The sequence below is a fragment of the Bos javanicus genome, chromosome X (assembly GCF_032452875.1).
Source record: "Bos javanicus breed banteng chromosome X, ARS-OSU_banteng_1.0, whole genome shotgun sequence".
NCBI lineage: Eukaryota > Metazoa > Chordata > Mammalia > Artiodactyla > Bovidae > Bos > Bos javanicus.
In genome coordinates this window covers 20,197,214-20,258,161 of record NC_083897.1, presented here as the reverse complement: position 1 = coordinate 20,258,161, position 60,948 = coordinate 20,197,214, and the positions used below count along the sequence as shown (strand labels likewise).

Here is a 60,948-nt window from a genome sequence, read left to right as displayed (position 1 = left end):
ATGGCATCACCGACTCGATGGACTTGAGTCTGAGTGAACTCCGGGAGTTGGTGATGGACAGGGAGGCCTGGCGTGCTGCGATTCATGGGGTCGCGAAGAGTCTGACACGACTGAGTGACTGAACTGAACTGAACCCTCAAGAGAGACAAGAGAGACTAGTTAACCAGAGCCTAACCTACTAAGGTTTTTAGTGGAGCCTAACTGACCTGAGAGAAGGGAAATACTCAACTCTAGCCCTCTCTAGCCTTCCTCTCCCACCTAAGGAGGGAGAAAAAGCTGAGAAACACTTGTGAGTTCATATTCCAGAGGCAAAGGTTCACTAAAAGACTGAGACCTAATCCTAGGACTGTAGAAGGCCTCCCCTTTCCCAACACCTTATCTGCATATCACTAAAGTTCTGTGTATCAGAGTTCCTTTCATCTCATACATCGTGTCTAAATTTCATGAAAAAATTCCAAGGCATACTAAAAGATCAAACACATATTTTGTTGTTTTTAAATGATCCTTTCAGCACAGAAAAAAGTTTAATAAATTTCAACACATATTCATACACATTCATTCTGAAGCTTTTATAACTTCAGGAAACTCAGAATGGAAAAGAACTCCCTTAATTTGATAAAGGGCATCTGTAAAACACTGACATAATAATAAATAATACATCAAAACACAAATCTGAAGAAACAGAGTAACCATCAGAACCAGATGTTGGAATTATCAGACCAGGAATTTAAAGTGACTACGACTAAGTTGATAAGAGTGCTAATGGATAAAGTAGACATTGTGTCAGAACAGATGGGCTCAGTAAGTAGATAGATGGAAATTCTAAGAAAGAATCATAAAGAAATGCTAGAGACCAAAAGTTCTGTAACAGAAATGAAGGATGCCTTTGGTGGGCTTATTCATAGACTGAATACAACTAAGGAAAGAGCCTCTGAGCTTGAGGATATCTTAGTAGAAACCTCTAAAGAAAACAGGAAAAAAAGAGTGGGAAAAAACCCCAGCAGAATATCCAAGGACTGTGGGACACCTACAAAAAGGGTAATAATACACACATGATGGGAATATCAGGAGAAACAAAGGAACTGAAGGATCATTTGAAACAATGATGATGTCCCCAAATTAATGTCAGACACCAACCTACGCATCCAGAAAGCTGAGACAACGCCAGGCAGAATACATGCTGACAAAACTACATCCAGGTGTATTAGTTTCAAAGGACAGAAAATCTAAGATAAAGAAAAATTCCTGAAAGAAGCCAGAGGGAAAAAACACCTTACCTGCAAGAGGTACAAAGATAAGAATGATATCTGATTTCTCAGAAACCATGCAAACAAGAAGAAAGTGGAGTGAAATATTTAGTGCTGAGGATAAAATTCTACCAACCTAGAATTCCATAGCCTGTGAAATTATCTTCCAAAAGTTGAAAGCATAGTTCCTTCACTTTTTGTTTGTCTAAGAAGGTCTTCACTTCTTTTTCACTTTTGGATAAGTCATTTTTGATTCTTCTCTTGCCCTCAATCCCCACTCTATCAGCAAATGCTATCATCTCTCCCAGAGAATTATATCCAGAATGAATGCAATCATTTCTCACCATCTTTACTGCTATTCTCCTAATCGGAACCACCATCACCTCTCACCTGGACCAGTGCAATAGCCTCTCGGGGTGTTGTTTGTCCTCTCAGCAGTCAGCAGGATCTTTCTGAAGCAGAAATCAGATCACATCACTCCTTTGCTTAAAAGCTCCAAAAGCTTTCTTTTGTATAGCGTCTTTCTGACAGTGTGTCTTTGTGTGTCGGAAATTACTTAATAAGTAATAAGGGACTGATATTGGGATAACACAGAAATTCTGCTGGTTAACACAATGTTTTTCTAGTGCATTAACATTGTAAAGTGATGTGTGGCAAACATCCTCACTATGACAAAGGCCTGGGCAATGTACAAAGATCCTAAGCAAAAAGCCGGAAATCTACAGAGAGACAGTACTAGTGTGCCTGGTTTAGTGCTCTGCATAGAGGCTGCGGTCTCTTCTGTGGTAAGCTATCTGTCCAAGCAATGAGTACAGATGAAGATGCTGCAAAGGCATTTCTCTCATGGTAAAATGACAAATAAAAAGGCTATGCCCTGGATTTCACTGGTGGTACAGTGGATAGGAATCTGCCTGCCAATGCAGGAGACATGGGTTCGAACCCTGGTCTGGGGAGACCCTACATGCAGTGGAGCAACTAAGCCTGTGTGCCACAACTATTGAGCCCACGAGCTGCAACGACTGAAGCTCGTGCACCTAGAGCCCATGTTCTGCAACAAGAGAAGCCATTGCAAGGAGAAGCCTGCACACTGCAACAGAGAGTAGCCCCCGCTCGTTGCAACTAGAGAAAGTCCACGCACAGCAAAGAAGACTATGTTCTGATTCATTTTGTTTCATTTCATTGTGTGTATGTGTGCTTAATTATGTCTGACTCTTTCTGGCCCCATGGACTGTAGCCTGCCAGGCTCTTCTGTCCATGGGATTCTCCAGGCAAGAATACTGGAATGGATTGCCATTTCCTTCTCTAAGGGATCTTCCCGACCCAGGGATTTAAGCTGTGTCTCCTTTGTCTCCTGTATTGCAGGCGGATTCTTTATCATTAGAGCTACCTGGAAACCTGAGGATGGTCTTTATTAGAAGTGAATGCCCTCAAGAACTCACGTCTTGGAGAAAGAAGCTGACTCAGGGATTCAGACTGTGAAGGATTAACTGGCTGGGCTACAGAGCATAAATGCCATCAAGGCCAACTCTACTATTACTATAACTGGAATTTTGTGTGTTAGTCGTTCAGTCATGTCTGACTCTTTGCAATCCCATGGACTGTAGCCCACCAGGCTCCTCTGTCCATGGAATTCTCTAGGCAAGAATATTGGAATGGATTGCCATTCCCTTCTCCAGAGTGTCTTCCTGACCCTGGGATGGAATCCTGGTCTCCCGCATTGTAGGCAGATTCTTTACCATCTTAGCCACCAGGGAAGCCCATTAGAATTGGTATTGCTTTTTAAATGTTCTGGTTACCATGTTCCTTGGGTTTTGAGTGGTTTGCCCTAACGTTACATTTCCCATTGTTGATTATTCAGTTGCTCAGTCATATCCTATTCTGTGACCCTATGGACTGCAGCATGCTGGACCTCCCTGTCCTTCACCATCTCCTGAAGTTTGCTCAAACTCAAATTCATTGAGTTAGTGATACCAACCAACCATCTCATCCTCTATTGTCCCCTTCTCCTCCTCCCTTCAATCTTTCCCAGCATCAGGGTCTTTTCTAATGAGTCAGCTCTTCCCATCTGGTGGCCAAAACATCGGCCCTATTATTTTTAGCACACATTTTCTGCAGAATGTGAAGTTTTTCAGAGGCATTGTTATAACATTAATAGAAACATCTGTATTTATATAATCAAAACTTCTTACCACCTTCATCCCGTGTTAGATCTACCTCAAAACATGTCCTGAATCCAATCACTTCTCACCTCTTCCACAGCTACGACCCAGTCCAAACCACCATCTTTGCTTGCCTGGACTACTGAAATAGGCTCCTTTCTTCTCTCCTCCTTCTAGTTCATTCTCTACGTAGAATAGAGGTCTCTAAAGATATCCCTTTAAAACACAAATCAGGTGGCACTAACACTCTGTTTAAAAATCAACTCTCTGGGTAGGGGGGTGGGGGGATAAATTAGGAGTATGGGATTAACAGATGTACAACATTGTATATAAAATAGATAACCAACAAGGACCTACTGCATAGTACAGGGAACTATATTCAATATCTTGTAATAAACTATAATAGAAAAGGAGAAAAGAATATACATATATATGTAGAACCAATCACTTTGCTCTATACCTGAAACTAACACAGTATTGTAAATTCACTATACCTAAATCAAAACCAAGTCCAAAAAAAGTAAAAGAAAACATCAACTCCCTAATGGCCTCCCATTATATTCCAAATAAAACCCATTCCCTTTCCTTGGCTCTCAAACCATGCTTTAGAGTCTTTCTGTTTATTACTCCCTCTTCCTGGAGCTGTCTTCTCCAACTCTTCATCTGGCAGGTTTTCTTATCATTCAGGTACTGGCTTAGATGTCATCTTTCCAGTGACCTTCCCTCTTTACCACACTAAAGAATTTTCTCCCCACCAAATCAACTCTAGCACATCATCTTGGTTTTACTTGCTCCCAGTATCTACCATCTGAATTTCTCTTTTAAAAATATATGCATTGTCTATCTACCCTCCAGATTCCCCTTGTTCACTTCTGTATTCTCAGACCTAAAACAATGTTTGGGCCATAGTCTCCATCCACTGAATGAACAGATTAACTAGTACTTCTGAAAGTTGTATAAGCAAACTCCTGATTACATGGGACTTAGACATAAAAAGTTCTAAGACTTATAGACCTGTTCTTGTATTCCATGGATATACTTGAATTCTCCTACTCATTCATTTGAAGAGGTTCCTTGACTTCACCATTGTCTCTGTCATCATTCTGGGCGATTTCAACATCGAAGTGGAACAGGAAATGAAGCTTAGTATCTTGGTATTAAGGCAGTGAGCAGAGATATTGGTATATATGGAAATGAAATAGAGTCTTCCCACCAACTTGCCCAAACCCCTACTCTCTTGCAGTGATACTGGCCTTTGCATTTGAATCTGGCTCTTGTTTCTTCATTTTCATTAAAGATGGAGCTACTTCTACTGGTTGGTGATGATGTGCGTAGTCAGATTGGAAGAGACCTAGTTTGTAAAGAACTAGGTCTTTGTAAATGTTGTAAAGAACAACATTTTGGTAAAGTTTCCAGCTGTCTGCAGAGCTGGTAGAGAGAATAAAATGACAGGGAAGAAGAGTGTCAGGAAGTCAGAGAATGAGATGAAAGTGATTTTACAATGGAAATATTCCACTCTTCATTTGCAAAAGACACTTTCTACCCAGTAAGATTTCCAGAAATGAGGAATCCATAAGCTCCCTAGTGAGAGTTCCTAGTGATTAACTGTCAGAATGCTTAACCTATCTTAGCAAGGCCTTTTGCTATAATTCAAATCCAGTTTTGTATGAAGATGAAGAAAAACAATGTGATAAAACTGTAATAATGAAATTTTTCATGTTCCCCAATAGAGATTAACTCTAACCATGAACCTTGTGTTTTCAAAATCTTATCTCATTGGTGTTACATTACAGATAACTGTTGCCCTACTTGAAGTTCTTCACATTTTTCTAAAAATGTGGAGATTCTCACAGAACACATTCTTGATTATGATTCCCAGCCCTGAAAAAATATTTGATTGTCTATTATGTGGGAGAAAGCTGTGGCTGTTACTGAGTGTGCAGGCAGCTGGGTCTGGCGGCGGCGGCAGATGGGAGGAGGGGGATAGGGAAGGCCGGTAAACAAATAATCTGTGGCTATGAAAGGGGTTCAGCAACAATAGTATCAAGGGACAGAGGAGGGTGGGTTACAGAGGGTCAGGATTTCTAAGCAAGTGATACCTGATGGGAAGGGCAAACTCACTGAGAAAGACCCTGATGCTGGGGAAGATCAATGGCAAAAGGAGAAGGAGGCAACAGAGGATGCGATGGTTGGATGGCATCATTGACTCAATGGACGTGAGTTTGAGCAAACTCCAGGAGACAGTGAAGGGCAGGGAAGCCTCGTGAGCTGCAGTGCACAGGGTCACAAAGAGTCAGACATGACTGAGGGACTGAGCAACAATACTTAGGCAGCCTGAAGGACGAGATCCAAATTGGCTGGGGAGACAGCATCCCAGGCTGAGGCATGTGCAGAGGTCCTGGGATAGGAATAAGAACTCAAGGTGATGGCAGTGTGAACATGAGTCTGGAGAGGGCAAGATCACTCAGAGCTTTGTGCGCAGGCCACAGTAAGCAGTTTGAACTTAAGTGTGACTGGAGCATTTTAATAGAGACCCATCAGGGCACTGTGGGCAGTAAATGTGGTGGAAGTAGACATGGGATGAAGTGTTCAAATGTTGGGTATATTTGGAGTTAGAGCCAACATGGCTTGGACGTGGGAGGTGGAGAGAGAAATCAAAGATGATTCCTAGATGTGAAATTTGGAGAGTTGGGCTGCTGAGGTGGAAGGACCAGGGGGAGAACAGGATAATTTATTTTGATGTTGAAAATCACCAAGAATGATGATGAGGTAGTGGAAAAGCCAACAAACCTCTTCAAATGAATGAATGAGAGTGTGCAAGTGTATCCGTAGAATAAATTCATTCATTCAACAAATATTGATTTGAGCCCTTATTAAGGGCAAGGCTAGTGTCTCAGCAGTAAAAGAATCCGCCTGCCAATGCAGGAGATGTGGGTTTGATCCCTGGGTCAGAAGATCCCCTGGAGAAGGAAATGACAACCCACTCCAGTATTCTTGCCTGGAAAATCCCATGGACAGAGGAGCGAGTCAGACATGACTTTAGTGACTAAACAACTGTGCAAGGCTCTAGAAATGGTACTGATGGATCACTACCACATTCGCTTTTCTCCTCCACACCACAGGGCATGTGGGATCTTAGTCCCCTCAACTAGGGATCAAACCCGTGTCTCCTGCATTTGGAGCTGAGTCTTAACCACTGGGCCACCAGGGAAGTCCTGACTGTCACATTGGTTTTTTACTGTCTTATCTCAACATAGATTACAGCTGCCTATTGAGGGTTCATGCCTAATGCTGCCTTTATTCACACTGCCCCTTCTGTCCCACTTCATCTAGTATATTAATAGATACACATTGGCCCAATCTATACTTATTAATGGACTGAATCAAATGAAATAGATGCTACAGTGAGTGTAAATACCCCAAAACAATAGTCTAAATTACTTGTATCTTAATATGGTAAACAATATATCCCTAGTAAAAAGCATTAAAATGATATACAAATTTTTATTACCCTAATCTGTAATTTTTTAAGAATCTCCTGAAAACCAAAGCTTATTTTATTGGAGTATAATTGTTTTACAATATTGTGTTAGTTTCAGCTGTACAACAAAGTGAATGTTATACATATATATATTTTCTCTCTTAAACCTCCCTCACACCCCACCCCCAGCCCACCTCTCTAGGTCATCACAGAACACCGAGCTCAGTTCCCTGCAGCTTTCCACTAGCTATCTACTTTACACGTGGCAGTGTATGTATGTCAGTGGTATCCTCCCAATTCATCCCATCCTCCCCCATCTTGTTTATTTAAAAGATAGTTTTGTGAGATCAGTAATATTCTAACCTTCTAACATGAATTTTCAAGTTTGTTCCTATATAAAGTAGTTCAGAGGCCATGGTGTTCAAGCCTTTCAAAGGCATTCCTGAAGCAACTTTTGGTTCGTGCACTCAGAGTCGAATACATTATACTTATATATAGTTTTAAGAAGCACTACTCCTTAGAAATTGTCAGGGAATTGTTGAGCATTGATGTGCTTACCACTCACCCTTACATTTTAATTTTCTTTTGATAACAGGATATACTGCTGCTTAACAATAAATTCTGTTTTCAGGACCAATAAAGCCCGATTACTTGGAAAACAGGTAGGTGCTTCATGACTCTTAATGTCTGCTCACCAGTAATACCTCATAAATTATTTACCATTTTACAGCTGTTGGTGACTTTTGCTTCCAGGATGTTTATGTGAAAAGGGTATGAGTATTTGATATATACCAAATTAATGAGCAGGGGAAAGAAGTTAGAATGAAAATGGCCTCCTTCTAACAGTCTTAGAGCTAATGTATATTGTAGTTATGTGTTCCATTATGTACAGAAAATAAGGCATTCTTTCCTTTTTGTTTAGAAAAACAATTCTCCAACAAATTACTATAAACTGTGAACTGAAAGTGAAATCACTCAGTCTTGTCAGACTCTTTGTGACCCCTGGATTGTACAATCCATGGAATTCTCCAGGCCAGAATACTGGAGTGGGTAGCCTTTCCCTTCTCCAGGGCATCTTCCCAACCCAGGGATCGAACCCAGGTCTCCCGCATTGCAGGTGGATTTTTTACCAGCTGAGCCACAAGGGAAACCCATAAACTGTAGTAAAACACAATAAATAAAGTATTTAAATACTTCTGGCTTATCTTTAAAAGGAACACTATTTTGGTTTGCAATTTTTCTGTTTAACTTTCTTCACCTCTTTCACTGATTTGTCCCTGGTGAAGAGCCTGAAGATTTTTAACAGAACCCAGACATGAACTAAAAAATTCTCAGAAAGTTGGCTTGAAGTACAAGTCTTTTCTGTCTGAAGAGGGTAATGATTACACTGACAGACGGTATAATGAAAATGCACCAATGCAGTTTATTTTAATTCTAATTTATGAGAATAACTTCTTAAGTGCAACATCAGAAGTCAATTCATCAATACTGAATTTGGAAAGCGCAATCAAGAAAAGAGCCACATTTTTTTTATTGGAACTACACATTTCCATAGTACTGGGTACCACAATTCTAGAACAAAATCAAAAACAAAAATCTGAAATAAGCATGACAAAAGTTCTTAACTCCAGGAGATCCACATGAACTGCCCCAAACTGGATACAGAAGGTTGTGTAGTGTACGCACAGATTTTTCTGGGGAAAGGTCCTGTAACTTGAATCAACTTCTAGAGGTGTCCAAACAGTAAATGGTAGAATTCTAATCTCCTCCATATTTTCAATAATGGAAGCTGTGGACTTTGGGAAGTTCACCTTTGCACATTTAAGAGTGAATTTTCATGGGAAGAGGGTAGAAAAAAGTAACTTGTGAGGACTGGGGAGCAAAAAACTCTGAAGAGTTCTTTACCTCATAAGTTTTAGTAACATGTTCTGGTTTAGAGAGGGGAAATGGGGATATCAGTGGTAACATCATAAAGTGGAAGCAAAGAGACACCTACAGGGATTTTTCAAGTCCTTAAAAAAAAAAAAACAAACGTTAGTATGAATAAAGCAACAGCAAGAATTAAAAATGCAATTTAACTCAAGTACAATTTTCCGTTCCTGCATATCAACAACTTTCTTTATTTCTGAATGTCACAAACTTCAATCAGAATACTTTAAAAAATATTATTTTGCATGCACTTAAGAAATCTGACAAAGGACAAGGAGCAAGTTAACTTGCATTATGCTATGGAGTTTGAACTGAACAGCCAAAGAACACATATTTAAAATAATTAGGTACAGGTAACCATGAACACTTCACTGCATTAATCAGATGGCATCCTACCTCTATGCACACGTTCATGTAGCACTACGAGTAATTACCTTGCAGCAGAGCAAAATGGAGATGGAATCTCCCTAAAAAGCAAGTTTAAGGGATTAAATAGTGTCGTCATCATCATCATCACTGCTGAGAACAAAGCTGCTGCCTGTGGACAAGGGCCCTTCTTCCTTAACATTCCCTAAACCACCCACAGTCCCTCTCTCATCAGAATCTTCAAACAATTTGTCGCTGGAATCATCATCAAACAACTTCTCGTTGGAATCATCATCTTCAAACACCTTTTCATCTATGTCTTCATCTTCCTTTACATCTCCATCTTCCTCATCTTCTTTTCCATCTGAATCTTCAAATACCTTTTCATCTGCATCATCTTCTTCATCCTTTTCATCAGCATCTTCAAGTTCCTTTTCTTCTGCATCTTCTTCGTCCTCTTTCTCATCTGATTCATCATCAAATACCTTTTCATATGCATCTTCCTCTTCTTCCTTTTCATCTGACTCTTCGTCAAACTCTTTCTCAGAGCCTTCTTCATCAAACACTTTTTCAGAGCTGTCATCTTCGAATTCTGATTTTTCAGATTCATTTTCGTCTAACTCTTTTTCCGGAATGTTTTCATTAAATTCCTTGTCAGAGGCATCTTCTTCAAAACCTTTCTCAAGGCCATTTTCTTCTAACTCTTTTTCAGAGCCATCGTCAAACTGCTTTTCTGAGCAGTCTTCAGACTCTTGTTCTGAGTCGTCATCTTCAGAAGCCACCTTTTGGGGGCTGGCCTCCCCCTCAGACTCCTTGCCGGGGCCTTCTTCTTCAGACTCCTTCTCACGGCCGTTCTTGTCAGGATCCGTTTTGAGTTTCTTCTTTTTGGATTCTCTTTCAGGGACAGTCTCTTTTGACTCTTTGTTAGGATTACCCTCTTCACGCTCTTTCTCAGGGCCGCCTTCTCCAGACTCTCTCTCCGGGAAGTCTTCTTCACGCTCTCTTTTGGGACAGCCTTCCTTAGACTCTCTTTCAAGGCAGCTCTCTTCAGATTCTTCTTGGGGACCTTCAGCTTCTTTTTCAGGGCCACTTTCTTTAGCATCTTTTTCAGAAGCAGCTTCTTCAACTTCTCCCCCATCTTCCATTTTTTCAAACTTCTTTTCATCTATAGGTTCTTCAAATGCCATTTCAGTTGCGGCTGCTTGAACATTTGCTTGAGATGTGCCAGGGTGCTCAGAAAAATGCCTAACTCTAGAAGGCCCTGCCCTTTCTGGAGCACGGATGGAATTTGAACGCTGCAGGCCTCTGTTGGCCTCAGGAGCGTTGAGGAAAGCCTCCCATCCTCTCAGCCTTTCCTCCCTTTCTCTTGTGGTCTCCTCCACCTGTGTACACATGGAAACTGCTGTTAAAAGATGTTTTAGGCCAAAAGAAGTAACAACGTCTTGGAACATTTCTAACATTGCTCACAGTACTCTGATTTTATAAGGTATCACTTCTGGGAAATGAAAGCAATTCCCTATCTTCACTTTCCAAACTTTACACCTTAGTTTACTAGTGCTGACCATAAGATCGTTTAAATAAATGTCCAGTGCCATGGCACTGTAGAAATGTCTCCTCAATTAAAAAGTTAATCACTGAACTGTCTGTACTTTATAAGACAGAAAAGAAGAGAAACACTTTAGCTTAATGCCTTCTTTCCCATTGCTGTTCTGAGCAAGTGCAACACTTCAGACTTATAAACTGAAAGAATGAAAAATTTTTCTTTCTATACTCTCAATGTAAAGGATTATTTAAAAGTACAGTTACATTAAACAGATTACACATAACTGAAAACTTACATGAAAAACTGCTAGATCAGTATCTGTTGGAATGAAATAATTCACGTGCCCTTGACAGTTGCAGAACTCACCTGATAATCCGTAGTTCCATCCCACGCTTGGGCAGTGATTTGACGCCCACCAAACCACCTTCCATTGAGGGTTTGAATACAATAATCAGCTTCCTCTGGATCCCTAAAGGACACAGAGGCCACACCATCGGGGTGTCTCTAAAAAATACAAGGAAGATAAAAGAAGGAATGAATGAGAAAACTGAAAGAGAAATATACACATGTGGCAAGGTAGGGCAGTAGTATTCTTTCTGATGATTTAAGCTAAAGATTTTATGTATGAAGTCTTTCTTTCCATTTACTCCAGCCAGTGACACGCAGCTAGCTACTTCTTCAGCCTAATTTTATCAAGCAAACACCAAGCATGATATACTTGGAAATGTTCCTGCTCATTACAGTGTCAAAGGAGACGCAGAATAGCATGGTTGTTAAGAATGTGGACTCTGAAGCTGAACGGCCTTGGGATTAAATCCTGGCTCTGCCATTTACCAGCGAAATGACCTTGGGCAAGGTGCTCAATCTCTAAACTCCCTCATCTGTAAAATGGGTAAATAAATAAAAATAGGTAAAATAGCATGTACCTATCTCAGAGGATTGGGAGGATTAAAGGAGAGAATGTATAAACTAACTGTAGTTTGCAATCAATAAATGTTGACTCTTTTACACTTTCACCTGGCCATACACTCACTCAAGAGTGATGATAAAGGAAAATAACCAAGGCATAAGCAAGTCTATCGAAGGCTTGGCTTGTAATCCATGTTCATCTAATTACACTAATGCTGCGAACAGACCACCACCACTAGAGAGCAGAGCTACTACGTAAAAACATTAATGTAAAAAACTTGGAGGCATACTGACATTTGGTAATAACTTACTAAAATGGAAAAAAATTGCTTTAGGAATCATTTGTTCAAGCCACTTACATCAAAGAGAAGGAGCTTCCTAATTTGTCCAAACTTTGAACACTCTACTCGAAGGTCTTCTCTGATTTCATTCAACACCAGTGGATCATCCTACAAAAACACACTCAATTAAAAGGGGTTTTCCCCTTTATAAATCCTGAGAATGAAATTTATTGCTTTGACAAACCAACAAACAAAAGTTTTGCTTAAGGTTATTAGCTATGTTTGCCTGCAGTCTACAAAATTAAAAAGAGTCAAAGTCTAAAGAAGTTAAGACGATCACATCTGCTGCTACTACTACTGGTCTGCCTGGCTTTGAGATGGGGGAATGGACAAGTATGGTAGGCAGCAATGGGAACGTGCAGTGGCAAAGGAGAGGGAAGGAACATGTCAGTGAAAATCCCAAATAATAGCAGCTGTAGCAGGTGAAGTCCTGTGGCACATATTAAGTCAGAGACTAATAATTCTTATGTTCTGCATCAGCATCACAATGACTGTGAAGATGAAAAACCTTTGCTTTGTGCTTTGCATAGATTCCTATTTACCAAAATGTTGCAAGGAGGAGACATATATCCTTTTCATTGACTGAAGTGAAGTGAAAGTTGCTCAGTCGTGTCCGACTCTTTGCGACCCCATGGACTATATGGGAATCTCCAGGCCAGAATACTGGAGAGGGTAGCCTTTCCCTTCTCCAGGGGATCTTCCCAACCCAGGGATTGAACTGGGATCTTCTGCATTGCAGGCAGATTCCTTACCAACTGAGCGATGAGGGAAGCCCTTCATTGACTGTGTCCTACAATGATTCTTTGTGCTTCTGAGATTCTATTTTAACTCATAGGGTAAACCTCCCTTATAAGGATTCCTGTTCATCTTGCCTCCTACTACACTGCAATTGAAACACACAACTAAGGAGCTGCTGTTAACCACACAATAAAAACACACACTTAACTAATGCTTTCTTGCAACTATGAGTCTATTAAGAATACTCAAACACTGCTGCTTCTAGTGGTCTTGAGTCCCCCTCCCCCAACAACAAAAGGATTTAAGATTTCTTGTGGGAATTAAATTTTCTTCAAGTTCCAAAGCATGAAAAAGGTTCATAAAAAGTTATATTATCAACTTGAATTTCAACTACATAAAAACATATACAAGGGTATCCTATCTACTAATTTCTATTGAAGCAGACCTAAACACTTTTTAGGAAACATCTGAATCCTCACCAACTAAAGAGAACAGCAAAAAATGACAAGTAGCTTCTCCTTCCTAAAGTTTGTCAAAAGGCAAAAATATACAACTGGTAGGCAGTTACTGAAGTCAAATTTAAAATTAAAACTGTAAAAATCCTATAAATCTGAGGCTTCTAAAACTATAGCTTGCGGGACTCTGGATTTCTCCCACTTATAAAATCTAACTTTGGAGAATATACCAATTTGTTTTATATAAAATTCTTAAACCTGAGAGGAATGGGGGAATGGAGCATAAACTCTATACTCATTTGGTAAAGCCATGGGGTGGCTTCTAGGGATGTGTGTGTGGCGGGTAGCTCTTACCAGATTGGGTGCTTTCTACAAGCAGGAATCTCCCTTGACTGAATTTGAAATACCTCACAGAACACAGCAGCGTCTTTTCACACAATGAACAGTCGATTAAAACTTTTTCAGTTTGATAAACTGTTCCTAGTAACTCTATTTTCTTTACCAAAGGAAATCAGGATTATATTAAAAACAAAAACTGTTTCAAAATATTTGACGAATTTAAGCATGATTCCACAGTTTTACTGTGGAAGGGAGGGGTGCATTACTGTCTTTATTTCTTTTTTACAAACTTTTTTATTTTTATTTTTGGCTGTGTCAGGTCTTCGTTGCAGCATGCAGGCTTAGTTGCCTGGCGGCATGTGGGATTTCAGTTCCCCAACCAGGGACTGAACCCGTGTCCCTTGCATTGGAAGGCGACTGTCAACCACTGAAACGCCAGGCAAGTCCCTGTCTTTCTTTCTTTATCAAAGCCTCAGTGTCCTTCCCAAAAGAACATCAAATTTCAGCCAAATACTTCCCAGACTTCTGTTTTCATTTTTACCAGCTTGAAAAACAAATGTGTCTCTACTGCTATAGTATCATGAGACTTAAAGATAATAACCCCTTCCCCTGGTTAAGTGTCTTTTTAACTTAGCTAAGCATGAAAATTTTCCAAAGACAGCTCTTTGCAAGCAACAGACCTGAGACTAAACTCAGACTGTTAAGCTGAAACCTTCCGCATTTGACACTCATCATTTTTTTCCAGGGTGGTGCTTTGTTTTCCCAGGAATAAAACGTATTTCTCATTCCTTTCCAATCTAAACCCATTCAAGACAGTAGCCAATAACCCCATGTGGCTACTGAGCCCTTGAAACGTGGCTTGTCCAAATTGATGTGGGCTGCAGGTGTGAGGTAAATACCAGATTTTGAAAATTTAGTACCAAAGCTGGGGGGGGGGGGAAGAAACAGCTTATTAACGTTTTTATGGTATATGCTACAATTATAATACTTGGATATATTGGGTTAAATAAAATTCATTATTAAAATTTACTTCCCCTGTTTCATGTTGTGTTTATACTGTGGCTGCTAGAAAAATTTAAGTTACACATGTGGCTCAGATTAGACCTCTATTGAACAGCCCTGGTATACACAATGAGAAAACCACCTCTGCATCTGAGTTTTGGTTTTCCATCTCTTAGTATTCAAATTTGCCAGGCATGATTTTTTTAAATAAGGCTTTGAATTAAACACTGAAAACCCCCTAAAGTTACATTTAAAATACTAGCCTTCACTGTTCTCCCTGATACCAAAAAGTATTTCTAGGTATTTTGCTTCTAACTCTAATCAACTGTTTGGAATAAAGACATACAGGCATACCTTGGAGATACTGCAGGTTCAGTTCCAGACCAGCACAATAAAGCAAATATTGCAATAAGGCAAGTCACATGAACTTTTTTGGTTTTCCAGTTACGTTACACTATACTGTAGTCTATTAAGTGTACAAAAGCATCATATCTAAAAAAGATATGCCTTCATTAAAAAAACACTGCTAGAAAATGCTAACCATCACCTGAACCTCCAGCAAGTCATCATAGTAACAAAGATTACTGATCACAAATCACCGTAACAAATATAGTAATAATGAAAAAGTATGAACTACTGTGACAATTACCAAAATGTGACAGAGAGAAAGAGAATGAGCAAATGCTACTGGCAAGATGGTGCTAACAGGCTTGCTCCACAAAGGGTTGCCACAAAAACTTTGTTTGTTTTTTAAAAAAAGGTTCAACCCCTGGTCAGAGATCTAAGATCCCACAAGCTACATGGTATGGCCAAAAAGGAAAAATAATAATAATAAAATAAATAAACTGAAATACTTACATGTGGCTATAGTCTACCATTCTGGACAATCTACTCCAGTGGACAGACCTATACTGATACACTTTTACATTCAGGCCTACAAAACACTGAGCAAAAAAACAAAAACTGCTGACAGGCTCTCATCAAGCTCGGCAGACCACACAAGCCCAGGTAGATGGGCAGACAAAGACAGCACCAAGGGTTTCTCTGCCCAAGAACTCTGAACCCCATCACTGCCCTCCCCAGCCTCTGTGGCACAGCTGTCTGAAAACTTTCCTTCATTTGCAAAGATGCTAAAGAGAAAATATTGTATTCATTGAGTGAATGAAAACACTCTGCCTTGTGAATAAAAGGGGCTTCATTCATTTTTTCACTTTTTCAGATAAATATTGAGGGCCTTCTGTGTGCTAAGCACTGGGAATATAACAGCACAGCAGGTAGACAGAGCCCTGACTCTCATGGAGCTCATATTCTAACAGATAAGATCCAATAATTTCAGATAATAAATGCTATGAATAAAATAAAACCGGCTAATATAAAGGCTCTATAATTCCAAAGTTTATACTAAACCAATAAAGATTTTCTTTTTTAAACAATCAAGAACTTACAAGCATAAAATTTCTATCCTTTAAAACGTCCACTGGAGGGAATTTGTAGGAGTCAAGGAAGAATAAATGTGGCTTTTGGGAGGAAAGACTATTTGTTAAGCTAGGAAAAATTAAGTCTGCCCAGGGTGATAGCTAGACTTAAGTGTTAGACTTAAGTGTCTCAATGAGCAAGGCAGGAAGCAGAAACAGGTTAAAGGTAATTACTCAACAGACTTCAACTTGCAAAGAGCCCAGATACTTAATAAATTAAATATACATTTATGTTCATGTTCAAGTGTTAGGAGTATAGAATGTTGTGAATCTAAGGTCTCCAGTCACAGAAATTAAAAGGTCACCTAACTAAAAAAAAAAAACAATTATCTGCCAAGGAAATAAAATGTAGATGAATCACAGGGAATTCTGGAATTGTACCAAGTAGACTAGATACCATGATCCATCTATACATGCCTTTCAAAGCCCCAGCTGGGAGGGACAGCATTTCAAAAAGCATTTAGTGTGCATGTGAACATGTGTGGGGTTCTTTTGGCCATCCTTGCAGCTTGAGGGATCTTAGCTCCCTGACCAGGGACTGAACTTGGGGCCCCCAGCAGTGGAAGCGCAGAGTCCTAACCACTGGACCGCAAGGAAAGTCCCTATGTGCATTAAAAAAAAAAAAAAAAACATAGTTCATTATCACTGCAAGTCTAAACTGGCTCTGTCATATTTCAAGATTCTTCAGGATTCGAGCCAGAAGAGACACCACACAGTACTAATAGACCACATGTATCTTCTCGATTACCTCAAAAGATGCAGGCTCCATAGATGCACAGTAAACCCTATCACCTCACTATCTGCAGAGATGGAGTTTCACAGACCATCCTGGAGCTCTCTTAAAGGGGGCTAAAATGATATTGCCACTCTGACTCTGTTTCGGTGCACAAAAGGATCAAGAGTCAGCTTTGGTAGGAACGAGAACATATGCAAACTGTCTGGAATTTTACATTACGAACATTGTTTTCTTATGTGTAACTTGTTACCACTAATTTCAGAATCCAGGCAGAGAATAAAGAATTGTTCTTCCATGAATGATCCCATGAGTCTAGGCCAAAACACACAGATAAGAACAAGATGCAGAATGTAACACAAGGTATCCTGATGGCAACTAATACTCCTTAAACCTCTCTAGTAGCTCTTCTTCCTTTATTCACTTTTATTTGCTGTTCCTAGAATCGTCCATGGACATCAAGTATTACAAAGTCCTCGTAATAGCCATTAAAGGGTTTTGTAAAAATTAGATTCTGAAAAACAACCTCCACTACTCAAATGTCAGGGACTGTATTTCACTTGGAGAAGGAAATGGCAACCCACTCCAGTACTCTTGCCTGGAGAATTCCGTGGACAGAGGAGCCTGGTGGGCTGCTGTCCATGGGGTCGCACAGAGTCGAACACGACTGAAGCAACTTAGCATGCATGCATGCATTAGGGAAGGAAATGGCAACCCACTCCAGTATTCTTGCCTGGAGAATCCCAGACAAAGGAGCCTGTGGGCTGCCGTCTATGGGGTCACACAGAGTCAGCAGCTGCCATTAGCAGCAGCAGCAGTTCACTAACCTAAGGTTTTTTAAGTATCAAACTTTTAGCACCAAAGTGAGGTTTTCATTTCCAATTGTGAAACTGGTCCTCCCCACCAAAGTAAGCCTGTATTGCTGAACTGTACTTAACATCCACAAGTGACTCACAGAAATCTTTTCAAGACTGCACTTTTAATATAGCAGCTGCCATTTGGGGCCACAGTATGGGTATTAGCCTGGTTTACTTGGGATATGACTAAAAGAACACTGGGCTAAACCTGGGAAAATCTGAAACCTTCAACTGATTCTTGGTTCCATTTTCCAACCATGACAACTCATGAACATGCAGGATATGACATGAGAAAGATGCACTGAGGCAAGCTTTGGGTTCTCTTGAAAGAAAGAATATCTGTTTCTAACCCTAAGAATACTTCTTCCTACCTCAAAATCCATTGGATGAAACATGTTTTTGATGATGACAACTCGCTCATGGCGCATTCGGGATGGGCCAGCCCGTCTCTCAGGTCTCCAATCCAACTGCCTAATGCGAGAAAGTAGGAACAGCAAGTTGTGAATTTCATTTTAGACTTGTTGGAGACAGAAAAAAACAAGCTATAAATATAATCCTTTACTGAATGCTTAATAAAGATAATTATTTGATTTCAAAACGTGTATTTTAGTCACAGTTACTGCACAGCTTTCTGAAATAAAAACAATCGGCAGTGAAAGATGGACCCAGTGTCTGAAATGCCCAGAGTAAGTATATTTTTCAGAACTGCTGTCTGGTTACAAACATTCCAATGAGACTCCTGGAAAATTGGTAATTATTTAGTATCTATGACTATCTAGGAAGAGACACTTCAAGGCCAAGGAAATGTTCAAATTGTATTAGTTTCTAGGTATTTTATAATTATAAAGAACAAACAACTGCACTGAAATATGTAAAACTACTCTGTTACAATCTTAAGTCTTACTGGTTTGTCTATAAAATGCTTAGGTATCTACTTTATTCCTATAAAAACTATTGGCATCACAACTAAATGCTTTTATAACCATTTTACCATTAGTTTAAGCATAGTGTTAGAAGCTTTATTAGAATTCAACCTGATCTAAGTGCTCATCATTTTGGCCCATTTCTTAAAAACAGCATATTTCAAAAAAACATTAAATTAATAGAAACTTGATGACATGTATATATTATATACAACCACATAATACATGAAAAATGATAAAGCTTATAATTTCTAACTCCTACTAACTAGTATGAATGTAAAAGTTTAGCTCCTGGTACGCTGATTCCATCCACATTAAAAATGAACTAATGGCTCTCATATATAAACCTAAACCATCTTATCTAATTTGATATTCAACATTTTATGTAGAGATAGCTTTAGTTTATTTAAGTTCCTATTGTATTAAAAATGAACACCCCAGAAAATGAAAAACACCATCACTGCCAAACATCCTATTACACAGATTATTGAAGGTTTCTGAGGATCTAATAAAAGTTTAAAAAATTTTTGTTTCATATTGGCATCTAGTTGATTTATAATGTGTTATTTTCAGGCGTATAGTAAATGAAATTCTTTAAAAATAATCTGTAGGCATATTTGATGGAGCAAAACTATGCAATTATTACCAAAAACATACTCTAGAATATTTATACAAAATCTTTCAAAACAGAAAAAAAAAACCACCAACTTTTGTTGCATAGACAGCTTTTTCTTGTAGTCTTTGCACTTCTTCTTCTTCTTTGAGGCGTCATATTCTCCCTTCAACTGAAATTTTGCCACCTCCACATGTAATTTGTAGCCTCTAATTTAATCTTCATCCAAAAGTTTTAATGCCAGATCCACAGATTCTCTCTTTGTAAAGCGAAAACAAGTTACAATCAGTAAGTTACACACTGAAATGAAACTTTGGGAGTGTTTTAGATGAATGATGACTATACATAAAATAAAAATTTAAATGTAACTACCTACATGGGAATAAAGAACTCCAGAATGCCTATCAGGAAACTTGTATTTAAGTCACAACTGTCCCCAACCGGTTATATGAAGCCAGGCAAGTTATTCAAGCTCCCTGAGCCCCAATTTCTTCATCTATAAAATGGGAATGGAAATGCCTTCTTTGCAGAGTTCTTGACAAAATTAAAGTTATACCATTACTGGAATAGCAGTTTTGCCTTTTGGAGTCTCGATTTCTCATCTGTACAATGAGGCAAATGGACTTGGGTGATTTCTAAAGTGCGTTCCAGTTTTAAAATTCGAAGTTTCCTACTTAAAAGACTAGATGACTCAAGAAACTGGGAATAGTTTGGTCAGCCTTTTAATTTGTTTTGTTCATCAATTAAAATGTAGGTCTGTGATATACTAGGAAGATGATTATCTGACAGCTTGAACATTACACACGTGTGTGGATTCTGGGTCCGATACAAAGGGGGCAGTTGTCAGCTCTGCACTGATTCAAAGATCTAAGGAAAACTCAAAAGGACACTGAATTCAGCCACACAATCGAATATGGATCCTGGAACAATTAACTATGTTATTCTGGAACTCAATTCACTGGTTTGGTAATCTTTTAATTTAATGGCTCATAAATTTTATATATAAAGTTTATCAAAACCCTACGTTTCCCTTTAAAAATTTTAAAACCCAATGAAACCCCCTAAGAGACTCTTCACAGATTTTTAGTAAACCCTGAAGAACTTATTAAGTGTTCAAGCTCCTTACATTTGAAAATTACATAAATATCTTCCTATAATGGTCATAGTCTTGTATGATCCCCATTATGTTCAAGAACGAGGTCAAAAACCTATCTTTCCCAAAGCTGTCGGCTTACTCTTAGTCCCCTCTGATTTCACTGAAATGCTGTATACTCGCAACACACTCGTGACATTGGTACTGTTGTTTTAACACTTTGATTTCCCTTTGTATTTATTTTCAGGTTCCATGACATATGTAATATGCCATCATTGTGCCCATTTCTTTTGTACCCTGCAATAATGCATAGTAACACATGCTCCGAACGGGATAGGTGTTCCAAAAAGAATGGCTTCCTTGACACTGAGCTTTCCCCTGTGCAATTTACGGCACCATGAATACATAAAGTTCTGCAAATGTCTGTTAATACCACTCTCTCTTCTCTCTCACTCAAAATATATTTCAAAGCACTAAGCCTAAGTTATCACTTCCTTTATGGTTTAATTCAGGGGTCAGAAAACTTCTTTTGTAAAGGGCTGGTGAGTAAATATTTTAGGCTATATGGGCCATGTGGTCTGTGTTGCAACTACTCAACTTTGCTGTTGCACTGTGAAAAGAGGTACAGACAAATGCATTAACGAAACAATGTGGGAATATTACAGTAAAACTTCATTCACAAAGACAGGCAGTGGGCAGAAGTTTGCCAAACCCTGGTCTAACTCATTCCAATGGGGGAATAAAATGTTACAGACTTTCTTTTCTTTGTGGCTTTTTGAATGTGTTCTGCGTTGATTACATTCATACACTCCTATGGTTTTTCCTGTGGTCATGTATGGATGTGAGAGTTGGACTGTGAAGAAGAATTGATGCTTTTGAACTGTGGTGTTGGAGAAGACTCTTGAGAGTCCCGTGGACTGCAAGGAGATCCAGCCACTCCATTCTAAAGGAGATCAGCCCTGGGATTTCTTTGGAAGGAATGATGCTAACGCTGAAACTCCAGTACTTTGGCCATCTCATGTGAGGAGTTGACTCATTGGAAAAGACCCTGATGCTGGGAGGGATTGGGGGCCAGAGGAGAAGGGGACAACAGAGGATGAGATGGCTGGATGGCATCACTGACTCAATGGACATGAGTCTGAGTGAACTCCGGGAGTTGGTGATGGACAGGGAGGCCTGGCGTGCTGCGATTCATGGGGTCGCAAAGAGTCGGACACGACTGAGCGACTGATCTGATCTGAAAGAGATCTTTGCAGTAAAATTAAGACAAAAGAAGCACGTCTGTCCTATGACTAACATAATACCTTGACTTGGTAACATAGTTTCTTACAAGAGGAAGTGAATAACTTTACAACATAGTTTTTTACAAGAGCAAGTAAATAACTTTATCAGTGTGATACACAAAGGCACAATCAGAAACAAAGTTTTCTTCCCATCCTGTTTTGAATAGCCCTCACTCTTGGTTACCAACTATACAAAATTATAGCCCTGGTTCCTGAGCTGAAAAATGGAGATAGAAGAAACTTACATGACCACATAACTAACCTTCAAATAACAGCAAAGTCCATCTCCTTTAAGATTTCCTTGATTATCTTTGTAAAGCTTGACCTTAAATTCTTCTGTTTGAGGATCTCTCATAATAATGCCAAACTTCGACATAAGCTGTATAAATTCATCCACTGTAATGTCTGGAGGCAAACCTGTGATGTTAAGGGAAAAAAATTATAATGGCATCTATAACAAACGTGAGGGTTACTTAAGTTTCTACTAATTCAAAATCTGTAACTTGGATGAGTGATGAGTGCACCAAAATTTTGGTTTTCTAAAAGTGTGTAAAAATCTCACATCTATAGACTTTAAGAAATTTCATGTTTTAATGTATTCAAATATACATTAAAATCATGCTTTGATTAGGTCTTGTAATACATTAAAATCATGCTTTGATTAGGTCTTGTATCAATGACTCTGAAGGGGCAAACTGCTGAGTTATTACCTAAAACTGTCAGAAAGGATGGCATGCAAAGTTATATACACGTACTTTTTCTTAAGTTTTATATAAAAACATATTCCTCACTAAATGTACATGGCTCAACAAATAAATGACACAATGGTAAAAAATAGAATTCAGAGAAATGGAAATCTAAAAATAACTTTGTGGAAAAACCTCAAAATCAAATATTTTCTATTCTAAATGTGGTTAAAAGGTATACATACCAGACACATAAACATTTGTATTTCTGCCTTCTTCAACATGAAACCATCCTAAAAATAAAAATCGAGTAAAAAATCAAGTAAAACACATGCAAGAAAAGGTAAGAGTCCCATTATGAAATCCTGACAGTGCGGCAGTTTCTCGAAACTTCCAGAAACTTTTTCTTACCCTTAGAATAAGACAGACTAAATCAAATCACTGGCTAGTTTTCAAAGTATTTGGATCTTTGGACAAGTAATTCACTTCAGAGCCCTGTCTGAAAAAAGATGGCTAGCTTATCTTGGTTCTTTATGAATCTGATACTACCTTAAAAAAAAAACCTTACCCTTGCTCTGACTTTAAGCCTTGGCATAGGTTGCTTCTGACTCCAATCTACTGTGCCACCAGAAGCAAAATTGACTTCTTTAATTTAATTGGAAGTACCAAAAAAAAAAACAAACCCCAAACCAACCATTTAAACATAACTTTAAATAATCTCCTAATAAGAATTCTGTTTTGCAAAGGAAGAAACTGAGAACTGAACTGAATTGAAACAATCTGCTTGATGCCTACACGTTAGTGGGAGAGCCAACACATGAACCCAAATAATAATAATAATTAAAAATACGCATCTTATGATTCTGTCAAAGTTCTAATTCTTCAAAAAGTAAATACATATACACATACTCATACTTTTAACTTTTATACTCATGTTTTGCAAGCTAAATCTACTTGCCTGATTCAGCCTTTCTCTTTTCTCCCTTCTTTTTCAGATCACTGGGTTCGGGGGGTTGTCTTTGCGGAGGTTCTTCTGCAGTCCTAGCACTGACATCTTGGACACTTGCAGTAGAACTAGACGCACCATCATCAGAAAAGCCGTAATTGGCCTGATATGTAGCAATGAAATCTTCAGTGATCTAAATAAGAAGTTCAGTGCACACACACACAGAAATTAAAAAATGATTTCCTACTGTGAAAAGTTTACACTGTGTCAAATAACAGTATATTCAATTATACAATGTCACATTTGAGTGTTTCTGTGGATAACAGTAACTGAAGCATATATGACAAATAGTCACCTACATAGAAAACTGTGCAAAAGAGAATAAAAAAAATTAAGACATGGGTACTTGGATTATCAACACAAAAGTCTGAGATACTATTAAAGGCATTTTAAGTGCCGTTGGCACCTTTCCTAGTTGTTTCATTTGTAAATTACTATCTCTGTAGTCTACTTGACTAAGACTACAGATACACATAGCAAAGGAAGTACCAGATAACAATAAACAGAATAAAAACCAACAGTCAACTAATAATCTAACAACAGAATCAAATTTTCTTTTACTATACAGATGAACATAAGTATACATACTCAAATCACATTATCATTTAATGTCAAAACAAATCAAGAACAAATCCAACTCACATCCATCCTCCTGGCTCTTAGAGAAAAAAGCACAATTGCACAATGAAACAAACGTAGTTGTATCTTCATACCAGTCAATGTGAGGCACACATAGGAATGAGGAACATTTAAAACTTGGAAGTTTGAAGTGGTATGGGTTCCATAACATAAAAAGATAGAGCCAAAAATTACTATACTATCTGATGACTGGTGAAGTACTCAGAAGGCTGAAGAAACCAAATCTGCACTCTAGCTGGCACCACCAGTACCCAAGTGAAATGTTAAGTTTAACAATTCAGAGGGATTGGAACATACACACAAATAAAAAATGGGAAAGAAAATAGTTTAAATAAATAATTTAAAAATAACACTCAAATTACACAATGCAGACATGGTTTGCATCACTGGCTTGCAAATCTATCAGTGTGGGATAAGTATCCTTGTTTTCCACCTGTACCACGAGACTTTGATTAACAGGGTACTCTGACCAAAAAGTTTACAGAACCAAGTTTAACATCAGTCATTTTACTTCCAAGCTGAAACAGAATGCTTAAAAATTTACAAGTACTCTAAATAAATACGCACAGATCTTTTCCATCCAAGTTCTGTGCTCCTCCTGTCATATTCCTGTAGTGATATGGTTCAAATGTACCTGTCTAGGACCAACTTTAGTAGGGAAGAAAAAAAAGACGCAACGTTCAATCAGTAAAATTTTACCAATTTATCAATTTTTTTCAACTCAAGAAGTTGCATTTTGCACCTAGCACATCAGTTAACCACCTGAATTCCTAGAATAAGATTGAGACTACCTGAGATTAACATCGACTGAATTTGCTCTTGATGTTTTTCCTCTTTGCAATAAAAAAGTCACTGACATAAACCAACTGCAACCTCCACAGATAAAATTAATAAGGCATAAAAAGGACTTAAGAATTAAATTACATTGAAGACATCTCTCTAAAGATTTCCGTTCCTTTACACGTCGGTTCTGCCACAGACACAACAAAAAGAAACGTCACTAGCCAGAGGGGCTCTAACCCAGGACCTCAGCAAAGAAAACGTGAAAGGAGCGCCCCGCGAGGCTGGCCAGGTGGGCCCGCTGTGCAGCGGCGCCCGAGTGACTTACCTTGGGGAACCAAGCCTTCTTGTCTAGGTCCCACTCGTACGGGGTGTCAGTCGGCTGCTGCCCGAAAGAATCGGTTTCTCCACCGGGATCTTTCTCGGTGTCGTCGTCCTTGGTGTCTCCGTACAATTCTTGCATTCGCAACTGCTCATCAAACTCGTCGTTCGCATCCAAGTTGTTGCCGCTCATGTTGCCCACTTAGGCTAGAGGCAAGGTCCGGTCGAGCGAAGAGGCCGAGCTGATGCTGGAGGGGAACAGAGAAAAGGAGGTTGGCCACACTCAGCTCGCTTCCCACCGCCCCCCGGCCCGCCTCCCCGCGGCGCCCCAGCAGCCCCCGGGAAGTCAGGGCCACTCGCCGGCCGCACCGCCCCCCGCTCCGCCCGCTGCCCGCCCGCCGCGCGCGCGCGCGCGTCGCAGGACCTGGCCTCGCCGCGCCACCGCCCACCTGATTCGCCCCTCCGGGGCTCGCCGCCGCGGCCCGATCCGGGTCGAGGCGGGAGCGCGCACGCGCGCCGCCGCCGCCGACCGAGTTTGAGGCAACTACGGCTCCCGCGTCAACGTCTGGAAACCACTTGGAAACCGAGGCCCACTCAGGATGACGAAGTCGCCATTGTTGGCGCGTCGCGTCGTCGCGGGTCGCACCGGCACGCCCCCAGTGGCGTCAATAGGAGCCGACACGGGCCAGCGGCGTGGGGCCCCGGGGGCGGGGCTCTGGGAGCTGCGCTGCTGCCGAGCGGTGATGCTCAGCAGGGCTGTCCTGGCGCGGGGGCCGGGGGGAGCGCAGGGCCTGCGGCCTCTTGGAAACGTTGGGCTCCGCGGAGTCCGCAGCGGGGCGGTATCCCAAAGGCGTGGGAAGATTCCCACTCGGCCGGCGCCGGAGCAGGCGTCGAGGCGGCCGCCATCTTGGGGGAGTGGACGGGACAGGCGGGACAGGTCGCGCTGCGACAGAAAGATGCGCCTCCTTCTCCCGGAGGCCCCTCCTCCGCGTGGGAAACAAGTCTTTCACTTGTTTCGTGAAGATTTCCCTAGGAAAGCCGGGTTAGCCCGAACTGGTAGTACAGGGTCTGATGTATAGTGCGTGTGTGGTGAGTGAATGAATGAACGAACGAACGAATGGTGAGTGGAAGGAGCAACCTTCTCTCCGAGTCTCTGCTCCGTCCTTTTATCTTTCTGGTGCCTTCTTCAGGCTGGAGATGACTCTGGAAAGGAAAGGCAACAGTTGCCTGTCCCTTGTTCTCCATGTTTCAGACTTGCTCAAGCTACAAATCTGAAACTGTAACATCCAGTGTACACACCACCTTTACTGCCCCACTAACGTCGTTTTTTGATTTTTTAGGAAAAAAGTGCATGTGATAGAACTTGCATGCATATTTATAATATAGATAACATGAGTTTTATTAGGCGCATATACGTTTTGCTAAATATTTCTTTTAGGATCCAAAAATAGTATACAGCTGTTTTCAGCAACGTGTTATTGGGCTTCCATTTCATTCCTGAATAGGTTCACAGCATAGGTGATAATATACTAAGCAGCCCTGCTGCACGTGACTCTGAGCGCCTGCTGTATCCACAGGCCCTTCTGAGCAGGTGGCCAAAAGTTTATGTTTAGCTCCTGTGTGACCCAGTTGGAGGCCTGTGAGGTGACTTGGTAGGGTAGCCCCGCATTCTAGACTGAGTTTGACTTACTGAGCCAGTAAGCCTCTCCCAGAAAGAGGGATGAGTAGGAAATGCGGCATGGTCAGAGTAGTCTTCTGTGGCCAAGTTCTGTATGGGTGAGAGGAGAAGCTGAGGCAGTGATAGAGAGTCATTGAGTCACCACTATAGTGGAGTTGGGAACTAAATATGCTTGTATCTATGATAGCATTCTGTTTGGCCATTGGGCCCTCCTACTTTTATTTCCTTGTGGATTCCTAGAATTAAACCCCTAGTAACTGAGTTAATCTGGAAGTGTCTCTTTATAACCTGTTCCCACCCCACCCCCGCAAGATTTTTTTGCAAGAAATAGTCCAGGTAACAAGCAAAAGCGGGAAGGGGTGGGTCTTTGTTATAAAGATAATGGGTACCTCCTGAAACTCCAGGACTGGAATGTAGATAGGCTATACAAGCGGCTGCTGGACCCAGGAACCCAGAACCCAGTCAGCTGGCTTCTCCCTGACTGTCCTCTTCATCCTTCTCTTGTTCTCTGTGAAGGGTGATCTCAGTATTCCTGGCATAATAGGCCACCAGCTTCTTGGTGTATAAAAATTAATTAATCTACAAAAGCAGAGACTACCTGGCCAGAGAAGTCACCTACCTGGCCTAGGAAGTCTTTCTGGAAAATGACTGAGTTATACCAAACGAGGTTTTTTTTTTTTTTTTTAATGGCCCATTCAGGATCACTCTGTTGGGGAATTTGCCTCTCCCCATTTTCTTTAATCCCAAGATTTAGTGGAAATCAAAGTAACTCCTTTTGACAAAGTGATGGATCCTTGACTTAAGATGGTTATAATTGCAGAAATTATTTAAACCCAAATTTGCTATTGTCAGTAGGAATGTTTTGTGGTACTATCAACCTCAGTGACAAAGACAAAGACTTAATCTAAGTTTGTGACTTTGTTTTCCTGCTTTGTCGCAGGAAAAAAATATTATGGTCCATTATTCTAAGTCTTGGGTCAGGGCAGACCCTGAGTAAAATTGGAAGTATACAAAATTTATTTTGCATGTGTCCTCCCCCACCCCACCCGCAATTTGGGAGCCTGTCCAAAAAAAAAAAAAGAAAGAAACATTCCATAGTAGCTTTTCTGAACACAATAGTCAGTGTGAAACAAACTGTGGATTTCCTGTAAGGTTAGCTCTGACAAGGATAATCTGTTTGTTTGTTTGTTTTTAAAGACCACCCCCTCCAAAACAAAAAGCAAAGCCATGCATTTTAATCCCCATTAAATCAATTTCTATCAGATCCCTAAGTTACCTAGGGATTACTCAGGATGAAAAAATCAAAGTTCTTCAAGCTCTAGTTTTATCAACTGCTAAAAAGCTTGCTTAGCTTTTATTATCTGGTACTTTTGTGAAGTTATTTCTAAAATGTTATTCTTAGAGTAAACGTGTAATTTTTACCCAGAGTAAGGAAAATAGTAAAATATTTTGGAATTTGGGAACTTGAAAATACCCTTTGGAGTTAAAATGCATTCTCAGTGATATTCTGTTAGAAGTACTGTTTTTAGAATATAAAACTACACAAAGTCATTGAAAACTTTATTTCATATTTATTTTTCTTCCCACTTATTACAACATCCATCTCAAAACAATATAAAGACAATTCTAACACCCCTACTTTAAGTAAACCAATTTTGCTTAAATGTAAAGTCTAGTGTTAATATTATATCCCCTTTACAAGCCACGTCTTTAAGCAAAAATTCACAGTTACACAAGCCATTTAAGGAAAGCTCAAAGCTATCAAAAGCACACCCCAAAATCAAGTTCTTGAAAATACAAATTTAACTATCGACAGTTAAAGGCTTTAATTTGCCCCAAGAAAATATTTTCTGAAGCCACAGATCTAAAACTGACACATCTATTGATAAGTTTTTTGAAATAATATTTATTATAACTTTATAGCGTTAGCAAGTAGGAACAGAGGATAGAAAATCAGAACCTTCAATCTGATTTCCAAGGGCAGAGATTAATTAGGTCACACTTATTAGAGGACTTAGGCACACATCAGGTTTAAGATAGTCAAGCAGAAAGATGATCTGATAACAACTAAACACCCAGGTGTTAGGGATTTCACGTGGTACTTCTGCATTTTTTAGAGAGAGGGCACTGCTTACCAGAAAGAAATGAATTTTCTCAAAGGATGAATTTCAGACAGTGACAACCTTGCAGACTTTTTGACAGGGATCCTTCTTTGGAGCCCTCAAATTACGCTAAACATGGCCAGTGATTCTGCCTATGAAGGAGACAGGTTCTTCACAATATCTGTGAAAGATAACTTTGCCCAATTATCAGTCAATGGGAGTTGTAACTCCAGAACTCGCCTAAGTGAGTAAGTGCTGACCTAGTAAGGCAAACACCTAGCCCCAGATCCTTACTTAACACTGACCCCTCAACGCTGTCATTGCCATTGCACAGCTTTAGTTCCAATGGCGTAGAGATTAATGGAAAAGGGTAGTCAAGAACAAATTGTGTGAAATTTTATTTTTTAAGACTTCATTTTTTTTTTTTAAGAAAATTGCAGAAGAGATGTTTTACCTCTCTTTGATCCCCTTTTCATATACAAAGTATAATCTCTAGATTTACACCACATAATAAACACAAACACAGTTTTATGTAAATCACAAGAGTATATGAGAAATTATAAGCATCGGAGATGTGATGGAAGGTTTTTAAGTGCCATGTGTACTTCCTATTTGGCCTCTGACATAGACAAATGTGTCACTATACCTAGTGGGGCTCCATTTTATTTAGAAAGCCCAGTAATGTTAATGCTTGTACATTGAAGAAAACTATGATTTGTCCAATCCTTTCCTCCTAAGATTTCACCACAATTTACAAGCCATTGAAGTCCTGACACCGTATACCTACACATAGCTCAGGGTTGAACAGACACTCTGGGAGGAAAAAATACCATTTTTAATTGAAAAGCTAGACTCTGTCATCTTCCTTCTTCACACTGCAGCCAGTGAATAGGGACACACTAATTTCGGACATCTGAGTGGTTGCAGCACCCGGGACCCTTCCCATCACTGCTAGGTTGTCAAGAGGGGTATTAGCAGCGGAAGCGTCAGGCACCCCTGCCTTGCAACAGAATAACTGAGCTTTAAAATGCTGCTGGAAGGTATTGCTCAGCCAGTAAAGAGCAAAGGGGTTTACACAAGAATTGCTGAAAGCCAGAATCCGAGAGATGATGGTGACAATTAAGTGAACGGTAGAGGAGTCCGTATAGTTTTGAGAAGTGAATGAGCGGTAGAGATACAGAAGGTGATTCGGCAACCAGCAGAGAGCAAAGAGAGCCACCAGCACCAGAACTGTTCTGGCAATTCGCTTCCGGGATTCAATCTATAGAGAGAAGAAAAATGACAGCAACAACAACCAAAAACCAAGAACCCAAGGACAAAACAAACAAAACACACCCAAAAGAAAACATTGAGCTGGCAGAGATTTTAAAAAGCCATTTTCTAGATTAACTGAGAAATTTATAGTTAACAGGCTGGTGTCTCTTTGCACAGGCAAGTGTGGGAAGGCAGCCTGTGGCTCTAGAATACAGCAAGTGAATTGACATAGTAACCTGTGATATTGGTCTCTGATTAGCTCTAATTCAGACTCCTATCCCTGGTTTTGAGATACTCTAGGGTGTCTCTAACTATCTCAAGGAGTGTTGTGGAACCATTGAAGATTTAATTTTATTAAGAAGTAAATGCTGTACAAAACTGTTTTAACTGCATCAGCAGAGGCTGACTAAGTTTGAACAGTCTTCTGGGGATTGTGAAAGTTGACAAACTTGTACCTAAAATTGTTTTTAATGTATAGGAATTCTCCCCATATAGTCAGGGGAATAAAAACCAATGTGCCATCCTTCATATATGAAAATAATCCTACCTACACCTCTTAATAAGAGAAATGACCCAAATGAAGTGCAGACATTGCCTGTAGTCACAGATAGAGCAAAGAAAACTGTTCACGTGGGCATGAAAATGCAACTTTATAAAATAGTGAATAAATAAATAGAATACAACTGTAGCCTCCTGAGCACCACTGTTGAACCAACTGAAAGGACTAGCTTGAAAAAAAAGCACTGAGCTCTCCATGTACTGGTCAAGAGGTAAATGGAATCATCTCCCACCCAAGAAAGATAGAAATCCTGTTTTTGTTTTTTTTTTTTTTTAATTAAGTGGAACAATGTTTTGCCAATATTCTTTTTATTCCATTCATATTTATGAGAGCAGAGCACACCTGGGTCTTGCAATGGCCTTAATCAAGCTACTGTGAGTCACTGTGTTCTCTTGCCACTGGCGCTGGGTCCCTCGAGACCCCCTGCCCCCAGTCTGCTCATCTGTGTGTAAGTGGTTTGCATTGAATAATGTTATGGCTTCTTGCCAGTTCTACCATCCTGCGTTTTTCTATCATTCTGTTACACTTTCTAAAACAAAAGATGCTTCACTTTATAGTCTCACCTTGTGTGATGTTTCTCACTGTTCTATGGGGTGATTTTTGACTTACCCCAAACTTCAGCTGCCCCTTTTCTAATAATAACAGTCCTACCATTTACTGAACATTTACTGTGCAGTAGGAACTATGTTAAGCATTTCATATATATCATCCAGTCCTCATTTTCATTTTATACATGAGGAAATTGAGGCTCAGGGAGGTTAAGTAGCTTGCTCAAGATTGTTCAGCTGGTATGGAATTAAATCCTGGGTCTGACAGACTCCAGAGCCCAGGATCATAGCAAAAATATGATTCCGCTATTGTATTTATTGTCCAAAGGTGCAAAAGGAGGCATTTCCCTTCTAAATACATGCATGAGTGCTGATGAATACATACCTGCTTGCGGGCATGGCTTTGTTCCTCAGTAGGTATGTTCAAGGTGCTTTTGTAAAGAGTTCTAGCAATCAGAGAGTAATAGACAGAGATAATCGAAAGTGGAATAATGTAGAATACTAAGAAGCACAGCAGAGAATGTATCTCTTGCAGGAGCCTCTCAGAAACAGGGTAAGAGGCACACACTTTAAATGTTACATTTTTGTCAGGATCTTGAAAAGTATATACATTTGAAAATATAGCCTCCGGTAGAGCAATGATCATAGACATGATCCAGATGCAGCCAGCTTTGGCACAGGTCTTCAGGATGGCATTTGGGGGCTGACGCTCCAAGGGCTTCACAACTGCCTTGTATCTAGAAACATATAATCACAGCAAAAGGCAAAATCAATATCAAAATGACAGAATCTAAAAATTAGAAGTGACCTTAGTGATCATCCAGTTGTACCTCCTATCCATATGTATATAACCAAGTCAACATTAACCAGCTGAAATTGGCTAGGATTTCCAATACACATAATACATCCCAGTAATTTTTATTTATGCTAATCACTTTTTCCTTTTATTCACTGTTGAGATAGTCCAGGTTTGCAATTTATATGCTTTTCTTATAGATCCTCTATTTAGGGCAAATAAATATTTTTTGGGCATGATTTTGTGTGTGATGGAGAGTAATTCATTACCTGTGTATTACCTTAAGTGTTCTAAAAGACTTCAATTTTAAGTAAGTGACTGATATTAAATCTAATTCTCCTTTCTTCATGAGTGAGCAGTCATCAACCTTACTAGAAAAGAATTCTATGAGTTTATGCTGAAAAGAGGAGAGGGTTAATTTCTTCCCTGTTCAAATGCTAATTTCTTGCCCAAGCCAATCTGTAGGTAGTTTCGGGGCAAGGCAAGGGTGAAACCGAAAAAACCCTATACCCATGCAAAGATGCCTCCTTATTCTGACAAATCTACCTCAAAATCTATATAGCCTTTAAGTAAATCTGTCCTCAAACAGAATATAAAACCAGTCAAAGAAAAACTCCATAAAAGACACAAGGAAAGCTTTTCTTCCTCTCAGATCCTGGAATCTGAAGAAGCTTTTCCTTCTGGTACTGCCAGACATTGATTACTTACCGGCTTCTTGCAGGCTTTTTAAAGCATCATCTTAAACATTTGGAGCCTTAATTTTTTATGCTTTCATAGTTATTATTCTACAATAGGCGCACAGAAAAACACAGTACTTAGGCTGAAAATATCCTAACAGAGTCCAAACACCCTGACTGCCAGAGGTTCTCACACACTCCATTCATACAGCCCTAAAAGTCAACCGGGATTAATTTATGTCTCTGGAAACGAGAATGTCATTGAACGCCTATAGAAAAAAACAAATACAATTAAGTCACGACATTATACTGAGTTACCAGGAAGCCAAAAGCCTCACCGTTTTTTCACCATTAATTAATTTGATTCATTTCAAGTAAATTACATGCATGTATCTTTTTTTACCATTCTTCCGGTAGACAGTAATGTATATGCAGTCAATTTCACACCTATGCTGATGTTTTAATGTTGACAATATTGCACCACTAGGCTGCACTAATGTATAAAGCATAAATTGTTTTTCTTTTTCACCTGGAACAATTTGCCTTAATAAATTGAGGGGAGGGGGGAGACCGTTCGGTATTCTTTCAAACAAACAATTACAGTTCAAAGAAAATAAACGATCCCCGAAGCACACAGTTTCAATCTCTCCTCTAATGCTAACACAGAAATTTTAACATTCTCATATCAACTTTTATTTAAAATGCCTCCCGATTTCCCAATCTTACATCCCGATTACAGAGTGTGAGAAAAGCAGCAGAGTAGCCAGTGAACGCTACATACAAGCTTTCCTTTCTTTTTGTCTTATTTCACATCCTGGCAAATAGAACTGAGAAAAGAAACCCACCTGTCAGCACTGAGAATTGTTAACGTGAACACTGATACACCGACAGAAGTGAGCCGGATGAAAGAGAGCACCTTACATCCAATTCTTCCGAACAGCCATCCCTCTGCCAGGTAGTGGGTTGCATCGACTGGCACACAAGTTAGCAGAAGTAAAAGATCTCCAAAAGCCAGGCTGGTGATGAAAATGTTGGGAACTGTTTGCATGGATTTGGTCTTGAAAAAGACTTTGATGAGAATAGCATTTCCAAGGATGCCCACTGAAATGATCACGGCATAAGTGATATAGATGGCACACAATGCTTCTATTCCTGGAGAGTTGTCTCCGGTCCTTCTTTTATTTGTGGAATCATTAGGGACGACGGAGCTCGATAATTCTGTGTCATTTGTGGTTGAAATTAAAGTCTGATTAGGTGACTGAGGCTGCCTTTGAGACATTTCTTCTAAAGCCAATGCCTTGAATATTTCTTCTGCTCAGTTCAAATGTAGTTGATTGTCACGTCTAATGCCTACGTCTAGTAATGAGATGGTAGAGGAACAGAGCAGAATGGCAGGCAAATCCAAGACACTCAGATACTCCTTTCCTTCAGTTGTTCTGTGTCTCCCAGCATGCTTGGCTAAATGCTTACTGATCTGGCACTAGAGGGTGGGAGGTGGAGGAGTTTTATTGACAGTTTTATTTCATGACGTTTCCATGACAGAAGGAGGGGGTATGGGAAATGCTCTGCAGTTGCTTATTCTTTCCTGTTGGGGAGTCTTAGGACTACCCAGGTGTTATTAAATAATACTTATTGTTTACTAGAATCACTCCGCTTCCATACCTAGCCACGAAGATCTGTATGGATTTTGTCAATTTTCATCCTTTTTTCTGCATTCAGCAGGTGGCCTAGTGTGCTCTCTCTTACAGGAAATAAACATGTATGTCCCCTGAAGCACAAACTTGAATCCACTCCTCCAGGTTTAATATCAAAGAGGTGCTGAAGCAACAAATCATGTCACAACCAAGGAGGGATAATTCAGGTGACCTGGGCTTATCACCTGATTCTGACACATGGTAATTCCCAATCCTGCATATTACCAGGGCCCTGATACACAATATCAAAGCAACCTTTAAGAGATGCCAAATCCAGGCAAACCACCAGTTGCTTTGTCTCTAAATGTCCTAATAAAACACCATTTACTGTTTGACTTGCTGTTTTAATGCCATGTATTTTTGTAAATGTTGTTTAGGGTGTCTCCCTTTAGAAATGGTTAAAAAGGAACCTGCCTGGTTGCAAAACAAAACAATGGAGAATACAACTCAAGGTTCTGACGCAAAAGGACTTGTAAGAATGAAAATCATTCTTTTCAAGTGAGGGAATGCCTCAGGCTATTCTAGAGGTTGGGCATGTAGACAATGTTTACATTAACCCAAGGAAGCAGAAAATAAAAGCAATCCTCATAGTACCAGCAAGAAATGCCCCTTGTTACAGAAAATGTATGTGATTTCTGTGTGTATATGAGGGGTGGGGGTTGTTTGACAGTGGAAGGCCAGCAGTTTAAAGGCATTGGATAATATTACCTGCTCAGAAATATTCTGTGAAATGATCAAACTCAGAGGATAATCTCTCAGCTAGAAGAAACTTTTTGTAGTAAGGTGCTTATAAATATATCTAGATCAGAATCAGTCTGGAAAGTGATATGACAGACAGTAATATATGTGGTTAGCCAATGAACAGCAGTAGCAAACAAAGATTGATTTTATACTGACAGAATAATAAGCATGATAAACTCTACAGGGAAAGTGAATTGGGTGAATAGAATCAATTACCTGGTTAATTTGAACAACCTAAACCACACCTATTCTCCACCCCCTTATGAAATTATCCTCATAGCTTGAATTACCCAGTGAAATAACTGTTTTTGATGGGAAAGAGGAGGGGAGATGTTTGGATAAACCCAAACCCCTGAACTTTGATGTATATCAGTTCAGTTCAGTTCAGTCGCTGAGTCCTGTCCGACTCTTTGCGACCCCATGAACTGCAGCACACCAGGCCTCCCTGTCCATCACCAACTCCCAGAGTTCACTCAAACTCATGTCCATCGAGTCAGTGATGCCATCCAGCCATCTCATCCTCTGTCGTCCCCTTCTCCTCCTTCCCACAATCTCTCCCAGCATCAGAGTCTTTTCCAATGAGTCAAGTCTTCACATGAGGTGGCCAAAGTATTGGAGTTTCAGCTTTAGCATCAGTCCTTCCAAAGAACACCCAGGACTGATCTCCTTCAGAATGGACTGGTTGGATCTCCTTGCAGTCCAAGGGACTCTCAAGAGTCTTCTCCAATACCACAGTTCAAAAGCATCAATTCTTCAGCGCTCAGCTTTCTTCACAGCCCAACTCTCACATCCATACATGACCACTGGAAAAACCATAGCCTTGACTAGATGGACCTTTGTTGGCAAAGTAATGTCTCTGCTTTTGAATATGCTATCTAGGTTGGTCATAACTTTCCTTCCAAGGAGTAAGCGTCTTTTAATTTCATGGCTGCAGTCACCATCTGCAGTGATTTTGGAGCCCAAAAAAATAAAGTCTGACACTGTTTCCACTGTTTCCCCATCTATTTCCCATGAAGTGATGGGACCAGATGCCATGATCTTCGTTTTCTGAATGTTGAACTTTAAGCCAACTTTTTCACTCTCCTCTTTCACTTTCATCAAGAAGCTTTTTAGTTCCTCTTCACTTTCTGCCATAAGGGTGGTGTCATCTGCATATCTGACGTTATTGATATTTCTCCTGGCAATCTTGATTCCAGCTTGTGCTTCTTCCAGCCCAGCGTTTCTCATGATGTACTCCGCATATAAGTTAAATAAACAGGGTGACAATATACAGCCTTGACGTACTCCTTTTCCTATTTGGAACCAGTCTGTTGTTCCATGTCCAGTTCTAACTGTTGCTTCCTGACCCGCATACCAGTTTCTCAAGAGGCAGGTCAGGTGGTCGGATATTCCCCTCTCTTTCAGAATTTTCCACAGTTTATTGTGATCCACACAGTCAAAGGCTTTGGCATAGATGTATATACCCTTAAGTAATTTCATGCACTGGGTTCACTCTTTAAGATCTGCTCTACAAAAAATGGCTCTCCATTGTACCATTCATCTGTTGATGGACATCTAGGTTGCTTCCTTGTTCTTGCTATTGTAAATATTGCTGCAATGAACACTGGGGTAGACGTGTCTTTTAGAATTGTAATTTTCTCAGGTATATGGGCAGTAGTGGGATTGCTGGGTCACATGGTAGATTTGGACTTCTCAGGTGGCGCTAGTGGTAAAGAACCCACCTACCAATGCAGGAGACATAGAAGACCCGGATTTGATCCCTGGGTTGGGGAGATCCCTTGGAGGAGGGCATGGCAACAACCCACTCCAGGATTCTTGCCTGGAGCATCCCATGGACAGAGGAGCCTGGTGGGCTATAGTCCATGGGGTTGCAAAGAGTTGGACACGACTGAAGTGATTTAGCATGCAGCATGGCAGATTTATTCCTAGCTTTTTTTAAGGAATCTCCCAAATGTTCTCCATAGTGGCTATATCAGTCTACGTTCCCACCAACAGTACTAGAGGGTTCCCTTTTCTCCGTATTTTCTCCTGCATTTATTGTTTTTAGATTTTTTGATGATGGCCATTCTGAGTGGTGTGAGGTGATACCTCATTGTAATTTTGATTTCCATTTCTCTAATAATGAGTGATATTGAGCATCTTTTCCTGTGTTTATCGGCCATCTGTATGTCTTCTTTGGAGAAATATCTGTCTAGGTCTTCTGCCTGTTTTTTGACTGGGTTTGTTTTTCTGACATTGAGCTGTATGTGCTGCTTATACATTTTGGAATTTAACCCTTTGTCAGTTGTTGTGTTTACAGATATTTTCCCCCATTCTGAAGGGAATATTACTCAGCTATAAAAAGGAATGAATTTAAGTCAGCTGTAGTGACGTGGATGAAACTAGAGCCTCTTATGCAGAGTGAAAAGAGAAAAACAAGTATTGTATATTAACATAATATAAGGAGTCTAGAAGAGTGGTACTGATGAACCTAGTACAGAACGGACTTGTGGACGCAGCTGGAGAAGGTGAGGAACCGAGAAGGGAGGAATTGAGAAAGTAGCATCAGCATATACACACTATCATGTGTGAAATAGTAGGAAATTGATCAATAATGCAGGGAGCCCAGCCTGGTGCTCTGTGATGACCTAGATGGGTGGGATGGGGAGAATGGAGGGAGGCTTGGGAGGGAAGGGACATATCTGGTGGCTCAGATGGTAAAGAATCTGCCTGCAATGCAGAAGACCCAGGTTTGATCCCTGGATCGGTAAGATCCCCTGGAGAAGGGAATGGCAATCCACTCCAGTAGTCTTGCCTGGAGACTACCATGGACAGAGGAGCCTGGTGAGCTACACGGGGTCACAGAGAGTTGGACACAACTGAGTGACTAACCCTTTCACGTGTGTGTGTATATGCATGTATATATATATATATATTTGTGTTGGTTTCTGCCATACAACAACATGAATTAGTCATAATTATATATACATATATATTACTTATTATATGGCAAAAAACCAACACAAAATTGTAAAGCAATTTTTCAACTATTAAAAAATAAATAAATACAAAAGAAAGCAGCTTTCTATATTGTCCACATCTTGTTCTCACAAAGCTAATGATAAAATCTCTTTGGGATTCCTACATAGCATTTCACAGAGCCAACAGTATCCCCCAATTCACACTTCAGCTGATGGCTGCACAGCACTGTTTAGTAAAAAACAAACCCTTGTGTGTGAGTTTTAAAATTACCTGAATTCCAAAGATCTCAGGCACACTTGCCTCGGATTGCAGCCACCAGTGTGTCTTCCCTCCTTCCTCTGCCCTCTGTTCTGATGAGGTCAGGAGAGAGCAAGAATGTCCAGGGTGCTGCTGGTTTTTTGGGCTCTCTAGAATTCCAGAATTCCAGCAGATCAGAGATGGAAGTGATCTTAGACATGATGACAACAAATCCTAAATTTTTTTCAGAGGCAAAAATGAGGTTCAGAGGCGGACAGTATCTCATGCAAGGTCACACAAGCATTCTGTAGCAGAGCTAACATGAAAACAAGTTCCCTCTGGATTCTGAAAGTTTAAAAATCAATGTCAAGTGCTGAAAACCCCTCAGCTCCTGACCATGAGCCATATTTTCTCATTTACATTGTGGACTTAGGTTTTCCATGTGTTTTGTTAACTAAAGAATAAGAGATCTCCAGGCTAACAAATCATGATAGATACTCTAAATGCATCTACTTATGCTTTATTGACTATGCCAAATCTTTGAATATGTTCGGTTCAGTTCAGTTCGGTTGCTCAGTCATGTCTGACTCTTTGCCATCCCATGGACTGCAGCATGCCAGGCCTCCCAGTCCATCATCAACTCCTGGAATTTACTCAAACTCATGTCCATTGAGTCGGTGACACCGTCCAACCATCTCATCCTCTGTCGTCCCCTTCTCCAACTGCCTTCAATCTTTCCCAGCATCAGGGTCTTTTCAAGTGACTCAGTTCTTCACATCAGGTGGCCAAAGTATTGGAGTTTCAGTTTCAACATCAGTCCTTCCAATGAATATTCGGGACTGATTTCCTTTAGGATAGACTTATTGGACCTCCTTGCAGTCCAAGGGACTCTCAAGAGTCTTCTCCAACACCACACTTCAAAAGCATCAATTCTTCAGCACTCAGCTTTCTTTATGGTCCAACTCTCACATCCATACATGACTATCGGAAAAACCATAGCCTTGTCTAGAGGGACCTTTGTTGGCAAAGTAATGTCTCTGCTATTTAATATACTGTCTAGGTTGGCCATAACTTTTCCCCAAGGAGTAAGGATCTTTTAATTCCATGGTTGCAGTCACCATCTGCAGTGATTTTGGAGCCCCCAAAAATAAAGTCAGCCACTGTTTCCACTGTTTCCCCATATATTTCCCATGAAGTGATGGGCCCAGATGCCATGATCTTTGTTTTCTGAATGTTGAGTTTTAAGCCAACGTTTTCACTCTCCTTTTTCACTTTCATCAAGAGGCTCTTTAGTTCTTCCCTTTCTGCCATAAGGGTGGTGTCATCTGCATATCTGAGGTGATTGATATTTCTCCCAGCAATCTTGATTCCAGCTTGTGCTTCCTCCAGCCAAGCGTTTCTCATGATGTACTCTGCATGTAAGTTAAATAAGCAGGGTGACAATATACAGCCTTGATGTACTCCTTTTCCTATTTGGAACCAGTCTGTTGTTCCATGTCCAGTTCTAACTGTTGCTTCCTGACATGCATACAGATTTCTCAAGAGGCAGGTCAGGTGGTCTGGTATTCCCATCTCTTTCAGAATTTTCCACAGTTTATTGTGATCCACACAGTCAAAGGTTTTGGCATAGTCAATAAAGCATAAATAGATATTTTTCTGGAACTCTCTTGCTTTTTCAATTATCCAACAGATGTTGGCAATTTGATCTCTGGTTCCTCTGCCTTTTCTAAATCCAGCTTGAATATCTGGAAGTTCACAGTTCACGTATTGTTGAAGTTTGGCTTGGAGATTTTGGAGCATTACTTTACTAGCGTGTGAGATGAATGCAATTGTGCAGTAGTTTGAGCATTCTTTGGCATTGCCTTTCTTTGGGATTGGAATGAAAACTGACCTCTTCCAGCCCTGTGGCCACTGCTGAAGTTTCCAAATTTGCTGGCATATTGAGTGCAGCACTTTCACAGCATCATCTTTGAAATAGCTCAACTGGAATTCCATCACCTCCACTAGCTTTGTTCATAGTGATGCTTCCTAAGGCCTGCTTGACTTTTCACTCCAGGATGTCTGGCTCTAGGTCAGTGATCACACCACTGTGATTATCTGGGTCATGAAGATTATTTTTATATAGGTCCTCTGTGTATTCTTGCCACCTCTTCTTAGTATCTTCTGCTTCTGTTAGGTCCATACCATTTCTGTCCTTTATCGAGCCCATCTTCGCATGAAATGTTCCCTTGGTATCTTTAATTTCCTTGAAGAGATCTCTAGTCATTCCCATTGTATTGTTTTCCTCTGTTTCTTTGCATTGATCGCTGAGGAAGGTTTTCTTATATCTCCTGGCTAGTCTTTGGAACTCTGCATGCAGATGGGTATATCTTTCCTTTTATCCTTTGCTTTTTGCTTCTCTTCTTTTCACAGCTGTTCATAAGGCCTCCTCAGACAGCCATTTTGCTTTATTGCATTTCTTTTTCTTCAGGATGGTCTTGATCCTTGTCTCCTGTACAGTGTCATGAACCTCTGCCCATAGTTCATCAGGCACTCTGTCTATCAGATCTAGTCCCTTAAATCTATTTCTCACTTTCACTGTATAATCGTTAGGGATTCGATTTAGGTCATACCTGAATGGTGTAGTGGTTTTCCCTACTTTCTTCAATTTAAGTCTGAATTTGGCAATAAAGAGTTCATGAAGTGAGCCACAGTCAGCTCCCAGCCTCGTTTTTGCTGACTGTATAGAGCATCTCCATCTTTGGCTGCAAAGAATATAATTAATCTGATTTTGGTGTTGACCATCTGGTGATGTCCATGTGTAGAGTCTTCTCTTGTGTTGTTGGAAGAGGGTGTTTGCTATGACCAGTGCATTCTCTTGGCAAAACTCTATTAGCCTTTGCCCTGCTTCATTCTATACTCCAAGGCCAAATTTGCCTGTTACTCCAGGTATTTCTTGACTTTTTAATTTTACATTCCAGTCCTCTATAATGAAAAGGACATCTTTTTTGGGTGTTAGTTCTAGAAGGTTTTGTAGGTCTTCACAGAACCATTCAACTTCAGCTTCTTCAGCATTACTGGTCAGGGCATAGACTTGGATTACCATGGTATTGAATGGTTTGCCTTGGAAACGAACAGAGATCATTCTGTCATTCTTGAGACTGCATCCAAGTACTGCATTTCAGATTTTTTTGTTGCCTATGATGGCTACTCTATTTCTTCTAAGGGATTCTTACCCACAGTAGTAGATATAATGGTCATCTGAGTTAAATTCACCCATTCCAGGCCATCTTAGTTCACTGATTCCTAGAATGTCGACATTCACTCTTGCCATCTCCTGTTTGACCACTTCCAATTTACCTTGATTCATGGACCTAACATTCCAGGTTCCTATGCAATATTGCTCTTTACAGCATCGGACCTTGCTTCCTTCACCAGTCACATGCACAACTGGGTGTTGTTTTTGCTTTGGCTCCATCTCTGCATTCTTTCTGGAGTTATTTCTCCACTGATCTCCAGTATCTCATTGGGCATCTACTGACTTGGGGAGTTCATCTTTCAGTGTCCTATCTTTTTGCCTTTTCATACTGTTCATGGGGTTCTCAAGACAAGAATACTGAAGTGGTTTGCTATTCCCTTCTCCAGTGGACCACATATTGTCAGAAATCTCTACCATGACCTGTCTGTGTGGATAACAAGAAACTGTGGAAAATTCTTAAAGAGATGGAAATACCAGACCACCTGATCCACTCTTGAGAAATCAATATGCAGGTCAAGAAGCAACAGTTAGAACTGGTCATGGAACAACAGATTGCTTGCAAATCGGGAAAGGAGTAGGTCAAGGCTGTATATCATCATCCTGCTTATTTAACTTATATGCAGATTACATCATGAGAAACGCTGGACTGGATGAAGCACAAGCTGAAATGAAGATTTCCAGGAGAAATTTCAATAACCTCAGATATGCCGATGACACCACCCTTATGGCAGAAAGGGAAGAACTAAAGAGCCTCTTGATGAAAGTGAAAGAGGAGAGTGAAAAAGTTGGCTTAAAGTTCAACATTCAGAAAACTAAGATCATGCCATCTGGTCCCATCACTTCATGGGAAATATATGGGGAACAGTGGAAACAGTGGCTGACTTTATTTTTTGGGGCTCCAAAATCACTGCAGATGGTGATTGCAGTCATGAAATAAAAAGACACTTACTCCTTGGAAGAAAAGTTATGACCAACCTAGATAGTATATTAAATAGCAGAGACATTACTTTGCCAACAAAGGTCCCTCTAGACAAGGCTATGGTTTTTCCGATAGTCATGTATGGATGTGAGAGTTGGACCATAAAGAAAGCTGAGTGCTGAAGAATTGATGCTTTTGAAGTGTGGTGTTGGAGAAGACTCTTGAGAGTCCCTTGGACTGCAAAGAGGTCCAACCAGTCAATCCTAAAGGAAATCAGTCCCGAATATTCATTGGAAGGACTGATATTGAAGCTGAATCTCCAATACTTTGGCCACCTGATGCAAAGAACTGAGTCACTTGAAAAGACCCTGATGCTGGGAAAGATTGAAGGCAGTTGGAGAAGGGGATGACAGAGGATGAGATGGTTGGATGGCATCACCGACTCAATGGACATGAGTTTGAGTAAATTCCAGGAGTTGGTGATGGACTGGGAGGCCTGGTGTGCTGCAGTCCATGGGGTCACAAAGAAATGAAAACAACTGAGCAACTGAACTGAACTTTACCCTGTAATTCACCCACAAAGCATAACCATGTCTAGTTAATTGTTTGTAGTTCAAGTTGCAAGGCACTTAGCCTGTACAAGATGATTAAGTCCCTTTTTGTTTGTTTTTAGTATACAATAGGTCAATCTTATCATCCAAGGTTTTCAAAATCAACTTCTTGGTTGTAGATTTGTTGCGTAGTCACTCAGTTGTGTCTGACACTTTGCAACCCCGTGGACTGTAGCCCACCAGGCTCTTCTGTCCATTGGATTCTCCTGGCAAGAATACTGGAGTGGGTTGCCATTTACACATTGAACAAATAAATTACTGATCTTCTAAAGTTAGCTTTCATGGTTTCACACCAGTTCAGTTAATGTTAGCAAAATCTTAAAAAAATCTCCATGGAACTGGGAATCTAAGGGTGCTGAAGAGATCTACTCCACCTCTAAAGTGGCAGCGAGAGGGATTAGAAGACAGTTGCTCAAGAGAGGCTGCAAATTTGACTCTAATGTCCTCAGCCATCGGTTAAACAGGAAAGGGGCTCTCACATTTTGGTCTGCCTCAGAATCGCCATTACTGCTACTGCTGCTACTGCTAAGTCGCTTCAGTTGTGTCCGACTCTGTGCGACCCCATAGACGGCCTCCTACCAGGCCCCCCGGTCCCTGGGATTCTCCAGGCAAGAACACTGGAGTGGGTTGCCATTTTCTTCTCCAATGCATGAAAGTGAAAAGTGAAAGTGAAGTTGCTCAGTCGTGTCCGACTCCTAGCGACCCCATGGACTGCAGCCTACCAGGCTCCTCAGTCCATGAGATTTTCCAGGCAAGAGTACTGGAGTGGGGTACCATTGCCTTCTCGCCATTAAGGCATGTCAAAACACAAATTGCTGGGTCTCATGTCCAGAATTTCTAATTTGATTGATCTGGGGTGGAGCCTGAGCATCTGTGTTTCTAACAGGTTCCTTGGTGATAACTGATTCTGCTGGTAGGAGACCACACTCTGAGAATTACTTAATACGATAGAAATTAAAATAATCCAGTTGTCCAGTTGAGATCAAAAAGAGATTTCTGTGGGTCTTCATTAAAGAAAGAGGAATTCTGGACTTCCCTGGTGGTTCGGTGTATAAGAAGCTGCCTGACAATACAGGGGACACGGGTTCAAATCACTGGTCCGGGAAGATCCCACATGCCCCGAGGCAACCAAGCCCGTGTGCCACAACTACTGGGCCCACTCGCTGCAACTACTGAAGCCCGTGGGCCTAGAACCTGTGCTCTGCAACAAGCGAAGCCCCGCTCGGCACCACTAGAGAAAGCCTGCACAAAGCAGCTAAGACCTAGCACGGCCAAAAATACAGAAAAATCCATGTGCCACAATGAAAAGGTCCTGCTTCACGCACGGAAGATCCCATGTGCCACAACTAAGACCTGACATAGCCAAATAATTTTTTTTAATGGATAACAAACAAGGACCTACTGTAGAGTACAAGGAAGTGTGCTCAATATTATATAACAACCTAAATGGAAAAGAATTTGAAAAAGGATACGTATATATGTATAACTGAATCACTTTGCTGTACACCTGAAAACTAACATTAACACTACATTGTTAATCAACTATATTCCAATATAAAATAAAAAGTTAAAGAAAGGTAAAAAAAAATAAATTTTATAAAAATAAAAAGGAATTCTGTGATGTGACGGATACTTCAAAAATCCTCCCTATGGGAGGGAACATATGTATACCTATGGCTGATTCTTGTTGATGTTTGACGGAAAACAACAAAATTCTGGAAAGCAATTATCCTTCAATTAAAAAATAAATAAATGAAAAAAAAGTCAAAGTGAAGTCGCTCAGTCATGTCTGACTCTTTGTGACCCCATGAACTGCAGCATGCCAGGCCTCCCTGTCCATCACCAACTCCCGGAGTTCATTCAAACTCACGCCCATCGAGTCGGTGATGCCATCCAGCCATCTCATCCTCTGTCGTCCCCTTCTCCTCCTGCCCTCAATCTCTCCCAGCATCAGAGTCTTTTGCAGTGAATCAACTCTTTGCATGAGGTGGCCAAAGTACTGGAGTTTTAGCTTTAGCATCAGTCCTTCCAAAGAACACCCAGGACTGATCTCCTTCAGAATGGACTGGTTGGATCTCCTTTAAGTCCAAGGGACTCTCAAGAGTCTTCTCCAACACCACAATTCAAAAGCATCGATTCTTTGGCGCTCAGCTTTCTTCACAGTCCAACTCTCACATCCATACATGACCACTGGAAAAACCATAGCCTTGACTAGACGGACCTTTGTTGGCAACGTAATGTCTCTGCTTTTCAATATGCTATCTAGGTCGCTCATAACTTTCCTTCCAAAGAGTAAGTTTCTTTTAATTTCCTGGCTGCAATCACCATCTGCAGTGATTTTGGAGCCCCCAAAAATAAAGTCTGACACTGTTTCCACTGTTTCCCCATCTATTTCCCATGAAGTGATGGAACCAGATGCCATGATCTTCGTTTTCTGAATGTTGAGCTTTAAGCCAACTTTTTCACTCTCCTCTTTCACTTTCATCAAGAGGCTTTTTAGTTCCTCTTCAGTTTCTGCCCTAAGGATGGTGTCATCTGCATATCTGAGGATACTGATATTTCTCCCGGCTATCTTGAGTCCAGCTTGTGCTTCTTCCAACCCAGCGTTTCTCATGATGTACTCTGCGTATAAGTTAAATAAGCAGGATGACAATATACAGCCTTGACGTACTCCTTTTCCTATTTGGAACCAGTCTGTTGTTCCATGTCCAGTTCTAACTGTTGCTTCCTGACCTGCATATAAGTTTCTCAAGAGGCAGGTCAGGTGGTCTGGTATTCCCATCTCTTTCAGAATTTTCCACAGTTTATTGTGATCCACACTGTCAAAGGCTTTGGCATAGTCAATAAAGCAGAAATAGATGTGTCTCAGCCCCAGGTAAACCACATCTAGTGAACCATTGGGTACCTGTGCTTAAATTTCTCAGGATTCTAGGGGTGATCTTCCTATGGGAGAAAGATGAAATGATTTAGCTTTTGGCCTATGACTCAAGCTCAAATTCTATCTACATATTTGAGAAGTGAAAAACGAATAACTAGAATTCTCAATCTGTAAGTCCCAACAAGAGGTTCTCCTCTCCACTTTTTTAAAGCTCTTTGGCTGGGAAACAGGATGGATTTCTTTGTTATTAATTAACTGGGTTAGATCAACTTAAAGAGGACAAATTTGACTTGTGGGTGTATTTGGATCTACATAATAGGGATTCCTGTCATCACAGAGTTCTCTGATGTCCTTCATAATTTCTTGCTCCAAAACATAATCACTCTAATTTCATATTTCAAGGGGAGACTACTATTCAGAGTGGCCTCTTCAGAGACAATTTTAAAAAAAATGCAAATTATGCAACAGTAGGCTCTACAAAGAGCAGAAATTCCACCCGAATCTTTAAGTGGAATTTTTTGTTAAAGCAAATTCTTGTCATGGTTAAACATAATGGCTCCTGAAAACTGAACAACCATGTAGGCTATTCTGATTTTGATACCTTTCTTTGCCCTGATCACAATACTTGTCCACTGAGTCAGTTCAGTCGCTCAGTCATGTCTGACTCTTTGTGACCCCATGGACTGCAGCAAGCCAGGCTTCCCTGTCCATCATCAACTCCTGGAGCTTGCTCACATTCATGTCCATCAAATTGGTGATGCCATCTAACCATCTCATCCACTGTCATCTCCTTCTCCTCCTGCCTTCAATCTTTCCCAGCATCAGGGTCTTTTAAAATGAATTCTTCACATCAGGTGGCCAAAGTATTGGAACTTCAACCTCAGCATCAGTCCCTCCAATGAAAATTCAGGACTAATTTCCTTTAGGATGGACTGATTTGATCTCCTTGCAGTCCAAGGGACTCTCAAGAGTCTTCAACACCACACTTCAAAAGCATCAATTCTTCAGTGCTCAGCTTTCTTTATAGTCCAACTCTCACATCCATACCTGATTATGGGAAAAACCATAGCCTTGACTCTATAGACCTTTGTCGGCAGAGTAATGTTTCTGCTTTTTAATATGCTGTCTAGGTTGGTCATAGCTTTTCTTCCAAGGAGCAAGCGTCTTTTAATTTTCTGGCTGCAGTCACCATCTGCAGTGATTTTAGAGCCCAAGAAAATAAAGTCTGTCATGGTTTCCATTGTTTCCCCATCTATTTGCCATGAGGTGATGGGACCAGATGCCATGATCTTCGTTTTCTGAATGTAGAGTTTTATGCCAGCTTTTTCCACTCTGCTTTTTCACTTTCATCAAGAGGCTCTTTAGTTCCTCTTTGATATCTGTCATAAGGGTGGTGTCATCTGCATATCTGAGGTTATTGTTATTTCTCCTGGCAATCTTGATTCCAGACTTGCCTGAGAGTGTCTAGGAGTCTCCGGTGGAGACGTGATTCCACAGTGGCCTGCTGTGGGATCAGGGGCACTGAATACAACAGTGTGGGCATAAGTCCTTTTGAAGGAGGTTGCCATTACTGCCATTAACCCTACCATTTGGAGCCCAAAATCACTGCACATGGTGACTGCAGCCATGACATTAAAAGACGCTTACTCTTTGGGAGAAAAGTTATGACCAACCTAGACAGCATATTAAAAAGCAGAAACATTACTTTGCCAACAAAGGTCTGTCTTATCAAGGCTATGGTTTTTCCAGTAGTCTTGTATGGATGTGAGTTGGACTATAAAGAAAACTGATGCATCAACCGAAGAATTGATGCTTTTGAGCTATGGTGTTGGAGAAGACTCTTGAGAGTCCCTCAGACTGCAAGGAGATCCAACCAGTCCATCCTAAAGGAAATCAGTCCTGAATATTCATTGGAAGGACTGATGCTGAAGCTGAAGCTCCAATACTTTGGCCACCTGATGCGAAGAACTGACTCATTTGAAAAGACCCTGATGCTGGGAATGACTGAAGGCAGGAGGAGACAGGGATGGCAGAGGATGAGATGGTTGGATGGCATCAGTGACTCAATGGACATGAGTTTGAGTAAACTCCGGGAGTTGGTGATGGATAGGGAGGCCTGGCGTGCTGCAGTCCATGGGGTCGTAAATAGTCAGACATGACTGAGAGACTGAACTGAACTGAACCCCTACTATAGTTTGGCCTCAGGCCAAACAACAGGAGGGAACAAAGCCCCGCCCATCAACAGAAAATTGGATTAAAGATTTACTGAGCATGGCCCCACCTATGAGAACAAGACCCAGATTCCTCCACAATCAATCTCTCCCATCAGGAAACTTCCACAAGCCTCTTATCCATCAGAGGGCAGACAGAATGAAAACCACAATCACAGAAAGCTAATCAAACTGATCACATGGGCCACAGCCTTGTCTAACTCAATGAAACTATGAGCCATGCCATGTAGGGCCACCCAAGATGGATGGGTATGGTGGAGATTTCTGACAAAAAGTGGTCCACTGGAGAAGGGAATGACAGACCACTTCAGTATTCTTGCCTTGAGAACCCCATGGACAGTCTGAAAAGGCAAAAGGATATGACACTTGTCCTCCCACACATGCCTCATATTCTTTGCTGTGGTCAGTGTGAAATTCTCCAATTGTAATAGATGGAGGCAGTTTTGCATCATACAAAATGTTTAGGCTTCATATATATATATATACACACACACACACACACAGAGATATACACACACACACACACACACACACACACACACACATATATATATATATCAATCATATGTGTGTGCTAAGTCACTTCAGTCATGTCTGACTCTTTGTGACCCTATAGACTGTAGCCCGCCAGGCTCCTCTGTCCATGGGATTCTCCAGGCAAGAATACTGGAGTGGATTGCCATGACCTCCTCCAGGGGATCTTCCTGACCCAGGGATTGGACTCCCATTTCTTAAATCTCCTAAATTGACAGGTGGGTTCTTTACCACTGGTGCCACCTTGGGAACCTCTCTCTATATATACACATATATACACACACACACATATATATACATATACACACACATATATATGTATATACATATACATATACATGCACATATGCATATACATACATGCACACACACACACACACACACATAATTTCATTCACACTGCACAGCACGTGGAATCTTAATTCCCTGATCAGGGATCGAATCCGTGCCCCTTGCATTGGAAGCACAATCTTAACCACTAGACTGCCAGGGAAGTCCTAGGCTTACTAAATATTGAGGTACAAATTATGAAGTAATGAATTTATTTCTTAGTGCATTTCTGCCTCTCAGTAACCTTCTCCTTTTTCCTAGAATTCTCTCACATTAATCACGTGTCAAGTCAATAAAGGCCAGACTCTTACCATATGGCCCCACAATTCCACTCCTAGGTATATCTACCCAAGTAAATGAAAACATATGTCCACACAAAGACTTGAATGCAAATGTACATGGAAGCATTTTTCATAAAATCAAACTGGAAGCATCAGTTTCCAGTCCATCAGTTGGAATCAACTAAATGTCCATCAGTTAGCAATCAGGTAAACATAATGTGACTTATCCATATCGTGGAATACTAATCAGAAAATTTAAAAGAACAATATTATTTTAAAATCCAGTGTATTGATTATCAATTTTACTTTTTTATGAGACAGAAATTACCATTTTGTAGCTATTTCGTTAGCAACACAAAACCTTTCATGATCTATTATCTGTAGTGGGAATCGTTCCACATAAAAATCGTGACTCTTACAAATTGGAAATTGTATATTAAATGCATTTGACCATTCCCTCCTTGACCTTTACTGTAGGATTGGAATAACTTGGGAGAGTTAGTTTTCTTACAAATTAGCACCTAACTTTCATGAGTTCAGAGTGGCTACTGATCCCAAATAAGAATAAACTATTAACATATGTGACAACAGAGATGAATCTCAAACATACTCAATAAAAGACACTAGATATTCTGTGTGTGTGTGTGTGTGTGTTAAGTCACTTCAGTCATGTCCTACTCTTTGCGACCCCATGGACTGGAGCCCACCAGGCTCCTCTGTCCGTGGGATTCTCCAGGCAAGAATACTGGAGTGGGTTGCCAGTCTTCCTGACCCAGGGATTGAACCCGTGTCTCTTAGGTCTCCTGCATAATCAGGCAGATTCTTTATCACTAGTGCCACCGGGGAAGAACAGATATTCTGTATGATTCTTTAATATGAAATTTTTAGAGAAGGCAAAGTTATGATGAGAAAAGGCACATCAGTGTTTGCCTGGGTCTGGAGGCTGGGGCAAGGATGACTGCTAAGGAGTCCAAGGAAAAAATTGAGGCTAATGGAAGTGTTTGTAATGATGTGGTGTGATGATGTTTGTGTAATGGCATACTTTTATTAGGGCTTCTCAGGTGGCGCTAAGTGGTAAAGAACCTGCTTGTCAATGCAGGTTAGACTTAAGAGACGTGGGTTTGATCCCTGGGTAGGGAAGATCCCCTGGAGTAGGGAATGGCAGCCCACTGCGGTATTCTTGCCTGGAGAATCCCATGGACAGAGGAGCCTGGCGGGCAGCAGTCCATAGGTTTGCACAGAGTCAGACACAACTGAAGCAACTTAGCACACGCACACACATCTTTATTAAAACTCAAATTGTACACTTGAAATAAGTGAGTTCATGGTATGTAAATTGTACCTCAAGAAAGCTGAAAAATGAGAAAAAAAATAGGAAGTCCCAGGCTGGGTGCTGTTGGGGGATAGAGATGAGTATGCCATTTCCTGCCTGGGGGATCGTGATGCAAAGGATTCGAGGTTGCTTTGGTTAGTACTGCTGTGGCTACACCCAGTACCAGACTCTGTTCTGCAGACTTCTGCCAGGACTAGGGCTCCTGTTTGAGGAGACACAGAAATGAGTGGAACAAACCGCTTGTCCTCAAAGAACATGATGAGAGAGAGGAGGTAAGGACACCACCAGGACACCTGAATTTCTCGGGCATGTATAGACACTTGTCATACAGGATGTTTAGCTTCTTGCAAAGTCTTGCACCTCAAGTATTTCCTGCAGCCCCTAAGGATGGGGGTCTTAGCTATAGTTTGGGATTTAGGTTGCCCTAGAGTCGGTGGCAATTTTTTAACCCTTCAAGGTCTTTTCTAGTGTCTTCCCTGTGCTCACGAACAAGTATGATTAATATATTGCCATCAGTCCTGTGGCTGCTCCATTGGGTGCCCCACCCTCTGCCCTACCGAGCACAGCAGTCCGTCTCCAAGGAGCACAACTGATCTGTGAGTTGCTGCCAGAATCACAGGGTAGGATAAGCATGCATGCTAAAAATAAGGTCTTCTTAAATCTTCTCATTACAAGAAAAAAATGTATGCATAGTGATAGACATTAACTCAAGTTATTGTGGTGATCATTTTACAATATATCCAAATATCAAACCATTATGTTATATACTTGAAGCTAACATAATGTTGTAGATCAATGATACCTCAATAAAAAATGTCTCTCATCTTCCAATATCCAGATTACAATGGCACTGACACCCCCTCCCCTCCATGCACACTCATGTTTTTCTAGAAAGGATTCTAATAGTTTCTTAAATCTACCCAAGAATCTCTAGGGTTGTCTCCCTATATACATGAATCAGTCCTCTCTTTATTTGTTTGATCTGGTCCCCTAAATTTTTGGCAACCTACTCTTGACTCTTGAAATGGACTTCACGACTATTCACATCAAGGTGGTCCCACTTGCCGCTCTCGGTTGACTGATTAAATTCTCCCTCATTTACATATGAAGAGGTTGCTGAATCCAGGGAGCTGGTTCTAGAGTCCTTGAAAGTGAAAAAGGTAGCTTGAAGCTGAGCCCCCAACACCTGGCTCGAGCTCCATACATAAGGGGTATGAACTGAGAGTTGGAACTGAATACATAGGTGAGAATCCTATGGTCCCAGGAATGGAGGTAGGAGGATGTCACGGTCTGAGAATGTGACAGGATCTGCACTGCCCCTCTCACAGGCCAGAGGAAGTGCTTTAAGGTCCGGTACAAGAGTATAGGGACTTTCCTGGGCAGGGCTTACCCCGAGAACATCCGTCTCCTGGGACCAGGTCCATGTCATTTTTAGTACTGAGCAGTAAAGTGCAGAGAACTTGCATAACAGAATGTCCCATGTCATAAGACAAAGCAAATATCAATTCTAGAAACATAAACATAAAAAGGAGCTACTAGTTGTGAGTAATAATGATAATTTGAAGCTCTGGAGATGCACATAAATAATAATAAAAGGTAGACCCTGAACTCCTGACAAGCAAGACAGACCACCATGGCTTTGTAAATACAGGACGGTGCTTCAGTTCACATTTTCTTTCTTTTGTTGCTTCTGAGATGTTCTTCCTCTGTTCCACACTATCCACTTTCTTTCCAGCAGAGCACTGTGCAAAATAGCTCCCTGCCTCACTTGGCAAGAGGAAAAGCAAGGGGATCAGACCCTGCCATCCTGGGGGAAGGGAGAGCATGTGACCCTGGTACCAGCAGGGGCAGCGAGGACTTCGGGAGCTCCTGGCACATCTGGCCTTTCCTCTCCAGAGCCCACCTCAGCCAGGAGCTGAATTTCCCATGCAGTTTGTTAGACAGACCAAAGTTCTCATTCTTCCTCCCTGTTTGGAATTCAGACACACCTGACAGATCCTCAGAGGCACTGGGCAGGCCCGCTTTTTCAAGTGGTGTGAGGTGGGGAGAAGGTTCTGTGTTCCAGGCTGCCTATTCAGGTGAGGGTTTGGACTTAGATACCAAATCTCTGAGTCTCATAGCCCTTAGCTAAATAGGGGTTCATGGTGGATATGAGGTTGGGGAGTAAACATCCCCAGATTAACCTGAGGCTGGTTAAGCGAAGCAAGACAACAAAAATGCTGCCGAAGCAAGACTCCGCACAACACCTCCATGTTTCCTGTCTTTAAGAGTATGTAACAAGCCTGTCTTAGTAATATTTACACCAGGGTAATGAAATGAACTGTTTTATACTTCTCTCTCTCACACACACACACCACATGTTTGAGTGCACATCAATAAGCAAAATTACTTACATACTCTCAAAGCTGATCTCTTGGAAGACTTACAAAAGATTTTCTGGTAACAATAGTCCCAAGTATGGAAGGGGGAAAAGTTGAAGAGCCTGAAACAAGATTTGCCCACACAGCCACTCTAGGGTCCTTTAGAGTCCAGACTCCACTTCTCACAGGCTGGCGTATGGAGCTGTCTGCCTCACCTCATTGCTTGTGTGTGTGCAGGCACTCAGTCGTGTCTGACTCTGTGACCCCATGGACTATAGCCCGCGAGGCTCCTCTGTCCATGGGATTTCCCAGGTGAGAATATTGAAGTGGGTTGCCGTTTCCTCCTTCAGGGGACCTTCCGCACCCAGGGATCAAACTCAAGTCTCTTGTGTCTCCTGCATTGGTAGGTGGATTCTTTACCACTACACCACCTAAGAAATGAGCTGAGGGCTCTCATTCCTTAGCTCCCTTGTAAATAAAACAAGTGTGTTAGAGCCTTTACAGGCCTGGAGTAAGGGATTTAGCTAATGCTTTCCTCTTTCAGCTGAATTTACTATGGACAAGAGGACACTATCTTATTTCTAAAACTAATAAACCAAGACTAATCCTTGAATCTTTGGCAGTGACTCAACAGAGTATAAAGATGAAGGATTTGTGAACACAGCTTTCAGGAGGTTAAAAGCAGAAGTCAGAAAACAAGGATTCAAACTTTTCCAAAACTGATTGATCTTTACCCAAGGATTAGTACCCTCTCGACACACCCTCTCCTCCATTCTCCTTTCTGCCCTGTTGAATCTAGACTGTGGGCTCTGCCACCCTCTCCTCTCTGTCAGTTAGACTGAGATGGGGCAGCTGGATTTGTGCCTTTACAGAGCCTGGAGCCAGGAAACACCTTCAGCTTTTCCATTTTCCCAGCGTCGGATCTCTTTCCAATAGAAGCAGGTGGGCACTGATCATTAGGGGGATAGGTCAACAGTCAGCTTCCCCTTACTTGTTGGGTGGAAGACAGCCCCAGGGGAGAATTAAAGGGAGCTCTGGTCCAGAGAAAGAAAGTTAACAGTGGAGGAAATGTTGGTACCCTATAAGGTCTTGGAGCTTCACTCACAAGCCTCTGAAGCCATGTGCCTGTGGTCTCTGAAGACCCCTGTCCTCTGAGATTGAACTGAACTGGAAAGAGCTTCAGCTTTTCAGCTTTTCCATAGTCTGATCTATTTCCAACAGAAGCACTTGTGTACTGATGAAGGGCCACGGATCAAGAGACATCCTCCCCTTACTAGATGGTTGGGAGGAAGCCTGGAGGGAGATGTGGCTGGATGGCCCAGACTAGGAGATTTGGTGTTACGCCAAAAAAAAAAAATATATATATATATATATATATATATATATATATAGTGGCAACAGCAGGGCCAAATTTGCTGCCCTGTCCACGTTAGTGCCCCTTCCTAAGAGTTAACCCTATGAGAGGGAGGCTCAGTGTGAAGATGCAGCCTGGGAACTCTGATATTGCTCCTCTAGAGTGTGGCAGAATCGGTGAGAACACATTTTGGCCTTGAACCAGTGAGTGTGGGAGATCCCTTTTCTAGACCACAGCAGCTGTGTTCCTGCCTGTACAGAGGCAGGTGCCTGGAATTATTCATAGCATTTCTATCATGTTTCAGCTTCAGCTATGTGGAAGGGAGCAGTATGGTGGTGATTTGTGGCAGAAAATTTTGCATCAGTAGTGATCCTTGCCTCATGTGCTGGGCTGGCAGACAGCTCAGGCTGGTTGGCCAGAGGCTGGCCATGTTTAGGGACTTGTGGAAGTATTTTGTGGGAAGGTGGGAACAGAAAGGGAAATACTGGTGCCCTGGTCCCACCTGTGCGACCTCTCTGGGCCTTTTCTTGGGCTTCCCTGATGGCTCAGATGGTAAAGAATCTGCCTGCAATGCGGGGGACCTGGGTTTGACCCCTGGGTCAGGAAGATCCCCTCTAGAAAGGGAATGGCAACTCACTCCAGTATTCTTGCCTGGAGAATTCCATGGACAGAGGAGCATGGCAGGCTACCGTCCATGGGGTTGCAAAGAGTCAGACACGACTAAGCAACTAACCCTTTTATGTTCATATAATTATTTGGAGTTGCTATTCAGAAATATGATGGAGATGGGAAGAAAGCTAAAACTTTCCTTCCCCGGATATCCTTCAAGCCACCTCAAATACCTCATGAGGATAAAGCAAAATAATGTGTGTAAAGTGCTTAATACAGTACCTGGAACATAGTAAGTGGAACTTTAATAAAATGTAAGTATACAATTTGATCTACAAAGACTGGACTTATACAACCATAATCAGCAGTTTGGGTTAGATTTACACTGATTCTTAGTTCTCCCTCTACCACAGCATCATCTCAAGAGCTGTTAAGAGATACCTGTGCCTAGGCCTCAGGCCCAGAGGCTCTGAATCAGTTGGTCTGGTCTGGATCCCTAAAATCTGTACTGTTTTAAATTTTGGCTGCACCGCAGTGCATCTTAGTTCCCTGACCAGGGACTGAACCTGTGCTCCCTGCATTGGCAGCACAGACTCTTAACCACTAGACTGCCAGAGAAATCCCTAAAACCTGTATTATAAAAATCTCGCAAGCTGATTCCTAATGTGTGGCAAGGGCTGAGACCAATATTAGGGCCTGGAGATGTTACTAAGTCTAGAACTTAAGGTCAAATTATCATTACCCGGCAAGAAGGGAGGCCTGAAGACCCTTGGAATGAGTTAGGGCCTTTAAAAGTAGGGTTGAGGGGAATGGTAAATGACCACATTGATCAAACTACAAGATGGGTGGCTGTTCTCTTTTCTTTTTGCTTTTAAAGATAGAGCATTATGACAATAGAACTATAACTATAATGTTCTTATGCTTTTCTTAAAGGAAACGCCACATCATAAAACACTTTGGGACTCACTGGTTAATTGAGTGAATAATTCAATCTTCAGGAAACTAGAAGCAGCATGTGAAAGTGAAAGTCGCTCAGTCGTACCCGACTCTTTGCGAGTCCATGAGATTCTCCAGGCCAGAATACTGGAGTGGGTCACCTTTCCTTTCTTCAGGGGATCTTCCCAACCCAAGGACTGAACCCAGGTCTCCTGCATTGCAGGCAGATTCTTTACCAGTTGAGTCAATAGGGGAGCCCAAGAATACTGGAGTGAGTAACCTATCCTTTCTCCAGCTGATCTTCCTGGCTCAGGAACTGAACCAGGCTCTCCTGCATTGCAGGCGGATTCTTTACCAGCTGAGGTACCAGGGAAGCAGAATAAACAGAAGCAGCATAAACATCGTTTCATAAAATTTCAACTTTGAGCTCAAGATGTTGCTTGGCAAAAACATTTGAGAATATATGTATCTTGTTTATTTCTGGGTTCATAGCATCTATTCCAGTGACTTTATGCAAAGTAGCGAAAGTGTTAGTCGCTCAGTCGTGTCCAACTCTTTGACACCATGGCCTGTAGCCCGCCAGGCTCCTCTGTCCGTGGGATTTCCCAGGCAAGGATACTAGGATGAGTTGCCATTTCCTTCTCCAAAGTAGCAACAAACATCTGGAAGGAAATTAACAATACAGCCATTTTTTAATCACTCCAAAGGAAACGTAACACTTAGGTATAAATCTAACAAAATGTGTATAGGATATCTGTGCTGAAAATTTTTAAATGAAGATGCAAGAAATCAAGGATTAAAATAAATGGAGAGACACACCTTGTTCATGGATTGGAAGACTCAACATAGTAAAGATGTCAGTTCTTCCCAAATTGATCTGTAGATTTAAACGCAATTCCTGTCAAAATCCCAGCAAGATGTTTTATACCTATAGACAAGATTATTCCAAAATATATATGGAAAGGCAAAGGAACTAGAATAGCTCAATCAGTTCTGAAAAAGGATAAAGTGGAATGGATTACCCTACCTAATGTTAAGACTTAACTACGCCTACAGTAATCAAGGCAGTATATCAGTAGTTCCTCCTTGAATATGTGCCACTAGATCTATGCAACCTTGAATCTTGACTATCAAAAACATAGTTGGGTCACAGTGTGTGAAAAATAGACTCATAGATCAATGGAATCGAATAAGGATCCTAGACTAGATGAATGCAAATAGGTTCAATTGATTTTTTATGAAGACCCAAAAGTGATCCAATAGAGAAAGAAAAGCATTTCCAATAAAGGATGCTAGAATAATTAGACATCCATATATAAAACCAAAATGACCCTCAACCTAAACCTTACACCATTTACAAAAATTAACTTCAAATGATAACAGATTTAAATAAAAACAAAATTAATTTTAAAAATTCAGAAGAAATCATAGGACAAAATCTTTGATATCTAGGGCTAGAGAAAGAGTTCTTAGGACATGATGCTAAAACCTTGATTCATAAAATTTTTTGAAATTAATAAATTAGACATTATAAAAATTAAAGCTTTTCCCTGGCAAGATCCATTAAGAGAGTGAAAAGATCAGGTAGAGACTGGGAGAAATTATTTATACGATGGATTCACTTCCTGAGGCTGCCATAACAAATCATCATAAATTTGGTGGTTTAAAACAGCAGAAATGTGTTCCCTCACAGTTCTGCAGGCTAGAACTCAAATATCAGAGAAAGGTGTCAGCCTTTCTCTGAAGGCTGTAAGCAAAGAATTCTTCCTTGCCTCTTCCTAATTTCTCATGGCTGCTGGCAAATCCTTGTCATTCCTTGGCTGCAGATGCATTGCTCTAATTCCAGCTTCCTTTGCCACATGGTGTTCTCCTTAAATGTCTGTGCCCAAATTTTCCTCTTTTTATGAGGACATCAGCCATTGGATTAGGGTTTGTCCTCCTCCAGTATGACTTCATTTTACCTTGATTATATCTGCAAAGATCCTATTTCCAAATAAGCTCACTGTCATAGGTACTGGAGTTTGGGGGGAACACAATTAAACCCACAACTTAAATCATATATTCAACAAAAGCTCTGCATTCATTATATAAAAAGAACTCTGAAAACTCAACAGTAAACACACAAATCCATCCAATCATAAAATAGGTAAAAAAACATCAGCAGATATTTCACCACAGAGAAGATGTGTGGCAAATAAGCATAGGAACAAATGTTAAATATCATTAGCTACTGGGGAAATGCAAATTAGAACCACCAAGAGTTGTTACTACACACTTATTAGAACAGTTAAAAATTAGTGATAATACTTGGTGAGGATGTGGAAAAACTATATCACTCATGTACCACTGGTGGGAATATAAAATGGTACAGACACTCTGGAAAAAAGTTTGGCAATTTCTTATCATCTTAAATGTATACTTACCATATGACCCAGCAATCACACTCTTGGGGATAAAGAAATGGAAACTTATGTCCACACAAAAAGTGTTCACTATTGTTCATAGCAGTTTTACTTGCAATAGCCAAACACTGGAAATAATTCAAATACTCTTCAGTGAGTGATGGTTGCACAAACTCTGGTATATGGTGGAATACAGTAAAAAAAAAAAAAAAAAAGAAATAAAGAAATGAGCTATTGACGCATGCAACAATTTGAATGGATCTCAATGGCATCATGCTTAGTGAAAAAAATTATTCTCAAAAGGTTATATACCGTATGACTCCATTTATACAATACTTTAAAATGACAAAACTTCAGAGATGCAGAACAGATTGGTGGTTGCCATCGGAGAGGGATGGGGGTTAGATGCAAATCCAAAGACACAGCACCAGGGAGTTACTTTGTGGTAATGGAAACAGTTCTGTGTCTTGATTGTGGTAGTGGTTATATAAACCTATACTTGGGATAAAATTACATAGAGCTATATACACATAAGTGAATGCAGTTTTAAAAATTGTGGAAAATGAATAAAGTCTTTAGTTAACAATATTATACCAATGTCAATTTTCTGATTTTGATATTGTATTACAGTTATATAAGAATGTTGCTGTTGGGGGAAGCTGAGGGCAGTGTGTGCAGATCTTTCTACTATTTTTGCAACTTCCTGTGTGTCTATGATTTCGAAGCTCTGTTAATCGTCTGAATGCCAGGTGTGTGGATTCCATTAAATTATTTTCATCATCTTTGCAGGATCATCAGAGTTATTATAAGCTCTGTGTAGTAATAATAACAATTTATCAAGCACTTAGTATGTGTGAGCTACTGTGCTAAGCATTTTACATTCATTATCTGATTTGATTCATGCTCTAGCCAGAAGAAATAGGTAGCATCATGTCACCTACCTTTTATAGATCAGGAAACTTAAAATTGGAGAAGTTCTGTAATTTGCCCCACATCACAGGGTTTTAAGTGGCAGAACAAAGGCTTGAATATGGATCCATCTGACTCCAAAAGTGTGTGATGAAAAACACAATGCCATAATGACTCCAAAATGAGGCATATGTCAGTTGCCTTAGTGTCTGGAACACAACCGATATTCTGTGACCTGCAGGCTTTGACTACCATCATCTTCACCATCACAGATGACCCCCAACTTACAATGGTTCAACTTTAGGAAGGTGTAAAAGCGATATGCATTCAGTAGAAATCTTATTTCAAATTTGGAGTTCAATCTTTTCCCAGGTTAGGGATATGTGGCAGGAGACTCTCTGATGCTGAGCAGGGGCAGCCACCACAACTCCTCTTCAGCCACATGATCAAGAGGGTAAACAACCAATATACTTACAGCCACTTTGTACCCAACCATTCTGTTCTTCACTTTCAGGATAGTATTCAATACATTTGAAAAAAATCATTTAATTATTTTTTAGGGGGCACCACTTCGAGTAGCTTATGGGATCTTAGTTCCCCAACCGGAAATTGAACCCGCACCCTCGGCTGTGGAAGTGTAGAGTTCCAACCGCTGGATACCAGGGAATTCCCAGAATTCAGTGAATTACAGGAACTACTCCAATTTTATTATCAAAGAGGCTTTGTGTTAGATGATTTTGCCCATCTGCAGGCTAACATAAATGTTCTGAGCATGTTTAAGGTAGTAGGCTATGGCGTTCTGTAGGTTAGGTGCATTAAATGCATTTGGACTTACTGATTTTTTTAAACTGATAATGTGCTTATTGGGATGCAACGCCATTGTAAATGGAGGAAAATACGTATTTACTAATTGTGGTCTTACCTTTAATATTGAGAAACATCTGGTCCTTATGCTTAGGGCAATGCGAATAGGGCCATAAGAAAGAAGTCAGATTCTCATCTGTAAAAATCATCAAAATAACGACCTCACACGGTTATTGTGAATTTTGTGTAAAATTAAAGGTGATAATATACATGAAGAGTGCTTTGTAAACAGCAAAGCTCCTCTGATGCTAGCTGCATTCTATTTTATTCTATTACTTTACCTAGAGATTGGCAGCTAAAAAGCTTTTTGCCTCTCAGCCATGCCACAATCCACAAGCTCATCACCCTGCTCTCTCGCTGTGTGTTTCTATGGCATCAATCACCATAGTTTCTAGACTCTCTTACAGAAATATTAGGTGAAAGGCAGTTTAACGGAAGGAATCGGTGAATTCGATTCAGAGAACTCCATCCTCTCCAGCTTGAAGCAGAGTTTAGCTGAGCAGCAGGTCACATATCCACTGTTTCTCCATTCATTGCTTCCAGATTCCTTTTGCAAAGCTTAAAGGGATGAACTTAGAGTTTTAAAAATTATTATTTTATTGAATTATAATTGGTGTACAACATTATCTAGGTTAGAGGTGTACACTATAGTGACTCACAATTTTTAACTGTTATACTCCATTTATAGTTAATATAAAATATTGGCTATATTCCTTGTGTTGTAAAATCTATCCTTGTAGCTTATATTATACCTTAAACTAATGCAAGCATGCATGCTAAGTCACTTCAGTCATGTATGACTCTTTGTGTTCCTACGGACCATAGCCCACCAGGCTCCTCTGTCCATGGGATTCTCCAGGCAAGAATACTGCAGTGGGTTGCCATGCCCTCCTCCAGGGGATCTTCCCAACCCAGGGATTGAACACAGGTGTCTTTATGTCTTCTGCATTGGCAGGCGGGTTCTTTACCACTAGCACCATCTGGGAAACCTAAT

The 60,948-nt window shown here is 40.7% G+C and overlaps 2 protein-coding genes across 2 annotated transcripts; both read right to left on the bottom strand.

Moving 5' to 3' along the window:
• Positions 1-8,287: 8,287 nt before the first annotated feature.
• Positions 8,288-25,204, bottom strand: HTATSF1 (HIV-1 Tat specific factor 1). Its single transcript, XM_061408468.1, is given in 9 exon segments — positions 8,288-10,564; positions 11,092-11,229; positions 11,994-12,083; positions 17,946-18,045; positions 19,206-19,369; positions 21,749-21,903; positions 22,418-22,465; positions 23,131-23,311; positions 24,926-25,204. Coding segments are annotated over 9 exon segments (2,322 nt in total). The 5' UTR covers positions 25,112-25,204; the 3' UTR covers positions 8,288-9,304.
• A 4,299-nt stretch (positions 25,205-29,503) lies between these two features.
• Positions 29,504-33,811, bottom strand: BRS3 (bombesin receptor subtype 3). The gene is made up of 3 exons (XM_061408470.1): positions 33,378-33,811; positions 31,445-31,796; positions 29,504-29,959 (listed from the first exon to the last, which is right to left on the bottom strand). Exons 1-3 carry the CDS (start codon positions 33,809-33,811, stop codon positions 29,546-29,548), a joined length of 1,200 nt encoding a protein of 399 aa, XP_061264454.1. The 3' UTR covers positions 29,504-29,545.
• Between the last annotated feature and the right edge of the window lie 27,137 nt (positions 33,812-60,948).

Excerpts from the sequence above, each read along its gene's own strand:
- BRS3 (XM_061408470.1), bottom strand. The coding sequence starts at position 33,811 with ATGTCTCAAAGGCAGCCTCAGTCACCTAATCAGACTTTAATTTCAACC. Across the intron at positions 31,797-33,377 it reads ACAATTCTCAGTGCTGACAG|ATACAAGGCAGTTGTGAAGC; the intron begins GTGGGTTTCTTT and ends ATATGTTTCTAG. Across the intron at positions 29,960-31,444 it reads AAAGCCATGCCCGCAAGCAG|ATTGAATCCCGGAAGCGAAT; the intron begins GTATGTATTCAT and ends TTCTCTCTATAG.